Source organism: Suncus etruscus, chromosome 17 (genome assembly GCF_024139225.1).
Source record: "Suncus etruscus isolate mSunEtr1 chromosome 17, mSunEtr1.pri.cur, whole genome shotgun sequence".
Lineage (NCBI taxonomy): Eukaryota > Metazoa > Chordata > Mammalia > Eulipotyphla > Soricidae > Suncus > Suncus etruscus.
In genome coordinates, this window is record NC_064864.1 from 21,786,195 (window position 1) to 21,855,128 (window position 68,934).

Below are 68,934 nucleotides of genomic sequence, written 5' to 3' on the forward strand. Positions count from 1 at the left end.
AAATCATTTAAATGAGAGCAGGGTCACAGCAAGACCGTGGGGCCAGAGATATAATACAGAGGCTTTCATGCTGCCAAACTCTGGTTTGATTTTTAGTGCTACATATGGTGCCCTCTACCCCACCAGGACTGATGCCTGAGCACTGTTAGGTGTGACCTAAAACCAAAAACAATAGAATTTTTTTTTAATCAAATCCAGTGCCGCCTTCTGGGAAAAAACAAGGCAAATGCCAAAAAGTGGTTAAATTTGATCCAGAATGAATGAGAAACTCATGTCCATCTTTTATTTCAAGGGGAGAAGCTACCAAATTACTTTATTTGAAAGAATACTGCAAATTAAAGACCTAAGTAGATGTTATTGTACAACTTACAGAGAAGGTTAGTCCAGTATGCATGATTCCTCAAGTGATCACGGAGGTCTCCTCAGGACTTTCAGTTGCCAGCCCAAGGCTTCGTTCTCTGTCAGAAGCTGCTCTGGTCACTGGCCATTGGGACAGAACAGAGCAGGAACTCTCCACAGGCACAGGAAAAGGCAACTGTTTGGGACATGATGTCAAAAGAACCTGCTGTAAGGGAGATGGGGAGGGTCCTCTGTCTAGGGTTGTTGAGGGACGTCACTCATCTCCGACCCAGACTGTCATCTCAGCCTAACCCATTCTTACAAGTTGACTATCCAAACGAAGCCCATTTCATGACAGCTGGATGTGATTTATTTCCTCTGCTCATTAATTCTGACTCAAGCAGCTGCCACACCCAAGAAAAGGAGTTTCAGGTTCAGGCTGACAAATGTTCACAGCAAGCTCCCTCTGAAGCCTCCAGAAGCCACAGAAGAGGCCAACGAATGTGCCATGATCAGCTTTTATGTTGGCTAACTCTGATCCACTGAAAAGGCAGAGTTCACACAGCTAGCCCAGCATAGGTTCCAGCCCCAAGATAAAAGTCAGGAGGCAGCCCAGACATTAGAGTACAGACAGTAGGGTGCTTGCTTTGCATGTGGCCAACCTAGGATTTGATCCCTGGCATCCCATATGGTCCCCCAAACATGCTAGTGCATCTCCTGAGGGCAAAACCAGGAGTAACACCTGATCATCGCTCGGTGTAGCCCCTAAGACCAAGGTGACAAAAACAAAATAAAGCCAGCAGAAGGTAGCCTGATGCAGTTAGGGCCAGCAGAGTACCCGTTTAGTTTACCAGGTCCGCAACCCTCCCTGCCCATTGTGAGCACCCAGGGTTCTTGGATCACTTGAGTGACCACACCTGAGGCAGAGGCCAAAACCCGAACTAAGAAGCAGGATATATTTATTCACATTTGGGACTAGTCAAAAGTTTGATTTACTTTTTGGTCATAGGTTCCAAAGATACAACAAAATACAAAATCCAACATTTAAAAACTTCTTTTTAAAAGATTTTATTGAAGACACAAACAATGCTCTGGTCATCTTTGGTGCCAGCGATGGGACTCCAGGGAGCCAGTAGCACCCGTGCCGGAGAACGGCCAACCAAACAGGGCCTCCGGAATGTGTGGATAAACACTCCGATCAGCCTGTGTTTCTGAAGGATCAATGCTCCTCAAAACGGAGCGATCCAGGCACAGGTTGGAATACTGGGAAAACACGAAGGACAATGACCCTCACTTGCTTGGTCAAAGGTGGTGGCAAAACTTAGCTTTACAATTAGGAGTCAGAGAAGCAGGTCAAGTTCTCTCAGGGTCTCTGATCCTACCCTAGCAGGGGAGTGGGTGGGACTGAGCTGTCCCCTCATGCCCACCATAAGGCCGGGAGGGAATTGCAAGTGGTGAAGGCCTGGCTGTCTTCCCCTCTTCTCCCTGGGAAAAACACGGAGAAATCCTACAATGATGCCAACAAGGAAAGGACTTGGGAGCCCCCTCGATGAAGGGTCCCCAGAGGAGGGCTAGGGTCCAGCCCGGCCTGTGGTGGCCTCCATGAGTGCCTGAGTTCTTCGCTGCTGTTTCTCTTTCCAAGCCTAAGCCATGCAGTCCTCGCTTTGCCTTCTCTTGGCAGTGCCACAGCATCAGAGAGACCCGCCTACAAGTGCGAAGGTGGGCAGGCTCAGGCTGGGGGCTCCCAGTGCCTGTGAGGGCATCGTCTGTCCCGCCCGCCATCAGAGCTGGTGCAGCTTGCCTCGCTCAGTCAGCAGGGTCATGGCCATAGCATAGAGAAGGTACCCCAGCACAAGGAACAGGGTGCAGGGCAGGGGCCCAACACAGAACAGAGAGGCCACGAAGAAGGTCAACAACAGGGACAAGAGTGTGCGGTAGCTGCCCAGGAAGCGCAGGCTCAGTCGGGGGCCACGGACGCGGCTGGCCATCCCAGCCCTGCCCACAGGGCTCAGCAGGTGCTTGTCAGCCAGTCCAGGCTCCATCAGGTGGTAGCGGCAGAAGCTACCGAGGAAATCTGCTCTCGAGCACAGGGCTGCCATCTGACCTGCAAACTGGAACAGACAGGGATAGGCCTGAGCCTGGGCACCTCTTCTCCAGGTGGGCAGGCAGGCAGGGGTACCTGTCCCCACACTTACCTTTTGGTTGATGACAGAGGACAGACGGAAGAGCACACGGACCAGCCCCGCGATCTCATAGCTCCGGATGGGCTGCAGTTCCGAGTCTCCCTGGTACTCGATGTCAAACCGGCGCAGCCCATTTATGATCTGGAAGGAGGTAAGCCCAGGTGAGCCCCCAACCCTAGACACCATCCAGGAAGTACACCCATGCTTGGTGTCTGCCTAGGGCTGAGGACTCTCAGGACAGGGGCTCTAACCTGGTAACGACCCAGGGGCGTGAGGATGAGTCCATCCTCACCCACAATACAGTCCGGGAGCTGCTTCTTCCCATTCTCATCCTGAGCCGTCCCCAGGGCGAGTGTAAGCTGGGCCAGCTGAGCCTCACTGAGCTGTCAGAGGAGAGACCGTGTCAGTTCCTAAGAGCAGGAAAGCTATTTGGACTCATCATCCAAAAGAGGCCACAAGGAGACCCAGAAATGGTGCTCCCACAGAAGAGCCCAGGACTTGGGTGTCAGAAGCCTAGGGAAGGGGCAGCCCCCCATGTGTACTCGGAACATCTGGCACAGGTACTCCAGGGCCTTCTCCAGGTACTCATCCGTCTTGCGGATGCTGTCCTGTCCCATCTCGTCTAAGTCATTGGCGGGACTACAGCCGTTGGTGTCACTGGAGCAGAAACCCAGCCAGGCCAGGAAGGGGTGGCTGCTGGTGGACTCGCCACACTGGTCAGAGATGGACTTGGCTGTTTGCTTGGCCCTCGTGATGAGCTGAGCCAGGCGCAAGACCTGCATGGCAGACAGATGAATTGTCAGCTGCGAGGTGATACTGCCTACCAGAAACCAGCCACCAATACACAAACAGGTGGTGCTACAAGAGAATCCACAGCAAAGCGAGGTCGCATGTAGCAGAGCTCAGAGGTAACTCTGATTCTGTTCGGGGGACCGTGTGGTGCCAGCAATCAAACCTGGGCCTCTAGCATGCAAAGCCTAAGCCCATGTCTCTAGATCTTAAAACCATTATTTTGTTGTTGGCTTGGGGGCCACACCCAACAGTGCGGGGCACTTATTCCTGGCTCTGTGTTGAGGGGTCACTCTTGGTAGAGACCATAAGCTCAGAGGTTGAGCTGAGATCAACCATAAACACAGGCAGTGTTTTAAGCCCTGAACCTTCTCATGAGGCCCCTGACAAGTATTTTTTAAGCAGCACAGTACTGTATATGTGGAAATGTCTTGTTTTGCTTTGGGGTCATACTTGGTGGGTTATATATTCCTGATTCTACATTCAGTGGGGCTCAGAAATATATGGACTGTTAAGAATCAACCTGAACCTGGGTCAGCTTCCTGCAAGGCAAATGCCTTACTCACTGTACTATGTTTTGTTTGTTTGTTTTGTTTTGGGGCCACACCCTGTGACACTCGGGTTACTCCTGGCTGTGTTCAGACATCACTACTGGCTTAGGGGAACCATATGAGACGCCGGGGGATCAAACCGCAATCTGTCCTAGGCTAGCACTGGCAAGGCAGACGCCTTATCTCTCCGTGCAACCGCTCCGGCCCCTCACTGTACTATCTTATCTTTCCAGCCTCAGTAGGAATGACCCCTAATAAATGCTGTACTTAAAAGCAGTATTTCACAGAAATAAAGTACAACAGAGCCTCCTCAACATCCAATTTCCCAACATAATGTGCACGCCCTCACTAGCTCAATGCCCAGGCCCAAGGTGGGTCTGGGACCTCAAGGACACCAGATCACTCACCAACATCCGGACTTCGGGCCCGAACATTGGGGTATATTTGCAGTCCTGGCCCTCCAGGCTATAGACATGGTTTTTCACTTTGAAGGAGATGTCAGTGACAGCTGGTGGCCACGACGAAAGGAAACTTCCGGTAAATGTAGGCGTAGTGAAGAACCGGTGCTGGCGGTGGGGGATGACGAGCTCAGGCTCCAGGAACAGCTGCTCACCTAGGGCAGGACATGAGTTGGCTTTGGATTCCCCAGTGCCGAGTGCCAGTCTCTCAATGGCCCCAAAGGCCCAAGCTGCACAGGGCAGGGGTCCAGTAATCAAGTTTTGTTTACTTGTTTACTGTTTACTGGCCCTGCCAGTCTCAACAGAAATAGGGTTGAAGGATGCAGTGGAAACTCAATCACTGGGCTTGGCTTGTGAAGACAGATGGTTCAGGGTCAAGGGTGCCACCATGACCAGAGTCCCCGGACTCACACAGCTCAGAGAGTGTGCTAGAGGGACAAAGGGCACTGGGCCCTTCGACTTCTGCAGAGGCCATAAATCTCCTGGTATACACCCTGCCTCTGAGAGGCACCCAGGACCCTTGGGAGACTACTTTGGGACTGAGGGTTGGCTCACCTTTCTGAATCATCTCGGCCAGGTTGGGCTGTGCAAAGACTTTGGCTACGCGGAACACCATGAGCGCGTTCTTGGGGCTGACCAAGTCAGTGCGGAGGGCACGACCCAGGAAGCCCACGAAGAGTTTGGTGTACATGAGCAGATTCTCCTGCACAAAAGGTGACCTGGGGACAGGTGTGATGTTAAGGGTGTACAGCCCCCAGCAGGGCCCTGTCTCCCAGATTTCCATTCATGGAAGAACCAGGAATGGTGGTGAAGGAGGCCTAAGGGAGGCAGGAGAGGTGGGAAGACTTAGGCCTCAAGGACAATGGAGCCCTCCAAAGCCAACAGAGGTCATGCAGAAGTTGCCCAGAAGAGGGGGATCAAGAGCAGGTGCATGGAAGCCTGGATTGGCCGTGAGGGGTGAATGCATCATCCCGTGCAGCTACAGGTCAGTCACGGTGAAGAGACAGGAAGAGGCAACCCACCATCACCACAGACACTCACCATCTCTCGGACACACTCCGGGGCTGGATGTCGCTGCTCTGAGCCTGCTTCTCAGGGGCATACCGCCACGGCTGTAGGTAGCTCAGCCACATCTCCAGCACCTGGGGAGACAGGGCATCCTGAGCGAACACAGCAGGGTAGGGTAGCACAAAGTCTGGCTCCCAGATGTTAAGTGCCTGACCAGATGGGTTGGGGTACTGCCAGGCTCTAGCCTTTCCCGTGCCCTGCACACCAACAGGAGCTGGGAGCAGGAGAGGCTCAGTCTAGGACACCTTGATGCAGGGAACCACAGAACCCAAGGCCACAGTCAGGTCCTACCCAGCTGCTCACCGGACCTGCTCAGGGAAGAGGCAAAAGGGACAAACTCACGGCTCGGAAGGACGCATCAAGGGGCCAGTGACCAAAGCAGTGCTGAAGAAAGAGGTAGAGCTTCTGCTGGACAAACCTGGGGATAGCAGCCCTGAAGGGAAGAAAGGTTCATTTTCCAGGCCAGCCACACGAGTCCCCCTGGACCTAGTCTGGTCTGAGTTCAGACCCAGCTCTAGTCTGTTCTTCGAAGCAAATATCCCCAGGACACTAAGGCTCCTGTGGGATCTGCTTTCTCTGGACAGGAGTGGACAGCAGGACTCAGTCTCCTCAATTGCCCACCTCAGAAGTGTCCCTCGCCCCCCTCCCCCAGAAGCGGCTGGCTGTGCGTACCTCTTGAACTCCTCCAAGGGGCTGGTGGCGTGCGAGTGTGTGGAGGGCGAGAGCTGCTCAGGCTTCAGGCTGGTGGAGAAGGCGTGCAGGTGCTTGAGCAGCAGGCGTACCACCAGCACATGCTCCTCAGTGGGGGAGAAGGACTCCTGCAAGGAGAGGGTGCCGGCTCGTGGCTTCTCCCAGTACCAGGCCAGCTATGGGATCTGTGCTGACACTGCCATGTCCGAGAGCTGTTGATGCCCTGGCAGCGTTACTCCCCCCACCTCGCCAGCTACTGCCTGGCAACACCAGCTCCCTTCCTGCTCCTTGGGGTCACTGCCCACTCCTGGGGGTATACAGGTGGTTGGCTGGGGCCATGGCTTCCCCTTTCTTTTTTTTTTTTTTTTTTTTTGGTTTTTGGGCCACACCCATTTGACACTCAGGGGTTACTCCTGGCTATGCGCTCAGAAATCGCCCCTGGCTTGGGGGGGGACCATATGGGACGCCGGGGGATCGAACCGCGGTCCTTCCTTGGCTAGCGCTTGCAAGGCAGACACCTTACCTCCAGCGCCACCTACCCGGCCCCATGGCTTCCCCTTTCAGATGAATACTAACCAGTCTCTCTCCAGCTGCACCCCCCCACTCCTTGCCTAGAGCAGCCTTTCCTCCACTAACAAACCTGGGGAAGCAAACCACTTCCAACAAAAGCCCTTTAATTCTGTGAGCCCAACTTTGGGGGTTTTATTTTGGGGCAACAGCAAACTAACTCCTCAGATGGAGTTCAACTTCTGCTCCCAGAGTTCACAAGCATCTTTGAGACAAGACTCTTTGCTGAGGCCTGTGGGGTGGTGGGGCACACTAGGACCAGAATCCACTGCTTGGTGCTATTTCTGGATACCCAGAATAACACACACATCTCCCCACCTTGGTACCCCACACAGTAAAACTCTCAGATCCGAGCCATGAAAAATACCACCAGTGTGGGACAGAACTCCAGGTCATTTCTGTTTAACTAGGTTTCTTTTTTTTCGGGGGGGGGGGGGGGGTGGGGGGGCAGTTGGCCACACCCAACAGCACTCAGGAATTAATCCTGGCTCAGAGCTCAGAAACCACTCCTGGCAGGCTCGGGATATGGGATGCCACAGATTGAACCCAAGTCAGTTCTGAGTTGGCCGCATGCAAGGCAAATGCCTTATTGTACTATCATTCCAGCCATTTTAACTAGTTTTTGGTCAGTGCCATGAATTTGCACCTTGAAGAAAAAGTAAGTTTTAATGATAATTACACAAGTTTGAGAGGGCATCATGCCATGCTTCTGCCGGAACCTTTCCCTTGCCCTGACCACAGCCTCTTGCCTTGATCCATGGGAGCATCCGTCCAGTAACCCCTCCTCCGTGCTCTCAGCCACACACTGGAGTGCTGAACATGTGCAGTCTCCCTTGTGCAGCAGGTCCTGCCTCACTCTTGTTTTCCCCCAGGGACACTCAGACCAGTCAAGCCCCAGCCCTGGGTGCTCACCCTGGCCGGTGCCACCTCCTAGGTGGCTCCTGCTGCAGACGGGGACTCACACCCTCCCATGTTTATACCCTCCTGGCCAGGAGGTCATGCAGGGTAGCTCTCTCCTCTCCTTGCCACAGTGGAACTTTGCTGCATGCCGTACCATTATTCTAGCCCAGCAAGGCACTGTGTCTGTGCTCACTCCCAGCTGCAGTCCTGCACTCTCTGGGCTGCAAGCAAAGCTACGGACAGCACATTTTTCTCTTTTCTGGCACATATCAAATGGTGCTTGGAGGACACTGTCTGGGGCCAGAGATCAAATCCAGAGACTGCATGCGAGGCAAGCGCCCTACCCACTGTACCATCCAATCACTGGATTGCACGGACACTGCATGGACGACCATCTCAGTCAGGAATCTATGGGGTCTCCACAGCCCTGAGATCTTGCATTGATCATTCCCACTTCCTTTGTGCCTGAACATCCTCTCCAGAAGTTGCTTACTCTGGAAGCAGCTCCAAGGGGTACAGGTGGACATTATCATGACACCCTCATAAGCCTCAGGATCTCCTAGATGGGTCCTTGAGCACCGCCCACAGCACCCCAGCCCGGCTAATAGCTCAGCCTAGCAAGGATCTTGGCCAGGCACTTGGCGATGCTACCACAGCCAGCTAGGGCCTTTTATCCCACTCCCAACCTCCATTCCCAGTTACCCTGCACAACTGGAGGTTGAAACCCGAAATCCTGCTCACACACAGGGGCTTGCTCTGCTGGAAAGTGGCCTCTGACTCGGCCCAGCCAGCCCCACTCTTTACCAGTGCACTGACTCAGCTCTGGGGTTCATACCACAGGGTGGGGGGACACAGAACAGAGCGGGAGAGGCCAGTACTTGGTAGGCGTGGAGGGCCTGGAGACTGGGTTGGGCAGGGCTGTGGAGGGCGCTGGAGACACTGAGTCGGTAGTGCAGAACCTCCAGCTGAGACAACAAAACAAAAACCGAGGGAGGCAGGACAGGTAGAGGCAAGGGGAGCAAAGGAGGAGAAAGGGGTAGGGGAGTGGGTAAGGAAAGGTAGAAAACAGTGAGAATGAGCCCAGAAGTTAAGGGGAGTAGACAAAAACAAAACAAAACAAAACAAGAAAAACAGAAACAAAAGCACATCAGTGACCATCTAGACAACCCAGTCCAGCAGCCTCAGCTCAGCTGGCCACTGCCTCTGCCACCAGACCAAGGCCCCTCCTGGTGGGCTCTTCCTTCTCCTGCCTATCTGGGGGCCAAGAGACCCCTGAGGCCACCCTACTTCCTGCTCACTGTTGCTAGGATCTGTCACACTTGGTTGTGCTCATGGGGCCACATGCGAGGCAAGTGCCCTACCCCTGTACATTCTCTTAGTCCCGTCCCCATTTCCCTTGCCCTCCCCCAGACCTGGGATGATTGTGCCCAAGGGCCTCTCTGGGACACACTGCCAGGACCACCGCCCTGAAGGTCATATTTCTGCAAACAGAAGGTCCTCCCCAACTACTTCCTGGTCTCCCCTGTAAGTCCTGAGAAGAAACTGACCAAATCAACAGAGGAGCCATGTAATCGAATTCTTCAGTCTTAAGAGCTAATCAGGATCCATTTCTGACTGGCTTCAGCTCCCACAGGCTGTGCCCTCAGGAGTTTGGGGTTTTGAACAGAAACCCCTCATCTCCTGAAATCCCTCAACAGCTCCAATTGCAGGAGCCCCGAGAACCTGACCCAAACCACACCCTCCCAAAGGCAGCTGGAGGTCGGAGGCTGGGACAGCCCGGGCCCAAGGCCATCAGCTGAGCAGGCCCGAAGAGGCTCCAACAGCAAGCAGGCTGTGTCCCCAGAGGTGACAAAGCGTGTGCCAGGCTCTGCAGGGCAGGGATGAGAACAGCCAAGGGAGCAGGCAAGCTACTGCCTCATCCATGCCAGACCCGAGTGCAGCAGCTGCTTAGTATGTGACTAGGGAGCACGATCTCCTAGGTTCCTACTTCAGCCAGCAGGGACCAAGAATGCCCTGCACTGGAATCAGGCTGTAGCTCTTCCCATGGCCTGATGGCGCACATACAGCTCTGCTCAGCAGCAAGCTGGGGAGCTTTAGTGGTGCAGGGAATGAGTATGCACCCCTGGAGCCAGCTGGGCCTCAGGAATGCCAAGGGGTTGTCAGGAGGGACACATCCTATGTCCTTCAAATTAGGGACAGATCCAGGACTCCCGTGCTTCACTGCAGACTTCAGGCTGATTTCTGCCCCCAACATGGGGTGCAGTCACCCATGAAGCTAGAGGAAGAATTGTTTTTTTTTGTTTTTTTTTTTTGGTTTTTGGGCCACACCCAGTGGTGCTCAGGGGTTACTCCTGGCTGTCTGCTCAGAAATAGCTCCTGGCAGGCACGGGGGACAATATGGGACACCAGGATTCGAACCAACCACCTTTGGTCCTGGGTCGGCTGCTTGCAAGGCCAACACCGCTGTGCTATCTCTCCGGGCCCTCGAGGAAGAATTGTACCGTACACTTAAAGGCAGCAAAAAGACCAGGCAATGAGACGGTATCCTGGGACTGGCCACGTCAGCAAGGGCAGGCATAAGGGATGGCTCAAACTCTCCACCTTCTCTCTCAGGCCCTGCACAGTCTTCTCAGGTCCTTTGCTGCCTCAACATGCTGTCAAGTGCAGCTCCTCTCAGGCATCCTCTTTGCATCCCTCTCCTTAGGGCTAGTGTCAGCAGCATGCCCCACCTCGAGGTCTGGTCAAGAGGAAGCCAACATGCAGAACTTGAGGTGCACACAGGAATTCAGGGCCCCCAAGACGCAAGGCCAGTCTTCCCAGTATAGACCTGGGTCATCATGGTGGCCAAGGAGAGGCCCTCCAGGCTGGCAGATGCACAGCTAGAAACAAAAGTGAGTGTCTTTGCAGTGTTAAGAGTGGCAAGACAAGCAGGCAGGCAGGCCCTGCAGGGGCGGCTCCTGCAGACTGGGCTGCACACAGAGGCAAACCAATCCCTAAGGAGATGCCCGCCAATAACATGCAGCAGGTTAGGGCTGGAAGTAGAAGGTTGGGGAGATGCAGGAGCCTGGCCCCACACTACTTGTGGGGGCCCGGTCCATCTTCTCTCCTCTTTCTGGAGGATGCCAACAAGAAGGATCAGGGATGTCCCCTGGTCTCCCACAGGGGCACTAAGACTGCAGTAGGATTCTCTCTGAATCCTGGGAGAGCTGCAAGCTGTTCAGAGCTTAGCCCCCAAATTCTTCAGCCCAGGAAGATTCTGGCAGCAACATAACAAAATGTGAGCAGCACAGGGAAGCAAAGCAGAGCTGTGGAGCTGTGAGTTAAGGCTGCAGCCAGGAGGGCCCGGGAGCAGCGAGTCAAGGCAACACGCCTCCCAGCCCCTAGATGGACCCAAGCAGGTGCGTGTATTGCCTAGTGAGGGGAAAGGACACAGCAGGAGACAGGCAAGGCTGCAGGCAGGAGGGAAGCTGAGATTTGCTAGACATCACTTTGGGGGAGAAGCAACAGGACCGCAATGAAAGGAAACCCAGATGAAAGGCGTAGAGGTGTCCAAAGCACCCCAGAGCAGGAGTGTCTCAACCTCCGTTCCTGCTGCCAGGGAGGGGTTCAGGGAGAAGCACAGGAGGATCCCAGAGAAGACAGTCCTAAGTGGTGGTGGTGGGGCCTTGGTGAAACAAGCCACACACGGCTAAACCCGTCTGCTCCGTGGCAGGGTGCGGGATACGAGGTATCTGCCTCCCACCATTAGTCCTTGCAAAGTGACTGAGATGGAAGCTCAACATCAGGCACTGGGACGGCAGCAACATACCTTGGCATGAGGGGACTGCAGCTTTTGGTACATCTCCAAGGAATAATGGTGAAGCCACATTTCAACAAAGACCTGCAGAAGAACACATTAATAAGGGTGTCATCCCCTTTCAGGGGGAACAAGGCGGTCTTCTCAACCCATACAACCCAGAAAGACTGAAACGCTACAGAGAAATGAACAAAGCTGGACCCTTTTCTCATGACACCTATGAAAACTGACTCCAGCAGCTCCAAAGACCCAGGTCTCGAGAGTTCTAACTGCAAAACTCGTAGAAGTAGGACCAGAGAGATAACGTAGTGGTAGGGTGTTTGCCTTACACACAGCCGATTCAGGACTGAAGGTGGTTTGAATCCCGGCATCCTGTTATAGTCCCCCCTGCCTGCCAGGAGTAACCCCTGAGCACCACTGGGTATGATTCCCCCCCAAAAAAAAACTCTTAGAAGTAAAGCATGAAGAGCTGGAGCGGTGGCGTAGCGGTAGGCATTTGCCTTGCACATGGCTAACCTAGGACTGACCACGGTTTGATTCCCCAACATCCTTTATAGTCCCCTAAGCCAGGAGCAATCTCTCTCTCTCTCTCTCTCTCTCTCTCTCTCTCTCTCTCTCTCTCTCTCTCTCCTTCCTTCCTTCTTCCTTTCTCTCTTTCTTCCTTCTTTCTTTTTCTTTCTTTCTTTTTCTTTTCTTTCTTTCTTTCTTCCTTTTCTTTTCTTTCTTTCTTTCTTTCTTTCTTTCTTTCTTTTTTCTTTCTTTTTTTTTTTCTTTCTTTCTTTCTTTCTTCTTTCTTTCTTTCTTTCTTTCTTTCTTTTCTTTCTTTCTTTCTTTCTTTCTTTCTTCTTCTTCTTTCTTCTCTCTCTCTCTTTCTTCCTCTCCTTCCTTCCTTCCTTCCTTCCTTCCTTCCTTCCTTCCTTCCTTCCTTCCTTCCTCTCTCCATACCTCCTTCTTTCTCCCTCCCTCCCTTCCATCCTTCCTCCCTCCCTCCCTCCCCTCTCTCTCTCCCCCTCCCTCCCTCCCTCCTTCCTTCCTTCCTTCCTTCCTTCCTTTTTTTTTTGGTTTTTGGGTCATACCCGGCAGCACTCAGGTTCTATGCTCAGAAATCGCTCCTGGCAGGCTCAGGGGACCATATGGGATGCCGGGATTCGAACTGCTGTCCTTCTGCGTGCAAGGCAAATAAATACCTTACCTCCATGCTATCTCTCCGGCCCCCAGGAGCGATTTCTGAGTGCACAGCCAGGAGTAACTCCTGAGCATCACCAGGTGTGGCCCAAAACCCAAACTCCCCCTCCAAAAAAAAAAAAGGAAGAAGCATGAGGAATCGCTTTTATGACCCCTAGGTCTGACAACTTCCTCAGATAGGACTCCACAGCAAAGGAAACCAATGGAAAATAACCCAGAATAATAGGAGATCACAAAAACTGAAAATTTAGTAGAAGTGAAGGGATAATTCAAGGGCTCAGGCACTTGCCTTGCACACCGCTGAGCCTATTTTGATGCCTCACTACCTCATAACAGTCCCCAGGTATGGTTCAACCTCCCCCTAAAAAAGTGCACATAGAAAAGACACAATCAGGAGCCAGAGTGATAGCATAGTGAGTGGGTAGAGTGTTTGACTTGCATTCAATCACCCAGGTTCTATCACTGGCATCCTACATGGTCCCCCAAGCCTGCCAGGAATAATTTCTGCTGGGAACAGTCAAAAACAAAACACAAAAATACAAAAAAAAAAAAAAAAAAGAACAAGAAAAAGAAAACACTATTAACAGTAAAACACTATCAAAAGTAAAAAGGTAACCCACGGGGCCGGGCGGTAGCGCTAAAGGTAAGGTGCCTGCCTTGCCTGCGCTAGCCTTGGACGGACCGCGGTTCGATCCCCCGGTGTCCCCTATGGTCCCCCAAGCCAGGAGCAACTTCTGAGCGCATAACCAGGAGTAACCCCTGAGCGTTACCGGGTGTGGCCCAAAAACCCAAAAAAAAAAAAAAAAAAAAAAAAGGTAACCCGCGGAAAAGGGGGGGGGAACCTTTGCAAATCACACACTGGTGAGGCCTTTTGAGGGGAGAGAAGGCAGCTGAAGAGTCTGTTCTGAACTCAGGTACAGTAGAGCCCCATGTCACCTGGAGCAGCGTTTCCGACCTCCAGATCTCGTGGGAGGCAGGGTCTGCATTCACTGATGTCTGATGAGAGATGTGTCGCTTCAGGAGGCTGGTGTGGTGGAGGCCATAGGAAGCAAAAGGCATTGTTGGTGTCCTAAGGGAAACACAGAAATAATCTTTGGTGCCTGTGGCATAACCAAGGGACAATCAAGACATCAAAACCAATAATAGCAGGAACAAAATAAAACATGGTAGCTCATGATGGGACCCCAAGTCCATACTGACATATATGTAAACTTAGCAGGAAAAAAAAAAGTCTTTTTTCATGGAGTAAATGCAGAATAAATAAAATGAAAAACAGTCATTAGGCAACCAGCCCAAAAGTAAGTGCTTTCAGTAGAGCATCATCATGGGACACTAACACTAGTGCTAACTATGTGGTCTTGGCGTATCTCATCACAAAACACATCATATTAACAGTTCAGGTGCCTTGTGCTATTTAACTTGACTGTAAGTCTGGTCAACACCCTTCAAGACCAGCAATCAAGCAGCTAATGCTGACAGCCTGGACACATGGATCCTAAGAACTGAGCTGTAAGGCTGGGGGACCACAGAGGGCCTTGAGTGCAGGTTCCATGATCCCGAGCACTGCCCAGAGTAACCCAGAGCCCCATCTCAATTTATAGATGTAAGTACAGACATGCATAAATACACATATACATAAGCAAACAGACCAACAGGCCACTACTATGGTGCCCCCATTAAGTCCTTTCTCTCCAAAATCATCCATTGGCAGTACCATCCAGTTCCACACCTCCCTGGTCCTGACCTTAAGGTCCCCAACAGCAGGTGTGGAGAGAGTACAACACTGCCTGGTGTGGGGACATACCCAGGTAAGACCTCATAAATGTACCACGAGTCCAGTGCCTCAGAGATGGTAATTGAAATCCTCTCGGTCCTATGCTCCAGGTTGTGCCAGGGTGGCAAGGATGGGGATCTCATCAGGAAAAATGGAGGGTCCCAGAGAAAGAGTGGCACCTCTGTGTCTGAGAGTGAGGGTTACTGATCAGGACACTCTATATAAGGGCCAGGCCTCAGTGTCCAGCAGCAGAGATACCTCAGGCACTGGTCAAGCGCAAGGGCAGCCAAAGAAACTTACCTGGGAGCTGGGGATGGAGTAGGCCCCCCTGGGCTGGAGGAGAATGGCGGGGGCACGCTGCCTTCTGTGGGCAGGAACCATGCCAGGTACCTATCTACTAGGATGAAATAGGCACAGTCTGAAGTACGGACGTGAAGGGTCCCAGGGAGTGGCTGCAAAGGAAACTCATGTCAGCATGTGGCTCTGGACATCACCCCTGAAGCCACCAGCAGCTGCCTCAGGACAGGACTAGGAAAAAGGCTTCCCTGCTGAGGGCTCCTCCCTGACCTTCCTATGAGTTACAGCCGATTCTTGCTCCCCCTGACTGCACTCCTTAATCCTATCCAGAATGCCCTCCCCCAGTTGAAGACAGTATTCCTGGGCTCAAGGAGCACACAGTGCATGTCAGGTCTGGCCTCACAAGTCATCCTCAGTAAATAGGGAGGTCTGAGGGCAACAGTGGAGAAAGGACAGGAGGGTGGGAAGAGGAAAAAAGGCTAGAAGGACTTGGGGGGGGCTCCCAAGTGCTCCCTGATCTGGGGGAAAAGATCCTGCCACCCCCATCTCCGCAGTGAGGGCTCTGGAACTGCAAACCGCACTGATGATATCCTTCCCATACCTTCTGAGTGATGAGGCTCGCAGCAAAGAAGAATAAGTAATACTCGAACGAATCTAAGGGTCACATCAGGGGTCAAACATACAGTGTGCTGGTTCTTCCCTACAGCTCTCTGCTGGGGAGGGGGCTGTCCCCTCCACCCCCCACCAGGAAACAGACAAAGGATACTGAGGGTTAAGTTCAGGCTTGGCCCGCCGGTGGGGGGAAACTGGATCTTGTTGTGGTACAGGGGGCTGTCAGGAAGAACCCGCTCCTGGATGCATGCCTTCACAGGGCCCTGTAGAAAGGAAGCGGGCTGATAGGCAGTTCCTGCACACGGCCCAAAGAGGGTTTGGGGACGTGGAATGAGGAACAGGGCTGTTCTCAAGTCATCCCTGAACAGAGTTGTAAAGTGAGCCCCTCACACCCTCCCTCAAAGAGTCACAGCAGCCAGCACTCGAAGTGCCATCTTTTCTCCTTCTTGTGTCTGCTGAAAAGTCCCCACTGTATTTGCCCCGAGGATGTGAGACTCAAAAAACAGCCAAAAGCCACAGCCAAAAGCTGCATCTGCTATGGTCCATGGTCAGGAGCAGACTAGTGCTTGCAGCACTAGTGTGGAAGGTCCTATTTTTATAAAAACAAATATGAGGGCCAGGAGATCCTTAAAGAATATGGTCTGCAAGAAAAGAAAAAGTGTGGAGGAGTATCTGTCATAGAGGCAGGTTAGGCAGGAAAAAGATGGGAGGGAAATTGGAGACATTGGTGGTGGGAAATGAACACTGACGTTGGAATATTCTATGAAACTCAATCACCAAGACCTTTTTAATTCAGGGGCTGGAGTGATAGCACAGTGGGGAGGGCATTTGCCCTCCAAACTTGAGTTTGATCTCTAGCATCCTACATGGCCCCGGAGCCAGAATAACCTGAGCACTGCTAAATATGGCTCAAAATTTAAACATATAAATAAGCTGGTTTAAAAAAAGATTTTTGGGGGCCGGAGAGATAGCATTGAGGTAACGCGTTTGCCTTGCATGCAGAAGGACAGTGGTTGGAATCCTGGCATCCCATATGGTCCACCAGCCTGCGAGCCTGCCCAGCAGTGATTTCTGAGCATAGAGCCAGGAGTAACCCCTGAGTGCTGCTGGGTGTGACCCAAAAAACAAAACAAAAAGATTTTTAATTCTGTACCTCATAAGATTAAATTAAAAAAAAAAAAAAAGAACATGGTTTGTATGCATGAAGCCTGAGTTCAATCCTTGGCATCACATGACCCCCCTTAGTGCCAGTGAGTGTAGCTGCAGAATGACCCAGCACCAGCAGGTGAGTCTATGGTCCCAGCACTGCTGTGCTCCAGCAGAACCACAGTACCAAACACAAGTACTGAACTGTCTGGCATAGTAGACTGAGGAATGCCGGGAGTGGTTCCAGGATCCCCGAACATAGCTTGAGAGGCCCATTACAGAAACAAAACCCCAACTTGACATTCTGAATGTGCTATCTCCTGAGCTCTAAATAGACATGGTCGCTCTCTCCAATGTGACCAAGTCCCAATCAACCATCTTACAACCACTGTGTAGAAACCTCTACCCCGAATATAGTTCTCACACCAACTTACAGGCAAGTAGGAGATGGGAAACTCAAACTTGTAGTCTTCAGCTTGAAGCTTATACACCAGTTTCATCATTGGGCCACTGGACACGAGATCAAACCAACAAAGACAAGATAAATAAACTGCAAGCCGTCAGACCTGGTTGCTTAGCTTTGAGAAATGCAGCAATTTAGAAATGAGATCACTACAGGGGAACGTCTACTTATCTTCGAGACAGATCTACCTACCCTGGGTCCAGAAATTCCATCACGATGCTGAACTCCACTGGGCTCACACGACTCTGGAGGCAGCGAAGATTCCAGCCGACAAGGAGACCATCCAAGCTGCCAAAAATGCTCTCTACCAGCCAGGGGAAGATGGTGTGTAGCTCCTGCAAGAGAAAACCGTGAGGTTCCAGCAAGAATCCCACCGCTCCTACCTCTGCAGGCCCTGCTCTCCGGGGTCACTCTCAGGCTTGAGCACCCCAGACTTACTCCCAGGAATACTGGTGCACCCCTAGAGACATGGCTCCAGCTTCTTCCCCTGAGGAGTGTGGCATATCCAGCAACACTGCTCTAGACCTGGGCCAGTCAGCTAAGTCAGTACATAACAGATTTCATTGGAAGAGAGTTCTGTTAAGAAGGGTGCAACACGGGCTGGAGTGGTAGCACAGTGGTAGGGTGTTTGCCTTGCATGCGACTGACCCAAGATGGACCCAGATTCGATCCAGGGCATCCCATATGGTTCCGAGTCTGTCAGGAGTGATTTCTGAGCGCAGAGCCAGGAATAACCCCTAGGTGCGGCTGGGTGTGGCCCAAAAATAAACAAATGAAAAAGAAGGGTACAACATTGGGCCTGGAAAGATAGCACAGTGGCGTTTGCCTTGCAAGCAGCCAATCCAGGACCTAAGGTGATTGGTTCGAATCCCAGTGTCCCATATGGTCCCCCGTGCCTGCCAGGAGCTATTTCTGAGCAGACAGCCAGGAGTAACCCCTGAGTATCACCGGGTGTGGCCCAAAAACCAAAAACCAAAAAAAAAAAAAAAAAAAAAAAAGGTGCAACAGACTTTCTTGGAATGTGCTCTCAAATCTGCAGTTTGTTACTCCTTGTCCTGGCTAGTTTGTAACTTACACTTATTATCTGATTCTGGGTTTGATGTAAAATTTATTTTTTTTATTTATTTATTTTTATGCAATACTATTCATAATTGCCAGAACCTGGAAACAACCTAAGTGACCAAGAACAGATGAGTGGATAAAGAAATGGTGCTATATCTACACAATGGAATATGATGCAGCTGTTAGGAAAAATGAAGCCATGAAATGATTTATACATGGATGGATATAGAGAGTATTATGCTGAGTAAAATGAGTCAGAGGGACAGACATAGAATAATTGCACTCATTTATGCGACTATAAAAACAAAAACAACAGAGTATGGCAATAATACACAAAGACAATAGAGACAAGGGTCAGGAGGACCAGTCCATGGTAGGAAGCTTGATACAAAGGGCAAGAATACAGTTAGGGTAAAGAAGGGATCAGTATGACAATGATCGCTGGAAATGACCTCTCTGGAAAGAAGTGGGTGCTGAAGTGACATGCATGATACCCCTTCAATAACAGTAATGGAAATCAAAGTGCCTAAAGGTAAAAAGGAAGAGACGAATTGCCTTCTATACAGATGACCAACCTTAGATTTGATCCCCAACACCATATATGATCTCAGTCAGGAATAAAGCCCTGAGCACTGGCAGGTGTGACCCAAAAAACAAACAACAAAAAGCAGCATATGCAATATGCACCACAGAGAGACCTCAGCAGGGCTGTACCTTTGCTGGAAAATCCTCAATGATTTTAGCCAAGTCTTGGCACCGCTGTGCAAAAGGCTTATTGATAGAGTCAGCTTTCAGGGTAGCCTAAAAGAAAGAAGAAAAAATATCGATCAAAAGCATATTGTATTGGCAGCCATTACTGATATTCTGGTTTAGATCAAAACAGAAACCATAGTGCTGGCAAGATAGTACAGAGGGTAACGTCTTGCATGCATCCATTCCAATTTGATCCCTGATAGCACCAGAGTCCTACCAGGAGTGATCCCTGAGTTGCCAGGAGTAAATTCTGAGTAATATTAGGTGGGACCTCAAACCCTTAAATAAACAAAACCATAAATTTAAGCACAGCTGTGAGTCAAATGCCCCTTGCCTAGTTCCCCAACTTTCTCTGTCAGTCACAACAGCCAATGGTCTAAAGAAGATTTTCTTGATAGTATAACAGGAAGTGCACTTGCCTTGAACAAAGATGACTCAGAATTCAATTTCTGGCATCCCATATGGTTCCCCAAGCCCCAGTGTGATCCCTAAGTGTAGAGCCAGCAATAAGTCCTGAGCACTGCTGGGTATTACCCCCCCAAAAATTAAATAAACAAACAAACAAAAAAAGATCTGTTTCTCAATCTTTTTCCAACCTTATTTTCTGAGGTCATTTCATTCTCATAGTTGCCGCCCGTAGTTGTCACCTGCCCTCGCCCCCCCCACCCACATACACACACATTCTGCACCTGTGGCCAATCTCCACTTGGAATATCCTTGGGTTCCAAAGGAGGTCACAGCGCCTCTGGCTAAAAAACACTGGTTTGGGCCAGAGCAATAGCAGAGCTGTAGGGTGTTTGCTTTGCATGTCGTTGTTTGATCCCCAGTATCCCTTATGGTCCCTCAAACCTGCCAGGAGTAATTTCTTTTTCTTTTTGGTTTTTGGGCCACACCCAGCAGCGCTCAGGGGTTAATCCTGGCTCTGCGCTCAGAAATCACTCCTGGCAAGCTCAGGGGACCATATGGGATGCCATGGATCGAACAAGGGTCCGTCCCTGGTCAGCCACAGGCAAGGCAAATACCCGAAAGACAGTTATGCTATCACTTCAGCCCTGGAGTAACTTCTGATTACAGAGCCAGGAGAAACCCCTGGGCACCACTGGATGTGGCTCAAAAACAAAAACAGAACAAAGAAAATTTGATGCTGTGGGGGAAAGGTGAAGATCCAATGTTCTCTAGATTACTACTCCTTAGGCAACCTCAGTAATGATGCAATGCCAGGGCCAGGAAAGGTTCCCTAGTATATGGGGGGGTTCCTTCTCATAGACCAAATCCTCACTCACTGCATGCGTACACATGAACACTGAATTTCCCATATGGCTGGCCATGAGATCATTTGTATGAACATGCCCAACAGTTTCATTTGCGGTCATTTGTTTTTCTTTTTTTTTTTTTTTTGGTTTTTGGGCTACACCCGGCAATGCTCAGGGGTTACTCCTGGCTGTCTGTTCAGAAATAGCTCCTGGCAGGCACGGGGGACCATATGGGACACTGGGATTTGAACTAACCACCTTAGGTCCTGGATCGGCTGCTTGCAAGGCAAACACCGCTGTGCTATCTCTCCGGGCCCTCATTTGCGGTCATTTAAGTCCTCTTAACCAAAATGTTGTTTACATAGTTCATCATGAACCAACTGAACTCAGAACCCTGTGAAATGACAAGCCAAGACTGAAATGCTTTTAGCCAAGCTGTCAACTGATAATCAAAAGCCAACCTGGGATGGACCCATGTTCAGTTCCCAGCATTCCATATGGTCCCCCGAGCTACTAGGAGCGATTCTGAACTCTGAGTGCTGCCATGTGTGGCCAAATACCAAAATAAATAAATAAAAATGTTTTTAAAATAAAAAGGCAAGAGCCTGGCAAGGCTAGAAGACATTCAGGACAAGAACTAAGGAAATCTTCCTTAAGTCATAGTAAGATCTCATCTGACTACAATTAAAAAAACCTTCAGCCACTGCATTCAGATCATGAGGAAATGCCAGAATTTTCATAAAGAAATCAAGTCTTTTCTACCTGCACATCTGCACATAGGGTGGGGCTTCCCATTGCAGGCAGCAGAGAGGACAAAGCCCTTTAGGGCAGGCCATTGGTGATCTATTAGCGCTAGTAAAGTGAGGGAAAAATTTTTCTCCCCAAATATTTAAAAAGCATCATCTGGGGCTGAAGAGAGTACACAGGTTAAGGTAATCGCCTTCCTTTAACTGGCTCAGTTCAGTCCCTGGTATCACTATCGGTCACTATTGGGTAGAAAGCCAGGAATTAGTAGCCCTGAGCACTAATGGGTGTGCCCCAAACCAAACATTCTCCTCTCCCCAAATACTATCTTCTGAGAACTGGAACCGCCCTTAAATCAAACCAAAGCCAAGCCCCACACAAATAGTATGCAGAGTGGAGCCCAAGATTTAACCCAGAGTCCACTGTTGCTTCTATCACACTTTCCAGACATTGAACATTTTCAAGCTGCAAGAAAGAACTTGAAGGTGTCTCAGCTATAGATTCTCAACAGCAATTAGTATTTACCAGTAGGAAGCTGGGCTGCTGCAGATGAGGAAATGCCATGGTGTTGGCCCGTGGAGAGTCAAAATTGGCTGCCTTAGGAAACCACTGTGAAGGAAAAAAAAAGACAAAAACCTCAACATCTGTCATATAGCAGTGTATTATATTGTCTAAGTCAATATGAAAAATAGTCAAGTCCCACGTTCCATTTTTGTTTGAATGCCAAAATCAGAAGTGCGTAGGCATCACTCCAGGGTAAAACTGGGGTCAGCAGCATGCAAGGCAAGTGCTTTACCCTGTGGTATCTCTCTATCCTCTTAAAATAACACAATGAAATTAGTATAGCTACAAAAAAGGGAGAACAACAGGGGGTTAATCACTAGCAATTAAATATGGCAGTACCAAGAGTTAAATACACAGCTAGAGAGGCTGGAGCGATAGCACAGTAGTCAGGCGTTTGCCTTGCATGTAGCCAACACAGGACAGACCCTGGTTAAAATCCTGGCATCCCATATGGTCCCCCAGCCTGCCAGGAGCGACTTCTGAGCAGAAGAGCCAGAAAAAACTCCTGAGTGCTGCAAGGTATAACCCCAAAACAAACAAAAAATACACAGCGAGAGAAAAAGTATAGCAGCATGGCAATTGCCTTGTACACAGCCAAACAGGGTTTTAATCTCCAGCATCCCACACAGTCCCAAAAGCAGCTCCAGGAGTATAGAGCCAGGAGTAACCAGAGTGCCACAGGGTGTGGCCCCAAATAAAGCAACAAAACCAAAAATAAACTAAGCAAAATTTACCATTTTCTCTCACCTGTGCTATGTGAAAACAAACTGAAGGGAGGAGTAAGCTCCCCAGAGAAGGAAGCCTCAGAAAAGACCATCAGAAAACCAGCAACAAGTTTCAGATTCTGACATTGCCCATCCAGGACAGAAAAGAAAACTCTCCAAAACAAGCCTGTGCAGTGAGGAAGTGCAGAATCTCACCAATTAGACTGTCCTGGCACAGCTTGCCTGCTGACCTCAACTGCATTAAGGCTCTACCCGTATTTGTACAGAGGGAGGGATAAAACAAGGTGGCTGGGTAGGCAATCGGGAGGCTTGAAAGGAACTACCCATGGTGACCACCTCGACATAGGAACTTCCTGGGTTTCCTTCAATTCTTCCTTTAGACCAGTTAGCAACTCCCATTTGAAAGCTGACTCAGAGCCAGGAATAATCCCTGAGCATTGCCAAATATGTCCCCAAAAAAGTGCAGTCGCCCCCCTCTTCCTGACTAGCTGGGCCGGTGGACAGTATGGGATGCTAACAAACCTGAGTTCCTGAGTCAGCTACACATGCAAGGCAAGCACCCTACCCACTGTATTATTATAATGGCCCCAAGAGCAGAACCTTGAGATGAAAATACATCTAAGTTAAGCAGAAATCTAGTCGGTAGTGCCAGATGGGAGGGGAGAGAAGTGGGGCAAAGTGGGGCATGATTCCTACTAATGTTGTGCCTGACTCTATTACCCAATTCAAGATCTAACTGCTGACCCTGAGAAACAAGCTTTATTCAGATACTAGCAATTTGAGAAGGCAATTGGGGACCGGAGAGGTGGCGCTAGACGTAAGGCGTTTGTCTGCCTAGCAAGCGCTAGTGTAGCCTGGACCACTGTTCCATCCACCGGCATCCCATATGGTTCCCCAAGCCAGGGGCGATTTCTGAGCACATTGCCAGGAGTAACCCCTGAGCATCAAACAGGTGTAGCCCAAACCCCCCCTCAAAAAAAAAAAAAAAAAGAGAGAAGGCAATGGCAGTGTTTTACGTGGATCACGAAGCCTGTAAGGAGTGTAGACTTCATTGCACTTCAATCTGCTCCAGCCAGCGCCCAAATTTCTACTCTGTGAGTCTAAATAAGTTTTTTTGGACGGGTGGGCCACACCCTGCGGTGCTCAGGGGTATGTTACTCCTGACTCTGCGTTTACAAGTTGCTCCTGACAGGCACAGGGACCATACGGGATGCCAGGACTCGAACCACCGTCTGTTTGAATCAGCTGCATGCAAGGCAAATGCCTTACCTCCATGTTATCTCTCCAGCCCCCATACAGAAGCATGTCTAACTATCTTATCTTCCACACAGATAGATGCAGGTAACTTGGGCATTCCTTACTTACCTTTTGGCTAGCTTAGCCTGCGCTTGCTTAACAGCCCCCCACTCCAAACCCAACTCCACCAATTCTTCTCGAACTTTCTGCAAAACCGACGCTATTGGTACAGCCGCCTTCTGAGCTGCAGGACATGATCCCACAGGGCCCGGAGGAAGGTAGTGAGGGGTGTCCCTCTTTAGAGATGAGGGTGCCCAAAACTCTATCTCCAACACACACACACACACACACACACACACACACACACACACACACACACACACACAAAGCTCTATCTCCAACACACACACACACACACAAAGCTCTATCTCCAACACACACACACACACACACACACACAAAGCTCTATCTCCAACACACACACACACACACACTCACACACACACACACACAAAAAGCTCTATCTCCAACACACACACACCCCGAGGAGGGGCTCAAGCTTAATTCTTTTCTCTTTTCTTTTCTCTTGCTGGCTTGCTTGCTTTCTCTTTTCTTGTTTTGAAGTGCTCAGGGGTTATTCCAACAGGTTCAGGAATTACTCCTGGTGGAATGGGGGACCCATAAGGAATGCCAGGAATAGAACCAGGGCCACTGTGTGCAAGGCAAGTGCCCTGTCCACTATACTATTGCTCTAGTCCTCATCAAAGTCCTACTTTTGAGGTGGGTTCACAGGCAGGGTAGGGGCTCAAGAGCAATTCATAGCGATACTCTGCCAATCGGCTTTGTTGATTCCTGCACTGCAGCACCATTCTGGCTGGCTCAGCAGTGCTGGGGTGAGGGGTGTATTGTCCCTAAGACAACATTTAGAGGTGCTTAGGGTACAGTGTAGAACCGAGGATTGAACTCAGGTTCTTGAACATGCCATATATGTACCCCGGATCCCATAGATCACTCCCCAAATCTGAACATTTAAAATTAGATGTAGGAGGGCCAGAGAGATAGCACGGCAGTAGGGCGTTTGCCTTGCACGCAACCGATCCGGGACGGGCGGTGGTTCAAATCCCGTGCCTGCCAGGAGCAATTTCTGAGCGCAGAGCCAAAAGGAACTCCTGAACGCTGCCGGGTGTGATTCCCCCAAGAGTGTTGAGGCCTCGCACCCACCGGGCGAGGCTGAGTGCGGGGCCCGGGCGGATGACATGCAGGCGCGGCCCAGCCCCGGTTGGTGTACTGGGCTCCTCGAGGGGCCATTCCGGGACCGGCCGGAGCCAAGTCGCCCGGCGCGCAGCATTGGGCTCGCGGAAGAACGGAGAACGCTGGCGACCGAATTCTTGCCAGGCAACCCGGATGCAATGGCCGTCGCACGCGGAAACACTTACCTGCCGGATCCATAGCGCGGTGGTTCGCTGCAGAGACGGGAGCCGCCATTCAACTACTTGGCGCCTGAATGACGTCATCAAGACGCGCGGCCCCACGCGGGGCTGGAAACGAGACGCCTCCAACTTAGGCTCCACCCTCTAGCACCAAGGGCGCATGCGCAAAGAGAATTCTTATTATTGACTCCGTCCACCCCGGAAGTCGCGAAGCTCAAAATGCGCGTGCGCAGGGGCTCACGCCTGCTCCGGCTTGCGTCGGGAGAGGCCGTTAATCCGGGTCTTTGAGCAGCGCCCTCTAGAGGGATGGAGGAGGGACAGCACCCGCGCGGATTGGGTTTTGTACGTCCAGAAGCGCATCTCCGCAGTCCACCATAGTTCCTCGCACGCTTGCTACAACTGCAGGGCGCGAAAACGGATGATAGGGGCTGACGGATCGGAAACCCCGCCCGAGTCGTCGCCCCGGCGGGTGCGGTTGAACTTTCGGTAGAGCTTCCGGTACTTCCGGCCTTTTGGCGTCAGCAGAGGGCTCGAGCGGGGCCGGGCAGGCGAGAGCGCCCTGGAGTGGCAAGAGCGCCGTTTCCGGTTGTCATGGCGGCGCCCAGCGCGGGGCCCGGGCGGGTTCCTCCCGCGGGGATGGATGCCGCCCTGCAGAAGCTGGTGCTGCGGCAGAAGAAGGTGCTGAATGCCGAGGAGATGGAGCTGTACGAGCTGGCTCAGGCGGCCGGCGGCGCCATGGACCCCGACGTGTTCAAGTGAGCGGCGAGTGGACCCGGTTGGGGCCTGTGCGCTCGTCCGACCCTCCCTCAGTCTTTAATGGCCCCCCTGGACAAGCCCTGGACCCAGTCGTGGTCCCCCCGGACCCATCTCTGACCCCCACTGGACCCAGACCTGACCCCCCCCGGACCCCTTGGACTCAGCCATGACCACCCCTTGGACCCAACCCTGGCCCCCCCTAGACTCAGCCCTGATTCCCCTGAACTCAGTCCTGATCCCCCCTGGGCCCAGCCCTGACCACTCCCTGGACCCAGCCTTGGCCCCCCCAGACCCAAACCTGACCCCCCCCTGCGCCCCCTGGACCCAGACCTGACTGCTCCTGGATTCAGTCCTGACCACCCCCTGGACCCAGCCCTTGACCCCCAGACCTAGACCTGGCACCCCCTGAACCCCCAGGATCCAGCCTTGACCCCCCCCATGGACCCAGCCCTGCCCCCCCCCCGACCCAGTCCTAGCCAGGGACCCTGCCTGGCCCGCTGCAAGGTTCAGGAGGTCCCACTGCCCACAGCTTTTGTGCCCACCCCCAGGATCCTAGTGGACCTGCTGAAGCTGAACGTGGCACCACTCGCCGTCTTCCAGATGCTCAAGTCCATGTGTGCCGGGCAGAGACTGACCAACGAGTCCCAGGACCCAGTGGCCATGCCGGCTCCTTCAGCCAGCATGCCAGAGAGCAGAGGTTAGTGCTGTGCAAGGTGCTATGCCCTGTAGCCCTGGCAGCCTGGGTGGGACTGGGTAAAGAATGGGGACAGGCCTCCGAGGCTACATGTAGCTCTGCATAGACAGGCCTTTCTGCTGATGCTTTTCCAGGACCCGCCCTCCCAGGCCTGGCCTCATTGTAAGGCAGCAGTGCTCATCACCACAATACCTTGCAGTCCCCTGCCCCGTTGCAGGTCACCTGCTGCCCAGGACACATAGGGCCTGATTAGATGAATCCCCAAGTGGGGGACACACGTGATCCCAGCACCTCTTACTGGGGTCTTTATTCGGTTCTTGGTTTCTTCTGGTGCCTGTTCTGGGAGCTGCTGTTGATTGGGGCTGCCTTGGAGTATGGCCAGCAGAGCCGCACAGGACACTACAGCCAAAAAATCAGGGTGGCAGCCCTAGGCTGGGTTCGAATCCAGGCTCAATTTTACAAGCTCCACATTTCTGGCCGCTATGGATGTGAGCACATGCTGTCATCAGGGCACTTCTATTGGCAGACAGAAACCTGAGCGGAAGTGACCCTCCAGGCTAGCTCCTCTTGTCAGAATGATGTGGGATTCACTATACCTGGAAAGAGCCCCTCAGGATCTTCACCACATGCTGAGAGGCTCCTGGCGGGGCAGTGGGCCTCCTCACTGACCCACACTGTCTGCTCTCTTTGTCTTTCTCCGACCTCCAGCGGCCTCCTTTCTTTCTGCCAAGAACCGTAGCCCCCCTGCAAGGCCCTCCTTTTCCTCGGCCCCCCAGCCTGCGTCCTCCCCGGCGCTGCTCCACGGCCCGGATGCTACCTACTCGCCTCTCTCTCCAGGGCCCCCGGGGTCCCTCCGCCTCTCTTGCTGCCTGTTCTCTCCTTTCGCAGGTCGCGTTTATTGGTTTCTCTGGGCTGGGGGGACGGGTTGGTGCTTGTTGCCATAGAGACCACAGTGCTCCTCACATCTTTACCACCAATCCTGAGGAGCTTTGAGCTACAGGAGTAGGACTTCAGGTCACCCCTGGCACACAGTTTAGGGGTGACACGATGTCCCTGTGCTATAGAGACAGCTGTGGTCTTCTAGGACAGGGACCATTGACCCTTGCCATAGTATTTCTGCTGTAGTGGAGTTTCCACCCTTGAGGTGCACCCTGCCCAGGAGCAGGGCAGAGTGCAGGCGTGAGCATTGCTGGGACCTCTTAGCTATGAAAAGCCTGACTGAGGAGGCCCTGGTTCCTCTTTCCCAACTGTGGGGGCTGTAGGGACTTTCCAAGTATTGCCTGAGTTGGTGAGGAGGGGGTGCAAAGTCAACAGTGGAGGACAGCCTGAGATCCCACAAGTGCCCCTGCATGTCACCCTCCTTACCTGTCCGCATGCCACCAGATCTTCAGCCAGGGAAGGTGGGTCACAGACTGCTAAGTGGTACAGAGCCTCCTGCCAGGTCTTGGTGCCACCTATGTGCCAATACCCAATACTGAGGGCAGGGTAGGGATCTGCGAGGTGGAATCTTCTGCTGGGGTGAGGAGAGCGGAGGGCAGTCAGGAAATCAGGGAGGTGGCTCTGGGAATCCTGGCATAGGAAGCAGGGGGAAGTCTCATACTCAAGGTCATTTTTGGGGGGGGGTTGTTGGATTTGGTGGTCATTAGCTAGCATTGAGACCTGGGAAGATTTGCACAAAACAGAGGGCAGCCTGGGGTCCCAGGTGGCAGGAGGTGAGGAAGAGGACAGCAGCCCCATACCAGGGAGTGCTATGGCCGCGTGTTGCCACTTCTGCCATTGCTTCCATTTCTCATAATGTTCTAGCTGTAGGGGATCAGCTGGTGGTGTTTGTTGACTGGAGCTTGGTGGTGTTGGGATTACTGGGCTTTATTTAAAGTTACCACAGAATTCAGGATGTAGGTGCTCCAGACCCTGATAGTAGGTACTGTGAGTTATCCACATGGTTTTAGGAGCCTGTCACCAACAAAGCTTGCTCATTTCTGCCTCAGAAGACCCCAAAGTAGAGTGAAGGTGTTTGTTGTAGTAAGGAACTTTTTTTTTTGGGGGGGGGGGGGGCCCAAACCCGGCAGTGCTCAGGGGTTACTCCTGACTGTCTGCTCAGAAATAGCTCCTGGCAGGGACAAGGGACCATATGGGACACCGGGGTTCGAACCAACCACCTTTGGTCCTGGATCGGCTGCTTGCAAGACAAACGCCGCTGTGCTCTCTCTCCAGGCCCAGTAAGGAACTTTTTGAGAAAACAATCGCTTCTGTTGAAGATTAGGGAAATCACAGTGTTTTTTGTTTGTTTGTTTGTTTGTTTTGTCTTTTGGTTTTTTTGGGTTTTTTTGTTGTTGTTTTTTTGCTTTTGGTCTACATAGCATGGAGGTAGAGCATTTGCCTTGCATGCAGGAGGACGGTGGTTCGAATCCCAGCATCCCATATGGTCCCCAAGCCTGCCTGGAGCGATTTCTGAGTGTAGAGCCAGGAGGAACCCCTGAACACTGCCGGGTATGACCCAAAAATCAAATAAACAAAAAACACCCAGACTAGCTCAGGGACCATATGGGAAGTCAGGAATCGAAAACGAATCCAAGGCCATCCTAGATCAGCTGCATGCAAGGCAAATGCCCTACCGCTATGCTATCTCTCCAGCCTCTGATAGAAATCGCTTCGAGCAGGCATGGGGGACCATATGGGATGCCAGGATTTGAACTGCTGTGCTTCTGCATGCATGGCAAACACTACCTCCATGCTATCTCTCCAGCCCCTGCTTTTACTTTTTTTTTTTTTTTTTGGTTTGTTTTACTAGTTTTTCCTTTTGGTTTTTGGGTCACACCCAGCAGTGCCCAGCAGTTACTCCTGGCTCTGCGCTGAGAAGTCGCTCCTGGCAGGCTCAGAGGACCATATGGGATGCCAGGATTCGAACCATACATCATCAGTTCTAGATTGGCTGTGTGCAAGGCTAATGCCCTACCCATTGTGCTATCTCTCCAGCCCTCTCAATTTTACTTTTTTTTTTTTTTTTTTTTTTTTTTTTTCAGGTCACACCCAGCAGCGTTCAAGGGCTACTCCTGGCTCTACACTCAGTAATCGCCCCCAGCAGGCTCAGGGGACCATATGGGATGCCAGGATTCGAACCACTGTCCTATATGCAAGGCAAATGCCTTACCTCTATGCTATCTCTCTGGCCCAATTTTATTTTTGTTGTTGTTTGTTTTTTTTTGGGGGGGTCACATCTGGCAGCGCTTAGGGGTTACTCCTGACTCTACGCTCAAAAATCTCTCTTCAAAAAAAAAAAAGAAAGAAAGAAAAATATCTCTCCGGCCCCCAATTTTACTTTTTAATTATCATTTTGTTCTTGTTTTTTTGGGTCTAGGGGCCACATATGGTAATATTCAATGCTTATTCCTGGCTTTTATTCAGGGTCATTCCTGGCAGTGTTTATAGGACCATGTGCTGGCAGGGATTGAACAAGGGTCAGTTGCATGCAGTGCAAACACCTTCACTCCTTCAGTAGCTCTATGGTTCCCACATTGACATTTTGTTTTGGTTTTCTTGGGGGTGGGTATTGTATCACATTAGGTGATGCTCTGGGCTTACTTCTGGTTCTACTTCTGGCAGGGCTGGGAAGGACCATAGAGGGTGCCAGGGATCAAACTTGTGTCACCATATGCAAGGCAAGCCCTGTACCATTTCTCCAGCCACCCTGCATTCTATTTAATTCCTGCCTTTCATCAGCTTTCCCACAGGGCCTGTGGGATGGTGAGGCAGGTTCTCCCACAGGCCACCAGAAGTGAGTGGCCCAGTCAGGTCTGTTGGCTCCCTAGCTTCCGAGTCTCCCCAAGTGCTTATACATTTTCAGGGTTTTGCTTCACAGTGAGGTTGGGGGAGCTCACAAAATGCTGAGTGGCCATAAGCTAATTTGGGGACAGGAGGAATACTGGCTTAGGGACCACCTAAGCCAGGTGAGTTTTAGTGTTCAGCCTCAGGCTGTCAGGAACCAGTCCAGGGAGCCCATTACTGCCCTGCCCAGCCCACATGGTTACCTCCAAAGACCCCACAAATGTTCCCAGTGGCCAGCTACCAAAATCCCTTAGCTGGGCCCCCGGGAGAGGCATGGCTGAGTAGGGACTCAAAGAGCAGATCTTGTGCAAGGGAGCGAGCAGGCCAAGTACAAGCTTCACAACCAGGAGTCCTGGGTTCGGTCTTAGGAGTGCATGATACCCCAAGCACTGTAGGGTATGTCCTCAAACAAAACCCCAAAATGGGTCTTCCTACTGCCAGACCAGCATACCGTTCTTCATTGCCCTACCACCAGCCTGAAATGGATGGGGAGATCTTCTCTCTGACTAGGTCTGAGAATCCCAGAGCTGGCTCAATGATATATTTTGATTTTAAGATGGGGTCTTTTTTTTTTTTTTAGCACTTTCCTGACTCCAATTTCCACTGGTTTCACATTTCTGGGTTTATCAACTTCCTATTTTTTCGAGGGGGACACATGGATTTTTATCAGATTTGGGGGTTACCACCCAATGCTGATCAGGGTTTATTCTGCTTGGGAAAGGATATGGCTCAGAGGGCACTTGCTTGTCTCCAGCAAGGTAAGAATCCTTAAACACTGACTGGTCATTGGGGACTAAAACACTTACTTTTTTGTTTGTTTATTTTGGGGCCATACCCAGTGGTGCTCAGAGGTTACTCCTGGTTACTCCTGGCTCTGCGCTCAGAGATCACTCCTGTCAGACTCGGGGGGGGGGGGGGAACCATAAAGGATGCCAAGGATGGAACTTGGTGTGTCATGGGTCATCTGCATGCAAGGCCCAACCGATGTACTATCTCTCCAGCCCATGGCTTATTTTTTCTCTCAAGGGAAATGATTGGTACCTTTCTCATAACTTCCTGATAGACTGTGTTGCCTTGCTTCTCACCATCACCCCATCTTTCACTCTGACGATTTGTTGTCTTTGCCAGACTAAATGTTTGGGAGACTTGAGCAGATTCTGAGTCCTCAACACCACCTGGGCTGTCACTTCCAAGCTCAGTACAACCACTATAGACCAGCCACTTTCTTTTCCTTCCTTCCTTCCTTCCTTCCTTCCTTCCTTCCTTCCTTCCTTCCTTCCTTCCTTCCTTCCTTCCTTCCTTCCTTCCTTCCTTTTCTTTCTTTTCTTTCTTTTCTTTCTCGTTTTTGGGACATACCCAGTGGTGCTCAAGGATTACTCCTGGCTCTGTGCTTAGGATTTAGTCTAGGCAGGGCCCAACGTATGGAACTTGGATTTGCCACATACAAGGCAAATGTCCTACCTGTTTATACTGTTAAACTGTTACATCCCCAAGACCCCTTGTTTTCTGAGGAAGAACTTTACAAAACCTCTCCTAAGAAATATTACCTTCTCCCTGCAGGACTTTTGGGGTGAGTTTAATTATATTCAGTGGAAATACAAATCTGACATCCTAGAGGAGCCAGGGGCAGCAGCTCTGCCATGCAAGTCCTCTGTTAGCTTGATGGCAGACGGTGGAGCAGAAGCAGCAGACACCTGAGAAACCACTTTGCTCCTCTTCTCCCAGAACTCACTCCCCAGTGCAGGCGCCTGAGACGCTTAAGGACTGGGCTGGGTCAGATATTCAGAGAACTCTCAGGGACAGACCATGCCAGCCAGTGGGGAGGACTGCCACCTAACGGCCAGCCTGCGCCTTCCAACACCCTGAGCCCAGAAAGAAAACGCCTTTGAAATGGACTTTAGGCTGGAGAGTTTGTACAGCGATTAAGCACTGGGCCTGCATGTGGCCAGTCTGGTTTGGTTCCCAGCACTGCCAGAAGTGAGCCCTGAGTAGGTATGACCCATAGGCATGATTCCCAAGTTGGAGTGAGCCCTGAGGAGTGGTCCCGGAGTAGGAGTGATAGCTGAGCTGAGCTTGAAATAGCCTCTGAGTATTGTGGGGCAGGGGTTGACCCAAGAGCTCAAAGTGAGTTCTAGTCATAGCTCTTCCTATCAAAGAAAAAGTAAAATATGAAAATGACAAATCAAGGCCAGAGGACTCAAAGGGCCAAACAGCTCTGTACATGGGAGGCCAAATTCAATTCCTGGGACCTTCTGGCCCTCCAGTCACACCATGACTACTGTAGTAGTCACACTCCTGACTACTGTCCAGAGTAGCCCCTCGGGACCACTGGTTGTGCCCCTACTCAGGAATCCTAGAGCAAGAATAGCTGAATCAGTTGTTCCCCATCTGAGCAACAAGTTCCTGGCAACTAGTTAGAAGACCTGTCAGGGATGATGGGATACCCCGAGAGCCCTCAAGGGTGGGCCACTGGATGGATGCCAGGAGGAAGTGAAGACATTGAGAAAGAGCCTCCAGATACCCCGCTTGGGCCCCACCCTGACCACTGCTCCCTGTGTGTTCTCACACTGAATGTGGTGAACAGGAGTGTGTATAGTAATGTGTTGTACTGCCTGTTGGCAAGTAGGACTGGCCTTGGCAGCAGTCAGTCTGGGAACTCGGTCTACCAGCAGGCCCCTGGCTGACAGATATGTGGCAACCCTGGCTGTTAGAATCAGGCCTCAAGTTCCAAAGCCAGGATACTGGAGAGACATGGGTCTAGAAGCAAACGTCGATCTAATCTAATGCATAATAAAGAGGGTAAAATGGGTTCAGGAATTCCCATCACGCAAGCCTTCAGCTCCTAAGCTCAGTGGAAAAGTCTGAAATGGAAGAGAGTGTTTTTAACCTGAGTCCTGAGATAGTAGGAAAGAACAGACCACACCCGGAGATGGGATTAAGTGGTCTAACCACCAATCAAAGGTACTACATTAAAAGTGTTTCCAACCGGGGCCGGGCGGTGGCGCTAAAGGTAAGGTGCCTGCCTTGCCTGCGCTAGCCTTGGACGGACGGCGGTTCGATCCCCCGGTGTCCCATATGGTCCCCCAAGCCAGGAGCAACTTCTGAGCACATAGCCAGGAGTAACCCCTGAGCGTTACCGGGTGTGGCCCAAAAACCAAAAAAAAAAAAAAAAAAAAAAGTGTTTCCAACCAATGAGTAACAAGGTTGTTACTGATTAATAGCTGCTGCTTAATCCCACATGTGGCATCTGCCCTGCTCCTTAATATTTGTGTTCTGTCTGCTCAGGGAGAAACAAAGGCAGCACTGCCCTCGGTGGAGGCTCAGCACTGGCAGAACGCAGTAGCCGAGAAGGTTCCAGCCAGAGGATGCCCCGACAGCCCAGTGCAACCAGACTGCCCAAGGGGACTGCGACAGGGAAGAGCCCCCCTCGAAGCAGTACCTGAAGGACAGACTGCTCCCAACAGGGGCCTCATTCCCTGTGGTTGTTAATAAATCATTCTGTAAAATAGAGGGTCCCACTCAAGACACCCTGTCACCTCTTATGTATATATATTAAGGTACAAAGATGTAGAATGTGTTGTGTGCTATAGCTGATGTAATCAAGAGACTTGAAACAGGTCTGAGAAATTTATTATGTATTTCTAAGTGTTTCATAATAAACCAACATCCTTGTTTTAGTTTGAATTACTGAGCCTGTTCCCAGGGTATTTGGGGCAGTGGGGACTCGTGTGTGTGTTTCTTTCCAGTTAGAGGAAAAATGAGGTTAAAGATGCAGAGATGTGGGGCCGGGCAGTGGCGCTCGAGGTAAGGTGCCTGCCTTACCTGCGCTAGCCTAGGAGACGGACCGCGGTTCGATCCCCCGGCGTCCCATATGGTCCCCCAAGCCAGGAGCGACTTCTGAGCGCATAGCCAGGAGTAACCCCTGAGTGTCACCGGGTGTGGCCCAAAAACCAAAAAAAAAAAAAAAAAGATGCAGAGATGTGGCTTAGTGGCAAAGCCTCACATGTGATCTAGGTTTGTTTCCAGGCACCATGAAAAGATGAACCTTCATAACATCTAGTTCACCCCAGCATGTCCTAACCCAGTAAAACTTTCCTGCCCCCAACATGTCCCAACTGCATTATCTGATCCAGATTTTAGGACTCTCTGAACACACCACTAACATGGACCTCAGATTTCAACAGTACTGAGCTTTCAGATGTTCTCCAACATGTACCATCAGTGAAGGCCCTGAAAAATGGCCAGTGTAGGGGCCAGATCAATGGTGCAGCAGTAGAGTGTTTGCCTTGCACATGCTGACCCAGGACGGACTGTGGTTCGATCCCCCGATGTCCCATATGGTCCCCCAAACCAGGAGTGATTTCTGAGCGCATAGCCAGAAGTAACCCAAGTGTCACTGAGTGTTGCCAGTTTGACTTTGGAAATACAAGAGCCTGAATGATGTTCCTGGAACTGGGCACACTACAAAGTGGACCCCGAGACAGGCCGCACCTTCATCAGGGACCTTTTTACAGAAGCCGCCATGCCACTGCCTCCCACAGTGCAGTACCCCACAAGAGCACCACAGCAGTTTAAGACAACCTTTAATCAGTAGAGGAGAGCCTGCAAGCCCCATCATCTTCATTCAATATTCCTCCCCTTCTTCAGCCTCTGCTTCCACAGAATCCACGCCCACCTCTTCATAATCTTTCTCCAGAGCTGCCAAATCTTCCCTGGCCTCGGAGAACTCTCCTTCCTCCATGCCTTCGCCCACGTACCAATGCACAAAGGCACGCTTGGCGTACATGAGGTCAAACTTGTGGTCGAGGCGGGCCCAGGCCTCAGCGATGGCAGTGGTGTTGCTCAGCATGCACACGGCCCGCTGCACCTTGGCCAGGTCTCCTCCTGGGACCACGGTGGGAGGCTGGTAGTTGATGCCCACCTGGCAAAGAAAGGGAAGAAAACATTATATGAAGTAAGGTTCTGCATTCCCTGGAGCTGGGGGCTGCTTTCATAGAAAGCAGAGCACAGAGATGCCCACTGGCATTTGGGTAAAGTTCCACTTCCCTGTAAATCTTCCTTGGGCCATTGTCTGTGACAAAGTGCCAGGAGAGTACAGAGATGGGTGCCAGTCAAAGTAAAACTGGAAACTCTATCTCAACTGGCCTGAGGGCAGTGACTATAGATGCTGCATGGCAGTGAGCCAGCCTGCCTTATAAAAAGAACTGCTCACTCTTCAGGTCTTCTTAGAGGTGCCAATAAGCTTACGCCCCAGTCTGCTGAAGCATCTCCCCAACTCCTTGCAAATCAAGCAGAATAGGGATGGCATCAGGAAGGATTCCCTGTGTCAGAAGAAAGGAGGGGGCACGTACCTTGCATATGGCTCACCCAGTCAATCCCTGACACTCCACATGATCCCCTGATTGCATATGGCTCACCCAGTCAATCCCTGACACTCCACATGATCCCCTGAGCCTATCAGGAGTGCAGATACAGGAATAATCCCTGAGTATAGCTGGGGTGGTACAGAAGATGAAGAAGGGTGTCTTTTTCCTTTGTTCTAGGGTCACACCCAGCAAAGCCCAGGGGTTACTCATGGCTCTGCACTTAGGAATCACTCCTGGCGGTGGTCAAGGGAACATATGGGATACTATGTTGGCTGCATGCCAACATTACCTGCTGTCCTATCTCTCAGGAATCAGAGGGAAGTTTCTTAAGGATATGTGGGCCAGGATATATATATATATATATATATATATATATATATATAAGGATACTCAGTAAAACAGATGCTGCCATTTTTCACAATATTTTTGGCACACTTCGTTAGATCTAATGTATTTCTTTTTTTTTGGGGGGGGGGCCACACCCGGCATTGCTCAGGGGTTACTGCTGGCTGTCTGCTCAGAAATAGCTCCTGGCAGGCACGGGGGACCATATGGGACACCGGGATTTGAACCAACCACCTTTGGTCCTAGATTGGCTGCTTGCAAGGCAAACACCACTGTGCTATCTCTCCGGGCCCAGATCTAATGTATTTCTAAATTGTATTTCTGCATATCATTTGTAAAGTGAAATGTAATACCAACATTGTATAGTAATGCCAGAATTTTTTTTTGTTTGTTTTTTGGGGTCACACTCAGCGACGCTCAGGGGTTACTCCTGGATCTGTGCTCAGAAATCGCTCCTGGCTGGCTCAGGGGATCATATAGAATGCCAGAAATCAAACTGGGGTCTGTCCTGTGCTGACCGCATGCAAGACAAATGCCCTACCGCTGTGCTATCACTCTGGCCACAATGCCTGAATTTTGTTTTGTTTCTATATAACCTTTTTTAAAAAACATTATTTTGGGGGTCATACCCCATGGTGTTTGAACTCAAGGATCACTCCTAATGGTGCTGAGATCATATGCAAGCTGGGGATCAATACTGGGTGGGCCCACATGCAATGCAAAGTGCCCTGCCCCCATCTATACTATAATTCTGGTGATATGACCAGTTATTTAAAAAAATATTTTTAAAATGTTGGGGTGGGCCAGAGGGATAGCACAGCAGTAGAGCGTTTACCTTGCACACAGCTGATTCAGGATGGATGGTAGTTCGAATCCTAGCTCAGAGCCAGGATTAACCCCTGAGCACTGTTGTGCATGACCCCAAAACAAAAAAAAATATGTTTGGGGGGAGGCTGAGAGATAGCATGAAGGTAAGGCATTTGCATTGCATGCAGAAGGACAATGGTTCAAATCCCGGCATCCCAAATGGTGCTACAAAGCCTTTCAGGAGCGATTTCTGAACACAGAACCAGGAGTAACCCGAGTGCTGCCGAATGGGACCCAAAAAAAAACAAAAAAAGATGTATATATATGTTGAGGGACAAGAGCTATAATTATAAATTATCACTAATTATAAATCCTAAGTTATAATTAATTTATAATATAAAAATTAAAAATTTACTAAAGCTGCATTTATTGTAGTATTCACATTTTGGTTTTTGCTAATTTAAAAAGTGTTCTACCTACCCACTGTGCTTTTAGTCTAGCCCTAGAGCACTACGTTTCTAAGTGCAACCTACATTTCCATATTAATTCAACAACTCCCAAAAAATAGTCCATAAAGGGCTGGAGAGATAGCATGGAGGTAAGGTGTTTGCCTTGCATGCAGAAGGACGATGGCTTGAATCCCAGCATCCCATATGGTCCCCCGAGCTTGCCAGGAGCGATTTCTGAGTATAGAGCCAGGAGTAACCCCTGAGCACTGACAGGTGTAACCCAAAAACAAAACAAAAAAATAGTCCATGAAATAAAATATACTTTTAGCCAAAAAAAGAAAAACCAATGAAATATCACAAATAGCACTGTAACACTCAGAAAATAGCACCAGGTAAATGACTCATTGAGGTTACTGCTTATGTGTCAAAGTACAGCTGATGGAAATAAGTCTGTTCTGACAGGGGCAGCACTCCAGGCCGGGGCTGCCACCAGACCTACCTTAAAGCCAGTGGGGCACCAGTCCACAAACTGGATGGTGCGCTTGGTCTTGATGGTGGCGATGGCCGCGTTGACGTCCTTGGGCACCACGTCACCCCGGTACAGCATGCAGCAGGCCATGTACTTGCCGTGGCGAGGGTCACACTTGACCATCTGGTTGGCCGGCTCGAAGCAGGCGTTGGTGATCTCGGCCACGGACAGCTGCTCGTGGTAGGCCTTCTCGGCCGAGATGACCGGCGCGTAGGTGGCCAGGGGGAAGTGGATGCGCGGGTAGGGCACCAGGTTGGTCTGGAACTCGGTCAGGTCCACGTTGAGGGCCCCGTCGAAGCGCAGGGAGGCGGTGATGGAGGACACGATCTGGCCGATGAGGCGGTTGAGGTTGGTGTAGGTGGGCCGCTCAATGTCCAGGTTGCGGCGGCAGATGTCGTAGATGGCCTCGTTGTCCACCATGAAGGCGCAGTCCGAGTGCTCCAGGGTGGTGTGCGTGGTGAGGATGGAGTTGTAGGGCTCCACCACGGCCGTGGACACCTGCGGGGCCGGGTAGATGGCGAACTCCAGCTTGGACTTCTTGCCGTAGTCCACCGACAGGCGCTCCATGAGCAGGGAGGCAAAGCCGGAGCCTGTGCCGCCACCGAAGCTGTGGAAGATGAGGAAGCCCTGCAGGCCGGTGCACAGGTCCGCCTAGGAGGGAGGAAGCAGAGAGGTGAGACGGCATCTTTGTGGCGCCCCGAGCAACCACACAACCCCTCTCCCAGGCCCACGCTGACCCAGCCCCGCCGGCCCCAATGGCCCCACTCACACCCGGACTCGCCACCCTGGCCCGGCCCGTTCTGGCCTCCCCTCACCAGCTTGCGGATCCGGTCCAGCACCAGGTCCACGATCTCCTTGCCGATGGTGTAGTGGCCCCTGGCGTAGTTGTTGGCTGCATCCTCCTTCCCGGTGATGAGCTGCTCCGGGTGGAAGAGCTGCCTGTAGGTCCCTGTGCGCACTTCATCTGCAAGAGGGACAACATGCGTGTTGAAGACTCTGGGCCTTCTGGGAACCCCACACATAGAGGGGGCATCTCCATCAAATAAGGTCTGCCTTGGGGATCCCATGGATCCTATGAAATCATTTCTGGATGACTAGCTGGTCAATGGTACTTTTTGCTTCCAGGCAGGGTCCATGGCCTCTCCATGGGGTGCCAGCTCTGCGGTCTCAGACATGACCCTACACACTTGCTGGGGCACTAGGTCTCATGGCCATTACCAGGCAGCTGTGCTGGGCCACGCTCTGTGACTAGTCCGGCTGTAGGCCGCCGACCTCTCATCCCTGGGGCCACTGGAAGGCCACTCTGACAGCTCTCTGTGGGGCCAATCTGCTTCTCACCTGGAAGAAGCCAACCACTGTGCACTCTTGCCTTCCTCTTGTCTCAAAGCAGGTCAGGCCCCCAATCAGCAGAGGGGCCAGTACCTATACCAAGAAGGACCTTGGGGCAAGGTTCCTGGGGCTGAGCTATCGCTAGTGCCCAGAACACTGAGGCTTTTCTCCCTCAGGTTTCCTGAGGTAGAGGGCCTCTGTCCTACGCTCCTGCCAGCACTGGCCTTGCTCACCCCATCAAATGTGGCTTCCCTGCCTGCGTGTCCTGTCTCTTCTGCAGAGGGACTTCTAGGGCATGTGAGATGACGTTGCACCCACACTCCCACCAGGTTGTCCCAGTGCTTACCGACCACAGTGGGCTCTAGGTCCACGAACACCGCTCTGGGCACATGTTTGCCAGCCCCTGTCTCACTGAAGAACGTGTTGAACGAGTCGTCCCCACCGCCGATGGTCTTATCACTTGGCATCTGGCCGTCGGGCTGAATCCCATGTTCCAGGCAGTACAGCTCCCAGCATGCATTGCCGATCTGGACCCCTGCCTGTCCCACGTGGATAGAGATGCACTCGCGCTGGAAACAGGGACAGAATCGTGAGACCCGTCAAGCAATAGCATGTTTATGTGTCCAGGCCCTCTCTACATTCACTTCCTTTGAGACTTATGTGACCCCCTTCTCTCTGTATATGTTCACTTATTCTCAACCATTTAAATGCCTGAGTTAGACCTAGATCCTGCATTTCTACCATGCTCCAAATTAGGTCTTCTCCATGCAAAGATAATAGTAAATTCATCCTTTTCCATCACAAGAAACTTGGTAAAAGGCTTTTTTTTATTGAATCCTCAGTCATTGATACGAAAAATGGTAAGGAAATCTGGGAAGGCATGGTGGATCAGGGTGGCCTTTGGCCAAGTGCAGGGCAATGGCCTGTGTGGGATTAACCAGATGCCATCCCACTCAGTATACACCTTGTTACTCATTGGTTGGGTACATCTTTGAATGTAGTACCATGGATTGGTGTTTAGACCACCTAAATGCATCTCTGGGTAAGGTCTGTTCCTCCTAATAAATATCTCAGGACTCAGGAAAACATTCTGTTTCCGGACTTCCCACTGAGCTTCCTGCTTCTTAGGAGCTGAAGGCTTATGTGTTAGAACTCCTGACCCCATTTCACCCTCTTTAGTGTGTGTATATTATTTCCTATGTGGACGTTTGCTTCCAGACCTATGTCTCTCTAGTGTCCTGGCTTTGGAACTTGAGGCCTAATTCTAACAAGCCTGAATACCATAGTCCCTGAACACTGCCAGGTGAGATCTAAAACCCTAAGATAGAAAAAATTAAAAAGGGGCTAGAGAGATAGCTTGGAGATATGGCATTTGCCTTGCATGCAGAAGGATGGTGGTTAGAATGCCAGCATCCCATATGGGCCCATGAGCCTGCCAAGAGCTATTTCTGAGCGTAGAGCCGGGAGAAACCCCTGAGCGTTGCTAGGTGTGACCAAAAAAATTTAATAAATTAAGTGAAAAAGGCCTCTCTGCTGACAAAGAAAACACTGCTCCACTGCGAGCTTGATCACACTTGGGAATCCACCCAATTCGCACTTCTTTTTTATTTCTTTTGGTTTTTGGGTCACACCCAACAATGTTCAGGGGTTACTCCTGGCTCTGTGCTCAGAAATCACTCCTGGCAGGCTCGAGGGACCATAAGGGATGCCAGGATTCGAACCACCGTCCTTCTGCATGCAAGGCAAATGCCCTACACCTCCATGCTATCTCTCCGGCCCCCACCAATTCACGCTTCCTTCTAACCCAGGGGTCTCAAACTCGAGGCCCACGGGCCATTTGCAGCCCTCCATACAACATTTTGTGGCCCTGCCCTAGAGGAGTCTTTTGTTTTGTTTTGTTTTTGTTTGGGTCACACACCCCAATATTCAAGTCTTACTACTGACTTTGCACTCAAGGATCACCCCGACTTTGCCTCCTGAGGCTACCAGGTAAATTGAGTTTGAGACCCCTGCTCTAATCCAAATCGTGCATTTGCCTTCCATAAATCCAGATACCCTGCATTTCACAAGATGCCTGATTTAGTCTTCAACTCACTTGGCCCCAGTAATATTAGAATAAACTCTCTGACCTGGTAAAAACCCCCAATTTCTTCATTTACAAAACAGGAACAGTGACTGGGCAGCTAAGCCACTTCCACTTGCTGTGTAACTCGTTTAATGAATCTAAGCCTTGAGAAAAAATCATTCCTAGTTCAAGAGAACGTTGATGGGGAACAATGGGTTAAGACAAAACAGATAAGAAAAGCAGACTAGGAAGGTAGCAAGACCCAGAAATCTGGAATGCAGAGGCTAACATGGGAAGCAACTGCAAATACTCTATCTCACCTCTATCTCCCAGACAAAACACCCATTAAGATAAACCCACTTTAGAAATATTGGTCCTATTTGTTCTAATGCAGAGATCCTTTGATATTATAAAAGCTTAGCCAGGGTAGATGAGCACAGATAGGAAATTGTCTGTAGAAAGCCTTCCTTGTCTCTTTTTTATTTATTTATTGGTTTTTGGGTCACACCCGGCAATGCTCAGGGGTTACTCCTGGCTCTATGCTCAGAAATAGCTCCTGGCCGGCTCAAGGGACCATATGGGATGCTGGGATTCAAACCATCGACCTTCTGATTGCAAGGCAAACGCCTTACCTCCATGCTATCTCTCTGGCCCCTCTTGTCTCTTGACTTAAAGAATAAATATGAAATGTAGGACAAACAGCCTTTGACCCCAACAACTCCCCCTTATTCCTTATATCCTAATTCCTGAAATGACCATGCTCCAACCCTATTCATCCAGGGCTGGTCCCCAGCAGAAAGTCACTATCAATTCTTCATTGCTATTTTCATCTGATACTTAAAAACTTGTATTTAGGGGCCAGAGAGATAGCATGGAGGTAAGGTGTTTGCCTTTCAATCAAAGTCAGTGGTTCGAATTCTGGCATCCCATATGGTTCCCTGAGCCTGCCAGGAGCGATTTCTGAGCATAGAGGCAGGAGCAACCTCTGAGCACTGACGGGTATGACCAAAAAAAAAAAAAAAAACCCAAAACAAAACAAAAACAAACAAAAAACAACCTTGTATTTATTTATTCAGCTGTCTTTCCCTGTAAAAATAGACTAAAACCCGACCAGATCAATAGAACAGCGATAGGGGATGTTTGCCTTGCACGCAGCGAACCCCATATGGACCCCAGTTCAAAACCTGGCATCTCATATGGTCCCCGAAGCCTGCCAGGAGCAACCCTTGAGGTCCACCAGGTATGATCTTAAACCCCCCAAACAAACAAAAAAACAGCCTTGGAGCAAAAAGAAAAAATTATATTAAATATCTAATCTTTTTTTTTGGGGGGGGGAGCACACCCGGCAGTGCTCAGGGGTTACTCCTGGCTATCTGCTCAGAAATAGCTCCTGGCAGGCTCTTGGGGCCATATGAGACGCCAGGATTCGAACCAACCAACCACCTTAGGTCCTGGATCGGCTGCTTGCAAGGCAAACGCTGCTGTGCTATCTCTCCAGCCCCAAATCTCTAATCTTAAGTAATGTGACTTTGGGAAATAATATAAAGCATTTGTGAAGGCTGAAATATACTGTATTTTTCCCATTGAGGGGGAAAAGTCCTTTTTGTAAGGACAAGAGAGATAGCTCAACTGGCTGATGCTTTATGTTTAGTATGTAGGAACCCTGGTTTGAACAACACATAGCACTGACCCAAGTGATGCACTACAGCATAGTAGGGGATGTATCCAAAAACACAAGGGAAAAAAAGCATTCCTGAGTTTGAGTCACCAGTAAAAATTACCTATTTTTTGGAGTGGGGGTGGGGTGGGAGTTGGGGCTACACACAGCAACGCTCAGGGGTTACTCTTGCTTTGAACTCAGAAATTATGGGGCCGGGCGGTGGCGCTAGAGGTAAGGTGCCTGCCTTGCCTGCGCTAGCATAGGACGGACCACGGTTCGATCCCCCGGCATCCCATATGGTCCCCCAAGCCAGGAGTGACTTCTGAGCGCATAGCCAGGAGTAACCCCTGAGCGTCACTGGGTGTGGCCCAAAAACAAACAAAAACAAAAAAAAAAACAAAAAAAAAAAAACAGAAATTATTCCTTGGGGGCCGGAGAGATAATTTAGCTAAAGGGCATTTGCCTCGCACACTGACGACCAGGGACAATACTGGGTTTGATTCCTGGCATCCCATATGGTCCCCTGAGCCTACCAGGAGCGATTTCTGAGTGCAGAGCCAGAAGTAACCTGAATGCCATTGGGTGTGGCCCCAAAAAGCCCAAAAAATAAATAAATAAAAACAGAATTACTCAGCGCAGTGGCACTAGAGGTAAGGTGTCTGTCTGCCTTGCCAGCACTAGCCTAGGACGGACCGTGGTTCGATCCCCCGGCGTCCCATATGGTCCCCCAAGCCAGGAGCGACTTCTGAGCACATAGCTAAAAGTAACCCCTGAGCATCACCAGGTGTGGCCTAAAAACCAAAAAAAAATAATAATAATAATAATAGAATTACTCCTTTCAGGCTTGGAGGAACCACATGGAATGCTGGGGATTGAATTTAGGTCGACTACATGCAAGGCAAATGCCCTAACTGCTATGCTATATTTCGGCCCCTAAACTACCTGGTATTTTGGAACAACTAAATATAATTTTTCTATATGAAGAAATAATATATATTATTTGGGGAGGGCACTACAAGATACTGCTGAGGATAGCATGCAATGCTAGTATTCTGGAAATCCCATGGAATGCTCCAGCTCCTCTAGATCTTGTTTGTTTTGCTGTTTAGGAGTTACTCCTGTCTCAGCGCTCAGAAATCGCTCCTGGCTTCTTAGGGGACCCTATGGGATGCCTGGAATCAAACTGAGGTCCATCCTGGCTCAGCTGCGTGCAAATGCCCTATCGCTGCTCTATCACTCCAGGCCCCCCCTCTAGCATTTTTTTAATTTAAAGCAGCAGCAAATCATGGAGGGCTACTGAAATTCCAATAAACTGTCTCTGTGCTAACCTGCACTGCTCTAAAAAATTGCTGCCAAGGATTGAACCTAGGGCCTTTAGCTTCTGCAGTGCATGTTCATTCGGTCCCTGAACCAATCTTCCACCCCTTTAAACTGTTCACACCCATTTCTGTTAAGTGCAGACACCCACACACAAAGGCCTGAGTAGCAGCAGGAGGTCCCCAAAATCCAGACCCACAGGAGAAGATGCAACCCCCAGTCTTCCAAAAGCTACACTGCAGGGTTGGAGCATGAATTAAAAGGCAGCACCACCACCACCACCATCACACCCCCCCACCCCCCCACCCCGGGCCCGGAGAGATAGCTCAGCGGTGTTTGCCTTGCAAGCAGCCGATCCAGGACCTAAGGTGGTTGGTTCAATTCCCGGTGTCCCATATGGTCCCCCGTGCATGCCAGGAGCTATTTCTGAGCAGACAGCCAGGAGTAACCCCTGAGCACCGCCAGGTGTGGCCCAAAAACCAAAAAAAAAAAAAAAAAAAAAAAAAAAGGTAGCACCCCTGGAGCTGGCTGGGGTCTAAAATTTTTTTGGTGGGGCCATCGACAATTTCCAACCCCTTTATACCTTGGACCATCCTAGGCTGCAAGAATCACTGCCCAGGAAGCCCACAAACCTAAGGAAAGAGGAAACATCCTGGGGTACCAGTTCTCCACCCTCGGAGGTCCCAAAATCCAGATCACAGGAGAAGATGCAACCCCCCCAAAACTTCCAAAAACACTACTGCAGAGTTGGAGCAGGAATTAAAGGCAACACCTCTGGAGCTGGCTGGGACCTGAGATTTTTGGGGGAAGGGCTCCATCTACAATTTCCAACCCCTTTATACCTTGGACCCTCCCAGGCTGCACCTCCCACGAGGGCCCACAAACCTAGGGGAAGAGGAAACATCCTGGGGTATCAATGCTCTACCCTTGGAGATCCCAAAATCCAGACCCACAGGAGAAGATGCAACCCCCCAAAAATCTTCCAAAAACACCACTGCAGAGTTGGAGCAGGAATTAAAGGCAGCACCCCTGGAGCTGGCTGGAGCCTGAGATTTTTTTTTAATGGGGGGGGGGCTCCATCTACAATTTCCAACCCCTTTATACCTTGGACCCTCCCAGGCCGCAAGAATCACTGTCCAGGGGGACCCACAAACCTAGAGAAAGAGCAAGCACCTTGGGGTACCAGTTTTTGGCCCTCCAGTCTCTTTGACCCCATGGGGAGTCTCACGTGGAGGGCATGGCCTGGGTTTCTGCAGAGCACGGGTGCACCCCTGGGTGCTGGCAATGCACACTGATTCTGCAGCAACCCTGGGACGCCCAGCCCGGGATTCTCACCATGTTGAACTCTGCAGCTGCCGCCCCGCTCGGTACTACGACTCAGCCTCGACTTCAACCGCCTCCACCACTGCTGCAGCCTCGCGCCCAACTGTCTCCGCCCCCACGCTCAGCGTGCGGCCTCTGCGCAGGCGCACTTGGGTGCAACGCCTTAGGGGGTGGGCCGAAACCTAGACTCTTGCTTTTGATTGGCCATTGAGCAGGCCTTAGCCCATGGCGCTTGGTGATTGGGGGTGAATATTTGGCGGGAAGACTGCTGATTGGTTGAAGACCAGGAAAAGGCGGGACTCTGGGGGATGAGATTCCTGTACTATGAATTTCGGGTTTAAGGGACCTTAAATTGTATCAGAAGGGGCCAGAGAGATAGCATAGAGAGAGGGCGTTTGCCTGGCATGTAGAAGGTCGGTGTTCGAATCCCGGCATCCCAGTTGGTTCCCCCTCGAGCATGCCAGGAGTGATTTCTTTTTGTTTTTGTTTTTTTTTTGTTTTTTTCCACCACACCCGTTTGATGCTCAGGGCTAAGCGCTCAGAAATTGCCCCTGGCTTGGGGGGACCATATGGGATGCTGGGGATCAAAACTTGGTCCTTCCTTGGCTAGTGCTTGCAAGGCAGACGCCTTACCTCTAGTGCCACCTCTCCGGCCCCAGGAGTGATTTCTAAGTGTAGAGTCAGGAGTAACCCGAGTGCTGCTGGATGTGACCCAAAAACAAACAAACGAACAAAAAGGTAGAAATAGCTGGGTTTTAGGTTCAGAACCGTTTTTTTGCTTGTTTTGTTTTTGTTTTTGGGGTCACACCCTGCAGGGCTCAGGGGTTATTCCTGGCTATGCACTCAGAATTTGCTCCTGGCCTCGGGACCCTATGGGACAGTGAGGGAGTCAAACCACGGTCCATCCTAAGTTAGTGCATTCAAGGCAAACACCCTATCGTTTCCACCACTGCTCTGGCCCCAGATTCAGGACTTTTTTGTGTATACATTGCTGCTTTTTCACCTGACCCCCACCTGCACACATATAAAAGGTTCGACTATAACAGCCCTGTGCTGCTGCCCCCCCCCCTTTGGGGTGTCTTTTTTGCATTATTCAGGCTTTTGCCCACTTTTTCTGCTTCCAAGAGGCCAGGTCATATCTATCCAAAATCATTTTTCTTTTTCCTCCCACCCCTTTCTTAGTTTAGAAATGCCTTTACCACTCAGACACCAGATAGATTTACTTACCACTTTGAAGGAAGTAAACTGTTGTTTCTCTTCCACACTCACGCTCTTTTCCCAGAAATGCTTTGGGGCAGTGTGTCCATCTGAAGGACTTCAGGAAAACTCACCTGGTTTGTTTATGTCCGAAAGAACAACTTAACTTTCTAATTTTAGTATATGTGCTGCCAAAGCGAGCACAAGAACAACTTAACTTTCTGTAGGCTTCAAAGTGCATTTACTTCTGAGAAAATCAGGGATGGCATAATCCATACTTTCCCAGAACAGAGGTCCCTATTCTAGCAATGGTGAGCACTGGAGGCAGGAGCTGGAACTTTCCTGCAGATCTTCCCTTACAAAATGGTGTAGCAGGGCTGGAGTGGTAGCACAGCAGTAGGACATTTGCCTTGCACATGGTTGGCCCAGGACAGACGCAGGTTTGATCTCCGGCATCCCATATGGTTCCCTGAGCCTGCCAGGAGCTATTTTGGGGGGGGGGTTTACACCCGGCAGTGCTCAACAGTTACTCCTGGCTCTATGCTCAGAAATCACTCCTGGCAGGCTCAGGGGACCATATGGGATGCCAAGATTCAAACCACTGACCTTCTGCATGCAAGGCAAACACGTCTTACCTCCATGCTATCTCTCTGGCCCCAGCCAGGAGCTATTTCTGAGCGCAGAGCCAGGAGTAACCCCTGAGAGCAGCCAGATGTGGCCCCCCAAAAAACAAACCAAAACAAACAAACAACAAAAAGGCTTGACAGCATGGAAGGGGAAGGTCAAAAGAGGGTCAGTGATACAAGGTCACAAACCCTTCTTACCTCTTCTCCCAAAGAAATTTCTTTTGAGGAGTGGTTTTAGCCCCCCACAACTGTTTTCGGGGGTAACTTCTGGTTCTGCGCTCAAAGATTACTTCCAGAAATGCTCAGGGAACTAATGAGGTGCTGGGGATGAACCCAGGTCAGTGGTACCAAGGAAAGTACCTTACCTGCTGTATTATTGCTTCAGCCCCCTCAAAAGATATTTCTTTCCTGCTCTGCTCAAGGTGCCAATAACCAATTGGATATCTCAAACAACAGAATTTTATCTTTTAATACTTCAAGAGGCAAAAAGGAGGTACCAGATTAATGTTTGGGATGATTCATTTTGGGGAATGAGGTTAGAAAAGTAGTTTGGGGGCCCGGAGAGATAGCACAGCGGCGTTTGCCTTGCAAGCAGTCGATCCAGGACCAAAGGTGGTTGGTTCGAATCCCGGTGTCCCATATGGTCCCCCGTGCCTGCCAGGAGCTATTTCTGAGCAGACAGCCAGGAGTAACCCCTGAGCACTGCCGAGTGTGGCCCAAAAACCAAAAATAAAAAAAAAAAAAGAAAAGAAAAGTAGTTTGGATCATACCCAGTGGTGCATGGGGGCTAGCTATTCTTGGCTCTGTGCTCAGAAGTGACCCTGACAGTATTTGAGAGACCACATACCATGCTGTGGAGCCAATCAGAGTCAGCAGTGAGCAAGATAAGTACCTTAACTCCAGTACTATCCTCTGGCAGTCCCATCTTCCTTAATTTTTTTTAAATCATTCATTCCCATTTATCTGAAAACAAATGTATTATGATCAACTATGTCAACTCTGTGATACAGGCTTCTTTTTTTTTGGTTTTTGGGCCACACCCTGTGACGCTCAGGGGTTACTCCTGGCTATGCGCTCAGAAGTTGCTCCTGGCTTCTTGGGGGACCATATGGGACGCCGGGGGATCGAACCGCGGTCCGTCCTAGGCTAGCGCAGGCAAGGCAGGCACCTTACCTCCAGTGCCACCGCCCGGCCCCTACAGGCTTCTTTTTTGTTGTTTTTGTTTTTGTTTTTGGGCCACACCCAGTGACGCTCAGCGGTTACTTCTGGCTACCTGGCTATGCGCTCAGAAATCGCTCCTGGCTTGGGGGACCACATGAGACACCAGGGATTGAACGAGGTCTGTTCTAGGGAAAGATCCCTGGCATCCCATGTGGTCTCCCAAGCCAGGAGCGATTTCTGAGCACATAGCCGGGAGTAGCCCCTGAGCATCGCCGAATGTGGCCCCAAAACAAACAACAACAACAACAAAAATAATAATAAGGAAGAGAAGAAAAAGAAAGAAGTACAGCAACAAGTCGATTAGTGAAAATTATTTTATCTCTAATAAGGTTGTTAAGTCATTGTCAGAAGGTTTATTATTGCTATCGGACTATTCTGTTACTTCATCTGTTTCTGAACATTAGGTGACTTCAGCTATATATTGGCACATTCCTATGGGGATGACAGTATAAAATAAAAATGGAATTGTCACAACCACATGGTCACAACCAGGAATTCCAAGCACTATTGCTGATACTGCAGCATTTGTGGGGCGTGTTTTCAGTAACCACATCTTCAGGAAGTTCAAGTAGGCAGGGGTGGGGGAGAGGGTGCCAGCACTCACTCAAAAAAAAAAAAAAGTTCTGGTGATATTTGTTGTGTATCTTTAAGTCTCACATATGAGAGAGATCATTCTGTATCTTCCTTTTCGTCTGACTTCACTCAGCATGATATCCTCTAGTTCTATCCCTTTGCTGCAATATCACAGAATTTTTCACTGAGTTGACATGAGACTCAGTCCAGACACTAATGACAAATGACAGTCAGACATCTCAAGATGACCCAGAACCTTCCACCTGAAAGTTAAAGTCGTCAATGGGAAAGGAGAATGTGCATCAATTATCAATCTGAGGCAGGTGCTGGCAGGGATGGGCCAGAAGCTGTCCGAAGCTCTCTTCTGTACTACACTCTGTGAGCAGCTGTCTTTATGCAAAGTCCTGGAAGAATCGCCTTCACAGTGATAGCGAGGTCATCAAACTCTCTGCTCACTTGAATATCCTAAGGAAAAAAGCCGTATGAGAGGGTACACACTCCTCTTCTGGTACTTCCAGACATGAGGTCTTGAAGAAAACACTAGTTCAGGTTCTCTCTCTTGTGCACAACAATCTCAGTATCCCCCAAATCATTCAAAGAAAGAAAGAAAGGGACCCAAGAGGGCTGTAAGAGGCTGGCTCTATTTTTGGGTCTGGGACTGGTTTGCAGGATATCAGCTGCTTGTGAAAATTCACCGTGTTCCACCCTTCATAACCCATCATTAACAGTGCTGGGGGCTGGCGAGGTGGAGCTTGAGGTAAGGTATCTGCCTTGCAAGCGCTAGCCCAGGAAAGATCGCGACCGTGGTTCGATCCCCCGGCGTCCCGTATGGTCCCCCCAAGCCAGGGGCAATTTCTGAACCCTTAGCCAGGAGTAACCCCTGAGCATCAGATGGGTGTAGCCCGAAAAACCAAAAAAAAAAAAAAAAAAACAAAAACAAACAAAACAGTGCTGTATCTCACAGTATCTCACGTAATAAAGATTAAAACAATTTAAAACAAAAGAAAAAAAAAGGCTTTCTCGGGCCCGAGGAGATAGCACATCCGCGTTTGCCTTGCAAGCAGCCGATCCAGGACCAAAGGTGGTTGGTTTGAATCCCAATGTCCCATAGGGTCCCCCGTGCCTGCCAGGAGCTATTTCTGAGCAGACAGCCAGGAGTAACCCCTGAGCACCGCCGGCTGTGGCCCAAAAAGCCAAAAAAAAAAAAAAAAAAAAAAGGCTTTCTCTTTAAGCCTGTGTTCTCTCTTGAACACAGACCTCGCTTGCTTGTCTCTATGTCTCTATTTTCTCTACTCTAGATAAGCCCATTTTTCTACCTTGAACATATATTTTCTTCTTTTCTCCTCTCACATCTTTCTTAGCAAGTTCTGTTCAATAAAAACTACCTTGCTTCACTAAAAAAAAGGGGATGTAGAAGAGAGAGTATAACCTTGAACGTGGCTGATCCGGATTTGATGGCTGACCTTAAGTGGTTCCCTGACTACTACCAGGAGTGATCCCTGAGTATAGAGAACTGAGTACTGCCAAGTATGTTGCTGTTACCCCTCCTCATCTTCCTGCCTATCTCACCCGGAGAGGGAGACCCTCCAATAGCTGGGAGGGACCTGTGGATGGTAATTTAAGGGTTGCCTGAGGGTAGGGAGAGAGAGAGACTCAACAGAGAGAGAGAGAGATCAGAGACGGCATGGATGCAGAGGCTGTCTAGCTTAGAAGCCACACATGGTGGTTAGGGCCTTATAATAAAGCTGGATCATTCCTAAATTTCATGACTGCTGTGGGTCATTTCCTTGCCGCTATCCTGAACCCTCAAACCCACTTACCTAAAGGAGCAACAGACTCCAGGCCGACTCCATAAGGACTTTATAATTAATATTTAATATAACATATTGCCTTACCACCCAATAAATTCTTTACGTGTCTTAGCAAAGTGCTGTTTTTTTTTTCCCTATACTAAAGGGACAAGGGCAGTGAGAAAATTCACGTCCTGATGCCCCTCAAATTTACACCAGTGAGCCAGCAAAGAGACCTGCCTGCAGGTATTGGGCAAGAAGTAGAGAGAAGTTGCCTGGCAGGTCCTGAACTTGAGAATCCAAACGTCATAGAACAGAGAGCATTCAGCATGTGCCATTAATATGGCGGCCTCAACCCAGGAAGAACCAAGGCAGGACTCCAAGGTGAGCCCTGGTCTAGTTCTTGATGGGTATGTGGAATTCCAGGGGAGCCCGCATTCCGTTGCCCCTTAGATTCAAGCCTGGTGGAACTCAGGCTCAGCCACACCAGGGGTAGCAGGGCAGGGTGCATCGCTCTGCTGTTCCCCATTGTCTTCCTTTCCATGTAGATGAGAATACCTCTAAGAGCTGCTGGGAAGAACTGAGGGACCATTCATGAAAAGCTCTTACAGAGAAGTCCAGCAGCTCCAGGGCAGACATCAGATTTTTCTGTACAGACTTGAGAATGCCAAAGCAGCCTTCACTTTGGATGGGATTCCTGGAAACCTAAAGAAACACACATCCATACACAGAATATGAGAGGGTGAGAGAAGCAGGCAGAGATACTGGAAGAGGGAGACAAAGCCAGAGACGCAGAAGCCAGGAGCCATGTGAAAGAGGAAAAATTTCTGTCCTGGCTTGGAACCCCAAAGTCTCAGCTCACCATTGGACACAATGGCTTAGAGGGAGCCTTCGGGCCAGGGAAGAGAAGAAAAACATGCATACTGGGGAACACACGAGGCCTGGCACTCTGCCTGGTACCGACCAACAGACACATCTTTGTTCTTCACCTGCTGGGTGCAGGAAAAGGAGACGCCATAGAAACAGGGTGAGAAGCAGTCAGGGTTTGCAGTCATAGTCATGTAGAAAGATTGGTGGGGCCACAGAGCTGGGCATTTTATTTATTTATTTTTGTTTGATTTTGGGCCACACCCAGCAGCGCTCAGGCATTACTCCTGGCTCTGTGCTCAGTAATCGCTCCTGGCAGGCTCAGGGGACCATATGGTATGCTGAGGATGGAACTTGGGTCTGTCCTGGGTTGGCAGTGTGCAAAGCAAACACCTTACCGCTATGCTATCACTCTAGCTCCAGAGCTGGACATTTTAGCAAGAAAAGTAGATATGCATATCCTACATTGAAGTTAGGATGTGGAGCGTCCTCTCGTTTCACCTCACCATTAAAGGGCAATGCAGGAAGCCCTGTCCTGTAAGCAGGTCATGTGTTGGCACTACGGACAATGTCTTGGATTGGATGATCTAACTTTCCTGGAGCCTAGAGTTGGTCTTATGCCAGGAAACTTCAGGGGTAGGATCTTTTTGTATTTAGGCCAAGGTTATTCCTTTCCATGCCCCTCATATTTTGGTGGGCCTATGCAAACAACAATTGCCACTCTAACACCGTTTTTACTGTGCTCCTTTGACTCTAATCCTTAAAAAAAAACCCACTTAAAATTTGAGGTTAATTTAAGCTAATATGCATGTACATGGAAATGTAAAAAACATTATGCCTCTAATGTTCAAGGAGTTACGTAAATTTTATGGCTTTAGATTGCCTTGTGTGCTGTTAAGAAATATTATAATGTGTTACAATCTGGGGACTTGAGGGACAAAGTAATTGTACATGGATTCTGTTTTATTTATCTTAATGTTCTTTGGTTGAAAGTTCAAAGTTAAGATATCAGCAAGGGGACTTCTTCTGAGAATTATGTTATGGGTGATTGTCCTTCCACTGTAACTTTACCTTGTCCTCTTTCTTTGCATCTTTGTTCTCATAACTAAAAATAAAAAATTAAAAAAAAAAAGAAAAGTAGATATGACAGTGCCTGCTTACAGAGAATTTGGAGCAGTTGGGGTTAGAGTTCAGAGCTTCAGTGACAGAGAGAAGAGTGGGTCAGGCTCAGCTCAGATCCTGAAGGAGAATCCCAGGCTTCCGTGCACTTATCCTGAGGGGAGCCCCTGAGGAGCTTCTAGGAGGGAGGGACAAGGTCCGGGTTTGAACAATGATCTGCTAACAGGTAGAAGAAGGATCAGAAGGATCAGGGCTGGAGCAATAGTCTATTGAGCAGGATGTTTGCCTTTCACATGGCTGAATCCTTAGCAACCCTGATGGTCCCCTGAGCCCAATCAGGGAGCGATCCCACCCTAAAAAGGAAATTAGTGGTTAAAACCAAATTCAACAGAACAAATGGAAAGTAGGGACTGTTAGGAGGCAGTAAGAATGAAGAGATGGAGGAGCAAGAAAGTGAAGAAGACAGGATAGGACAGGAATTCCAACCCCAGAGAGAGAGAGAACATAGCCTCTGACCCACCATCACCCTGCCCTTAGACATTGTGTTCAGGTTATACCCCAGAATCCACTGTGTCCACAGTGGTACTGGTCCACAGGGGTACTGTCCAGCAGGTAGAAAAGGGGTTTCAGAGCTTAAAAGAGGTCTTGGTTCCAATAAGTAGGGGAAATGAAGGGAGGAATGGATCTCAGGTTGGGGTCCTAGGTCTACTGAGAAGCTGAGAACCAAGTTGACTGCATATATCCCTTGAGCTTGCAAATGTGTCCCGAGCACTTGCAGGAGGGGATCTGCTCCACCATCAATGGTTGGGGACATAGATTGTTCTTCCTCCTGAATCCTGCTCTCAGTTCTGCTCCCTGCTCAGGGACTCTCCACCAACTGGCAACCCTAGATGCAGGATACGGGGCTGTGCACACAAAGTCTCTGGAAGGTCTAAATGGTATCAACAGGAGAAACTGACCCTGGGTTCCAGAGGCCAGAACCTGTAGGAGATGATGCAGAGATGCAGAGTTGCTGTGGGTTGCATGGAAGGGGACATGAGCAGTTCTGGACTCAGGAGCTGAAAGGGAAGGAGCACAGTGGGGAATGGCTTCCAAAGGGAAGGAAAGAGGGAAGGAGAAGGATTCTTTGGAAAGACATGATGCAGGCCAGAGTCCGGACAGTCAGACTGGAGACTTCCCTTTGGCTCCCAGCCAGCCCAGGACAGGGTTGCCTGCAGGGAGGGAGAGGGGTGTGCCCAGGACCACTGGAAGCCACACTCACTTTGAGGATCCTCAGTGTCTGATTAGTCCTGAGTCCCAGGCCCAGGCTCATGGCTCCCTTCACAGAGATGCGGTTGTTGCTGCAATAGAAATGTGCACCTTTGCCTCAGAGGTCTCAGGAGTCCTAACAGCTGTTGGAGAGTCCAGCAGGTCCAGCCTCTCATTCAAGCATCCCCCACACACCCAGTGTCCTGAGCAGGTCAAAACACACAGGCCCTGCTCAGCCATGTGTACAACAAAGATAACAAACTTGCTTCCTTGGAAACTTCCTGCAAACCCATAGCTGCATTCCTCCCTGCTGTGTGGGCCAGCTGCAGGCCCCCTGCAGTGTGCTGATCTCTATTTCTGTCTCTATTTCTCTCTACCTCCCTCTCCTTCCACAGAACTTCCAAATAAAACCTGTTGGTGGGGGCTGGAGCAATAACACAGCAATAGGGCATTTGCCTTGCATGCATCTGGGTCATCACAGGTCTGATTCTTGCATCCCATATGGTCCCCAAACCTTCCAGAAGCGATTTCTGAGAGAAAAGCCAGGAGTAACCCCTGAGCACGGCCAGGTGTGGCCCATAACCAAAATAAATGAATGCATGAATGAATAAATAAATAAACTGGTGACAGGGGGGTAAGTAAAATAATCCATCAGGTAAGGCATTTGCCTTGCATTCGACAAACCTGGTTCAAGCTTTGGCACTTACATGACCCCCCCCCCAAGCCCCACTGAGAGTGATTCCAGAGTCAGGAATAAACCCTGTGTGTCACTGAGTGTGACCCACCAAAACAAACAAACAAACAAACATACTGCTATGAAGAAGCAGAAGAAAGGCCCGGTAGATGCATATCTGGTCTCTGTCTCTGCCCTTACCTCATGTTGAGTTCTTCTAACACATTGTTAGTCTTAAGTGCTTCACCCACTGCCGCAGCTCCAGAGTCCCCAAATCCATTGTAGGAGATGTCCAGAATTTTTAGGAAGATGTTGGCCTGGAACATAGAAGAACCACAGGGGGTAGAGAAGGGACACAGCTGAAGGTAAAGGTATAAAGAATACAGACTGGGCCGGGCGGTGGCGCTAAAGGTAAGGTGCCTGCCTTGCCTGTGCTAGCCTCGGACGGACCGCGGTTCGATCCCCCGGTGTCCCATATGGTCCCCCAAGCCAGGAGCGACTTCTGAGCGCATAGCCATGAGTAACCCCTGAGCGTCACAGGGTGTGGCCCAAAAACCAAAAAAAAAAAAAAAAAAAAAAAAAAAAAGAATACAGACTGATGGGCCTCAAAGTACAGACAAGGTGCTCACTCCGGCTCAATCCCCAATACCACACATGATCTCCCAGACCCTGCCAAGCATGATCCCTGAGCACAGAGTCGGGAGTTAATCCCCAAACGTCATCAGGTATGGTCCAAAAACTAAAGCCAAGTGCAGAGTGTAGAAGCCACGAGGTTATATGATAGTGGCCTTCAAAGACAAGGCCCAGCAGCTCTACATGGAGGGAGCATGGGGACAGAGTGGCCTGGAGACAGAAAGCCTGCCTGGCCAGGCCCATGTACTTGGAGGCCCCGAAAGGGTGTAAGGGCAGGGAAACCAAGGCATGGGTGGCGGAGGCCTCAGAGGATGCTGCAGGGAAGGCTGAGGGGTTGACAGATTTTCTGGAGTTGTGATGGCATTTGGAGAAAGTTATCTCAGGGTAACCCCTGATGAAGAACAAGGCAGCATTGTCTACTCCTTGAGGATGATCCTCCAAAAGTAGTTGGCACAGGCCTCACTGCCACTGTAAGCACCCTGTGTTCCCCCTGGAAAGACTGAAGGTCCTCATGCTCATACCAGTAGCCAGGAAGTTGGCATTCAAGAAAATGTGTGCTGGTACCAAAGACTCAAAGGGGCCATCTCAGAGAAACAACTGTGGCCCTAACTGAGGACAGTTCCCACCAACTTTGATGTCAGGAAGAGTGCAATGCTCAGAGGAGTTGGAGTGACGAGAGAGCAGCACAGAAGCTATAAGCATGAAGTGGAGCTGAGTAAAAGATCGCTGAACAAAACCATTCCTAGGCCCACAGATCCTTAAGGCCCTTGCTTCACCAGCAGCCATGTGGCCCAGCCTGGTTCAGTTCTCTAAGCATTTCAAGGGGTCACTCCTGAGCACAGAGCCAGGAATGGCCTCTGGGCATTGCCAGGTGAGGCCAAACATGAATCACCTCCTCAAAAAAATTTTTTTCATGGGGCTGATGTGGTAGTTCAGTGGATAGTGCTTGCCTTGCACATGGCCGACTCTGGTTCTATCACCTATATGGTGACTTGGGCACTGCCAGGAGTAATCCCGAGTGCAGAACTGGGAATAAGCCCTGAGTATTATCAAATGTAACCCCCACAAAAAATATTTTTTGTCTTTGTTTTTGTTTTTGGAACACATCAGGTAGCACTTAGGGGTTACTCTGGCTCTGTGCTCAGAAATCATTCCTGGCTCGGGGGACCATATGGGATGCTAGAGATCGAACCTGAGTCCATTCTGGGTTCGCCTGTGCAAGGCAAATGCCCTACCACTGTGCTGTCACTCCAGTCCCAAAATAAATTTTTAAGTTCCAAGATTCATATCCAAAGAACTGCAAAGACAGAGACTGAGGGTCTGGGAGTGAGCCCTGAACTTCACCAGGTGTGACCCCCAAATCAAAAGATAGGAATTGAGGCACTCAGGAGACTTCCCGAAGGAAAACTTCTCCGGTGCCTGTCTGCCTGTGTTTCTGAATACCTCAGAGGCCTAGGGAGCGCACCCCCAAAAAAACTGCATTTTGAAGCTGCCCAGTGAGTAAATTCTGGCTGTGGGGGTCGCCGTCCAATAAGTTGAGCTCTCTGACCTGCGGAGGCTCCGCCCTGCTGTGCTTTTGTTCACTCTGAGGACTTCAAGGGAAACTTCTCCTGTGCAATACCTGAAGGTTTCCTCAGAGGCCTAGGGAGCGCACCCCCAAAAAACTGCATTTTGAAACTGCCCAGTGAGTAAATTCTGGCTGTGGGGTCGCTGTCCAATAAGGAGACTTCCCAAGAACAATCCTCCAGTGGTGTGTGTGTATGTGTGTGGGTGTGTGTGTGTGTGTGTGTGTGTGTGTGTGTGTGTGTGTGTGTGTGTGTGTGTGTAATTACCTCCAGTCCTTTGGCAAAAGTCACAGCTCCTGGGCCTCGGAGGTGATTCCAGCTTATGTTAAGCTCTGTGAGTCCTGTGTTTTCTGCCAGAGCAGGTCCAAGTATCTCCCCTTCAAAAATGGCAAGAGAAATTTTCATAGTTAGTCCACTCCTCCCAGACTGCCAGGGACTCTGCTTGGCAAGAAGATCACACAAAAGAATCCAAAGGACTGTGCAGGGACCTCACATGGCATGAGGGGCTGTGACCTTAAATCGATGGGAACATAAATGACAATAGATTGCAAACAGGAAGATGAGGCATTGGTGGGGCTGAGGCAGCAGTAGAAGACAGACCACACACTGGAGACGAAGGAGTCATATGCACACACACGCATGTCAGTAAAGAGCTGAAGCAGGAAAGAGATTTCAAGGGAGCAGGGGAAGGAAGGAAGGAAGGAAGGAAGGAAGGAAGGAAGGAAGGAAGGAAGGAAGGAAGGAAGGAAGGAAGGAAGGAAGGAAGGAAGGAAGGAAGGAAGGAAGGAAGGAAGGAAGGAGGGGAGAGTTTATAGGCCCAGATTTCAAGGGAGCAGGGGAAGGAAGGAAGGAAGGAAGGAAGGAAGGAAGGAAGGAAGGAAGGAAGGAAGGAAGGAAGGAAGGAAGGAAGGAAGGAAGGAAGGAAGGAAGGTAGAGTTTATAGGCCCAGAGCTGGGGGAAAGTAGTGTGACATGAGGGGGCAGTGATGGCACCAGAGATGCTGGCAGGTCTTGAGGATGTGGCCACCCAATAGAGGAGGGCTTTAACAAATGACAAGGTTGGAGTGGGAGCAATAGTACAGCAAGTAGGATGCTTGTCTTGCATGTGGTCTAGCTGGGCTCAATCCTTGACACCCCATAAGGTTCTCCAAGCATCACCAGGTATAATTCCTGAGGGTAGAGCCAGGAGTAACCCTGGAGCATAACTAGGTGTCACCAAAAATTTTTATTTTTTAGGGCGCCACACCCGGTGATGCTCAGGGGTTACTCCTGGTTATGTGCTCAGAAATCGCTCCTGGCTTGGGGGACCATATGGATGCCAGTGGATCAAACCAAAATCCGTCTTAGGTCAGATGCATTCAAGGCAAACGCCTACTACTGTGCTATCACTCCAGCCCTGGTTTTTGTTTCTGTCTTTTTTTTTGGGGGGGCACACCCAATGATGATCAGGGGTTACTGATAGTTATGCGCTCAGAAATCGCTCCTGGCTTGGGGGACCATATGAGAAGTCGGGGGATCAAACCGCTGTCTGTCCCAAGTCAGCACATACAAGGCAAACACCCTACTGCTTGCGCCAACTCTCTGACCCCACCAAAAAAAATTTTTTTAAGTGACAAGGTGGGTTTTTTCCACAATGAAGGGGTGAGCAAGCAGTAACCACAGAGGCTGAAGAATAGGAGGGAAGGAGGGAGGGAGAAGCTCAGGTCATAAGTGGACAGGAGGCAAAATGCTGGTGCAGCCAGAAGCCAGGAAGTGGTGGCAGAGAAAGAAAAGGAGGTGAGTGTGGGATAAAAACAAAACAAAACAAAACAGAGGAGGGGCCAGAGTGATAGCACAGCAATAGGGCATTTGCCTTGCATGCAGGCAACCCAGGACGGACCCTGGTTCGATTCCTGGTATTCCATATGGTCCCCAGAGCCAGCTAGGAAAGATTTCTGAGCTCAGAGCCACGAGTAACCCCTGAGTGCCACCGTGTGTGCCCCCCCCCCCGAAAAAAATTGCAGAGGAGGGATCAGAAAGATAGAGGATAGAGAACTTGCCTTGCACATGGCCGATCTGGGTTCCATCCTGGTAACCCATATAGTCCTCCAGGCCCCATCAGCGGTTATCCCTGGACACCACTGGCAAAAGGGAAGAAAGGAGGGAGGGAGGGAAGGAATGTGGGAGGAAAGGAGGAGGGAGGGAAGGAGGAAAGGAAGAAGAGAGGGAGAAAGGAGGGAAAGAGGGAATGAAGGAGGGAGGGAGAGAGAGTGAAAGAGAGGGAAGAAAAGAAAAAAAAAAAAAAAAAAAAAGGGCCGGGCGGTGGCGCTAAAGGTAAGGTGCGCCTGCCTTGCTTGCGCTAGCCTTGTACGGACCGCGGTTCGATCCCCCGGTGTCCCATATGGTCCCCCAAGCCAGGAGCAACTTCTGAGCGCATAGCCAGGAGTAACCCCTGAGCGTTACCGGGTGTGGCCCAAAAACCAAAAAAAAAAAAAAAAAAAAAAAAAAAAGAGAGGGAAGAAAAGAAAGGAGGAAATGAGGAAAGTAAGTGGCATTTTCTCTTTCCTTTTGTTTGTGAAACGAGCACAACCCACTCACCACCCCATCAGCACTAAGCCACCGATAACTGCTCCCAGTTCTCAACAGCTCCAGTGCAAACAGACTGCTTTCTCAACCTGGCTGATAGACCTGGGGTTTTGCCATCCGTAGCTTTGCCTGCCAAGCTCGCCCCAAGCCACTGATTCCACTCTTCCAGACCCTGCGTGCCAAATGCTGTCTCCCATCAGCCTGTTTGTCCCTCAGGGATTGAATTTAGCACCTTTCCATAGCACCTTGCAGGGCTCTGGTGTGAAGTGCAGAAGAAAAAGACTAAAATAACTGAACAGCCAACTTCATTTAGCACCATGGAGAGCTCCCTGAACCGGTGTGAGGGAGAGATGGAGGAGCAGCGGGTGGGGGGGATCCAAGGACTCTCTGTGTAATCCTGGACTCCACAGCTCCAAAACCAGGCCTGGGGATGATCTGGTGATTATTGACTGGTTGGGAGGAGGAGGACAGTGTACACAGGGTGAAGTGGAGTGAAGCCCCTTTGCTAATGGTGAGAAGATTCATCTCAACACAAAGCCATTTCTTGTCATTTGGGTGCTTGGTCTTCCCAACACTTGATCTGAGCTGGGTGCTACCCTGGGCCAGGTGGGGATCATTTCTAATTCCTTAAGCACCTTGTGGGAACTGGGTCTACACACAGACTCTTTTTTTTGTTTGTTTGTTTTTGTTTTTGTTTTTGTTTTTGGGCCACACCTGGCAGTGCTCTGGGGTTACTCCTGGCTGTCTGCTCAGAAATAGCTCCTGGCAGGCACGGGGGACCATATGGGACACCGGGATTTGAACCAACCATCTTTGGTCCTGGATTGGCTGCTTGCAAGGCAAACGCCGCTGTGCTATCTCTCCGGGCCCCTTCACACACAGACTCTTGAGAAGACAAGATGAAGATCCCTACCAAGAGATACAGGTGCGGCCTTCACAGGCTTTCATTTCTTTTCCTTCCTTCCTTCCTTCCTTCCTTCCTTCCTTCCTTCCTTCCTTCCTTCCTTCCTTCCTTCCTTCCTTCCTTCCTTCCTTCTTTCATTTTTCCTTCCTTCCCTTCCTCCTTCCTTCACTCCCTTCCTTCCTTCCTTCTTTCCTTCCTTCCTTCCTTCCTTCCTTCCTTCCTTCCTTCCTTCCTTCCTTCCTTCCTTCTTTCCTTCCTTCCTTCCTTCCTTCCTTCCTTCCTTCCTTCCTTCCTTCCTTCCTTCCTTCCTTCCTTTCCTTTTATTTATTTTTTTTGTTTGTTTCTGGTTTTTGGGTCATACTCAGTGGTGTTTAGGGATTACTTAGGCTCTGATCTCAGAAATCACTCCTGGCAGGCTTAGGGACAATTTGGGATGCTGGAAATTTTTTTTTTTTGTGGTTTTTGGGTCACACCCGGCAGTGCTCAGGGGTTACTCCTGGCTCCATGCTCAGAAATTGCTCCTGGCAGGCACAGGGGACCATATGGGACGCCGGGATTCGAACCGATGACCTTCTGCATGAAAGGCAAACACCTTACCTCCATGCTATCTCTCCGGCCCCGGGATGCTGGAAATTGAACCCGGGTTCTTCCCAGGTCAGCAGAATGCAAGGCAAATGCCCTACCGCTGTGCTATCACTCCAACCCGGGCTCTAGTTTCTGACCCCTTCCAGGTTGGCTGCTTCTCTGACACTTACCCTCTCACTACACAGAACCAGAGGCACAGCCCTACTTAGCAGGAAAAAAAAGTGCAATAAGCTTCTCCTTCTACTTTTCTAGGCTCCTGCAATCATTTATTTTATTTTAATCATTTATTTTAGAGGGGAAAACTAGTGCTTGTTAAATTCTAGTAGCCAGAGAGATAGCATGGAGGTAAGGCATTTGCCTTTCATGCAGAAGGTCTGTGGTTCGAATCCCGGCATCCATTATGGTCCCCTGAGCCTGCCAGGAGCGATTTCTGAGCAGAGAGCCAGGAGTAACCCCTGAGCGCTGCTGGGTGTGACCCAAAAACAAAAACAAAACAAAACAAAACAAGATTTTAGGGCTGACTGTCCCAGGCTGCCAATTCGCTCACTAAGCCAGAGTTGTGACTCTCAAACATTCTGTCAGTCACCCATTAAAATATGGGTACGAGGGCCCGGAGAGATAGCACAGCGGCGTTTGCCTTGCAAGCAGCCGATCCAGGACCCAAGGTGGTTGGTTCGAATCCCGGTGTCCCATATGGTCCCCCGTGCCTGCCAGGAGCTATTTCTGAGCAGACAGCCAGGAGTCACCCCTGAGCACCGCCGGGTGTGGCCCAAAAAACAAACAAACAAAAAAATATATATGGGTAAGAGGCATTCCTTCTAAGAGTTTGAACCAATCAGTCTAGGTCCCAGGAATCTGTAGACTTCTATTTAAGTCACCATCATGCTTCTAGACTAGATCAATGAAGAAAAATGGGCAGGACTTATGATCCTGGCAAAGCCAAGAGCTTATGCAAAGGTCCTGGGGCGTGAGACAAAGTGGAAGATTCAGGAATCTCTCTGATGTCTTATAACCCCAGAGGCCCTTTTGCCCCTTTATTGTTCAGCCTGTCCCCCTGAATCACTGGCTCATCACAATCTGTCAGATAGGCAGTAAGTCTGAGTTCTCACCATTCTACTGCTCGTCTCATCCCAATCCACATACATCAGCTTAAATGTCACCTCCTCATGGGGACCTCCCCTGGCACCTCTCTAAATCAGGGGGCCCACAGTCTTTCTCTAGAATCACACTTGGGGTGCCTTTTGTAGCATAAATAATCACAGAGAACTCTCCAATTCCTTAGGGTCAGGGGTGATCTTTTGTTCACCTCCAGTGCTATAGGGACTAACCCAAGTCTGGAAGCACTAAACCAGGAGAGGACAGGTGGCAGGTTAAGGGCTCTTCATGGGAGGAGCGGGCCAAAGCAGGAGGTGGGAGCACAACCAAAGCACAGCGCTCAAGCACCCTAGCCTCCCTCCATCCATATCTGCCCTAGGAGAAGGAGGTGGCAGGTAGTGGGTCATGATGGCTGGGTGTTACCTGTTCGGTCATTTAGCTGGTTGTAGCTCAGGTCCAGGCATTTCAGGCAGGTGTGAGCCAGCAGGAGTTCAGCGAGGCACTGGGCAGCCTGCTCCTCTAGCCTGTTCCCTGCCAGTTGGGCCTTCCAGATGCTGGGGCTGGCTGCCAGAGCAGTGCAGAGGATCCGTGCGCCTGCAGCTCCCAGCTGGTTTTCAGACAAGTCCACATCTGGGGGCCAGCACCCCTCCTCAGGCAGAGTGACTCTCCACCTTTTGTCTCCACTTCCTACCCCAACCAAACTTCCAGGCCTGAGGCCGCAGATGGGGGCTGTGCAGTGGGACCATCATCCTCAACCTCTCTGATCATTCCCCACCCAGCCCTGCCCAGTGTGCCCAGGAGAGTCTCTTTGTGATCTTATGACGCCCTCAGCCAATCCTCCTTCCTTTTGGATTACCCAGGCCTTGCCCTGTTGAACTGAAGGAACCACCCAGTTTGTATTCAACCATTCACCCTAAGCAGGGAAGTTCTGGCCTGCAGAGAAAGGAGGTGGGATGGAGTCAGCCAAGGAAGGAGAAGCATCCAGTTCAGGGATGCCAGTTCAGAATGCAGGCCTAACTGCACCTCCCCTCAGGCCACCTGAGATGATGCTCCATCCCCAAAACAGCAGCAGATGCTAGGGGAAAAGATCCAGTTGTGGGAGGCTCACATCTCTAAGGACAGGGAGTTTAGGAGCTAGGGAAGTGGATTCAAAGGACCAGAGCATCTGCTTTGCATGTGGGAGCCCAGATAGTTTTGCCACATCCATGGTGCACAGGGGTTATTCCTGGCTTTTGCGCTTAGAAATTGCTCCTGGCAGGTTCGGGGACCATATAGGATGCCAAAGGACTAAAACCTGCTGCCCTCACAGGCTGGACACATACCACAGAGTGTGCTGCTTCTGCTCAGGAAGGTGGCCAGCGCCTGGACACCAGCCTCACGGAGCTCATTGTCTCGAAGGTCCAGGTGCTTGATATGGACATCGAAAGCCAAGGCAGAAGCCAGAGCCCAGGCCCCCTTGAACACAGAGAAGGGCTGGAGGGACTGATGCTGCCAACCACTGGTCTGGCTGTGTTCCAGGTTCCACTAGTTCAGTGCTCCCCAGGGAGAGATTGCCACATTTCTTCCAGCTCTTCCTTCCCAGAACATTTCCTAACCACCCTCCAGAGATAAGGGCTCCCAACAGGCTTCCCAGCTCCTCTTTCTTAATGGGGTCAAGATTGTTTTAAACATGTGAAATGGGGCCGGGTAGGTGGCGCTGGAGGTAAGGTGTCTGCCTTGCAAGCGCTAGCCAAGGAAGGACCGCGGTTCGATCCCCCGGCGTCCCATATGGTCCCCCCAAGCCAGGGGCGATTTCTGAGCACATAGCCAGGAGTAACCCCTGAGCGTCAAACGGGTGTGGCCCAAAAACCAAAAAAAACAAAAAACAAAAACAAAAAAAAAACATGTGAAATGTTGGGCCCAGAGAGATAGCACAGTGGCGTTTGCCTTGCAAGCAGCAGACCCAGGACCTAAGGTGATTGGTTCAAATCCCGGGGTCCCATATGGTCCCCCATACCTGCCAGGGGCTATTTCTGAACAGATAGCCAGGAGTAACACCTGAGCGAAGCCGGGTGTGGCCCCCCCCCAAAAAAGTGAAATGTTGGGGCTGGAGAGATAGCATGGAGGTGGAGCGTTTGCCTTGCATACATAAGGTCGGTGGTTCGAATCCCCGCATCCCATGTGGTCCCCTAAGCCTGCCAGGAGCAATTTCTGAGCGTAGAGCCAGGAGTAACCCCTGAGCACTGCTGGGTGTGACCCAAAAACAAACAAACAAAAAAAGTGAAATGTTGGGGCCAGAGCAATACTACAGCAGGTAAATCTTGCCTTGCATGCCACCAACCTAAATTTGATCTCCACTATTCTCTATGGTTCCCTGAGTACCACCAGGATTGATCCCTCAGTGCAGAGCCAGGAGTAACTCCAAAGCACTGCCAAAAATATACTGAATACTTGACATATCTGCATGTTATTTCCATGCAGGGGCCAGGTTGATCTTCTCTGTGCAGTTCCAGTTTAGCATCTGTGTCGCCAAAATCATAATCTAACCCCTTTTTATTGGAAAGGTTTGGGTCACATCTAGCCATACTTAGGGAGTCAACTCAAGGACTTGGAGGTCAGTCCTGGCAGTGCTTGGGGAGTCATACATAGTGTTATGGGTAGAACTAGAGTGGACAGCATGCAAGGTAAGCATCTGAAGCCCTGTACTGTCTCTCTGGTCCTCTTCAGGCCTTTTATTGCTCTGTCATAGATGGGATCTTATCTTGAACCCAGATGTTGGGAATGACTCATTCCAGGAACAGAGGAAGGCTGGATGCGAGAGGATACAGGGAGGGCCACCACATGGCTGCTGTCTCCTAGAGCCTCTCCCCAATCTGGCCCCAAGATCCCTCCAAGGATACCTGAGGTCCCAGGCCCCGGTGTCGCAGATTCAGCTCTGTGGAGTTCCTATGGCGCAAAAAATAGGAGATGGGCACAACACCTCGGGCACTACAAGAGCTCAGGTAGAGGGTGTCTTTGACATCCTCCAGTTCTCCAAGGCCTTGGGTGCCTGAGAAGAGACAGGAGTGAGCATTGGTGCTCCTTTTCTACCAGGCCTGTGTGACTTCTCCAGAGGCCTTTCCCCATATGCAAAAGTCCAGAGAAGGTGAGTCCTTTTTGCCAAGTCCCACATCTTGTAGTGGCTAATCCTGGCAGAGCCAGGACAGGGTCCTGCCCATCTGATGATACCAAAACGCCTGCTCTGACTTTTTCCCACAGCTCATATCTTCTTCATGACCTTTGAGGGGGAAACACCAAAACCCCTTTGTTTTGTTTTGTTTTTTTTTTTTGTTTTTAGTGGGTTGTTTGCCTGTTTTGGGGTCACACCTGGCGAGTCTCGGGGGTTACTCATAGCTCTGTGCTCAAAACTCGCTCCTGGCAGGCTTGAGGGACTATATGGGATGCCGGTGATTGAACCCAGTTCTGTCCCAGGTCGTCTGTATGCAAGGCAAATGCCCTATAGCTGTGCTGTTGATCCAGCCCCACCAGAACCCCTTTGAAAGTCTGTGCACATGGGGTCAAAGTGATAGTACAGGAGTAGGGCATTTGCCTTGCACACAGATGATTCGAACAGACAGTGGTTCAAATCCCAGTATCTCATAATATCCCTCGAGCCTGCCAGGAGCCAAGGAGTAACCCCTGAGTACCACGGGTGTGGGCCAAAAAAAAAAAAAAGTGTATATCTGTGATCTTAAATTTTCTTTCAGGTTAAGAAAACTCAGCCCTAATTCTTCTTCTTCTTTTTTTTTTGGGGGGGGTGGTTTGGGCCACACCCGGCAGCGCTCAGGGGTTCTTCCTGGATCTACGCTCAGATATCGCTCCTGGCAGGCTCGGGGACCATATGGGATGCCGGGATTCGAACCACCGACCTTGTGCATGAAAGGCAAAAAACGCCTTACCTCCATGCTATCTCTCCTTCCCCAGCCCTAATTCTTGTTGTTGTTGTTGTTGTTTGGATCACACCCAGGGGTGATCAAGGGTTACTCCTGTCTCTTTTCTCAGGAATTACTCCTGGCAATGTTTGGGGGGACACAAGGGATGCTTAGGATCCAACCACGGTCAGCCCCATGCAAGCCGTACCCACTGAGCTATAACGCTCCTCCACCTTTACTTGATTCTGGGTGAAGATTGTCATGGAGAAATTCCTGCACCCTTCAGGGGCCAGGTGGGTATTATGTTTGGATTATCTGGGGGCCCGCGGGGTGTCAGGCAAGGGTGCACTCCCGACTGTGCAGTATTTTCTGTCTCCCACCCACTGTGTCCCCAGTTTGCACCATCTCGATGGAAGCACCCAAGTTAGCCCACTGCCATGCCACCCAGGGGCACCTCCGGTCTCCAGGTCGGAGTCTGAATTCTCATCCAAAGACTCCTGGTCCTCCTCGGCCTCTGGGAACCCTGCAGGGCACGGGGCAGCCGCAGCCTCCTTAGACCCCTTCATGCTGCCTGCTCCGGGCCTTGCAGAGAATCTGAAGCTGGAACATTTGAGCTGTGGCTCTCCTGGAGGACAGCCCCAGGGATGGGGCGGTACCATCAACAATGGTCTGTGCAGTGGCTGCAAACCAGCACCCTGCTCAGCCAATCGTCTCTCCAGTCCCTGGCAGTCGCCCAGGCAACCCGGTGTTGTGGGGTTGCCTCAGAAACCACCTGGGGTTCGCTCTGACCTTGAGCGGACTGTGCAGCTAAGAACTCTGGACTGCACTGAGCAGCATGCATGACCTTGTGGGCACTCATTCTCCCTAGCGCCCCTTTCTTTCCAGCATCACCCACCCTCCAGAGCCTGTGTGTTAGCTTTGTGCCTGCTAGAGAGGGCGACTCTGAAGGGAATCATTCTCTCCAGAGGGTTCTGGAAAATTCTGCAAAGCTTTGTTATCTTCCTTCCACTCTGGGGTCTCAGTTATATTGAAGCTCTGAATATCTCAGTCCTCCATCTCCGCAAAGAACCTTCCTCCTCACTGGAATCTGGGACTTAAGAAATCTGCTTGCAACCATTTAGAAATGATTTTCTTTCTTTTTGATTTGGTTTCGGGGCTGTGCTCAAGGTTTCCTTCTGACTCTTAGCCTCAGGGGTCACTCCTGTTGGGGCTCCAGGCTATAGGAAGTGCAATCCCAGTGTCCTACCCATTCTCCTATCTCACCAGTCCTGATTTCCTTTCTTCTGGGTTCCTATGGACCCCAACCTATCCTATCACAGAACCTAAAACACTGTCATCCACTCTCCACCAAATGAGGGGGAGAAGGGAACAGAACTATTTCCCTCAACTTGCTTAGGGCAAGATAAAGGGCTTTTGGAAGGAAGAAATCCCAGGCCAGTGGGGCCCCAGAGAGGGGGTAGGGAGAAGGCTGATGCCTGCCCGAAGTGGATGTGTCCCTTTAATAGCCGCTGTCTGGCCCTGGCTCGATGCTTGCAGTTCAGCTGTGACAGCAGCACTGTGCTGACTCACACCCCAGCAGCCAGCAGGAGCTGGGAGCATGGGTTCTCCCGGAGCTGAGGCCTGCTGGGGGTTCCTGGAATATAAAACTGAGAAGTATGTGATGACCAAGAACTGGCGGGTGGGTGTCCTACAAAGGCTGCTGCAACTTGGGCTTCTCATCTACGTGGTGGGGTAAGACAGAAGCTCCTGGCTACACTGTCCAGGGGTTCAGGACTGGGCTGAAAAGGAAGTGCCTGACTCTTTGGGGACTGGGTTTATGGACATTGAGAGGGACAAAATGGCGCCGGGTAGGATGTAGGAAGAAGGAGCCCTGTGGGCATAGAGGGCAGGCTGCATGCTGGTGTCTCAGGCACTTGCCTCCTCTCCTAGTTGTTCCCAGCTCTTTCTGAGCTCTGAGTTTATGTTGGTGAAAAGAGGTTGGTACCTAAATTTTGTGGTGGCTGGAGGCACCCTACAAGGCACCCATTGGTGTTAGGGGCCAAAGGATTCCTTCAGGAGAGGCTAGTGTAGTTAGGGGTATGGGACTAGCTGGTGAAGGAGATGGTGGGCATCTCAGTCTGAGAATGCTGGTGCCCTGACCCATGGCCTAAACTTTGGCCTGGATTGGCCATCTGGGGAAGGAGATGATGTCTGGGAATTTTTAGGGTGCTAGGGGAAGGTCCAGTTCTGTCAATGCTCACAGCCCAGCTTCCCCCAGGTGGGCACTCATTGCCAAGAGAGGCTACGAGGAGCAGGACCTGGACCCCAAAGTTTCTGTCATCACCAAACTCAAGGGCATTTCTGTGACCCAGCTGGAGGATTTGGGGAACCGACTATGGGATGTGGCTGACTTTGTGAAACCTTCACAGGTGGGTGCCCCCATCCTGCTGCAGTCCGCAGACACCCTCAACCCATCCTCACATCAAGGGTGTGGGGTACCAGGCATTGTCACTGGGCTGGCTGGGAAGAGCCTCATAGGAGAAGTAGCTTGGGGGAGGGCTATGAAGAAATTTTGGATGGCCTGGGGACCAGAATCTGGGCTAGAGGTGCTACACTTCCAAAGGTTGCACCTGAGGAAGAGTGATATGACCTCAAACTTGAGCTGGAGGATGGGTACAGGTTTTTGGGGTGCCTAATTCTGGAGCTTCTGGAATGTTGTTCCCCTTCTTAACCATATGCTCCTTTCCTGGCCCCTTCCCCTTTGTTCTGTTTTTGCAGTGGTGGGGATCAAAACTAGGCCTCGGGCCCGGAGAGATAGCACAGCGTGTTTGCCTTGCAAGCAGCCAATCCAGGACCAAAGGTGGTTGGTTCAAATCCCGGTGTCCCATATGGCCCCCCGTGCCTGCCAGGAGCTATTTCTGAGCAGACAGCCAGGAGTAACCCCTGAGCACCGCCGGGTGTGGCCCAAAAAACCAAAAAAAAAAAAAACCAAAAAAAAAAAACTAGGCCTCACTGATGCAAGGCGGCCACTCGCCACTGAGCCCCACCTGTAGCAGTCCAGACCCCTTCTTCCATTTACCCACATAATCCATTCCTGTAGTTTTGACTGCTTTGCTCCCTATTGATGTCCAAAGTGCAGCTGCAGTGGCTACTGGCCCGGGCCCAGATGCCTACTTGACGCAGATGCACTGCGCCACACACTATGCCTCCCGGACAGCTCCCAGTGCCCTGTCCCTTCCCTTGCTACAGTCCCTCTCCTTATGGTCTACACTGCTTCCAGCCCCTGAATGAGATTTTTAGTGGGTTCCCTAAGCACAATGTCCAGATTGAGCTTTCTCATAGGACCCCAGGGGTG

At 50.5% G+C, this 68,934-nt stretch overlaps 5 protein-coding genes across 5 annotated transcripts in view; 2 read left to right on the forward strand and 3 right to left on the reverse strand.

Annotated features, from left to right (window-relative positions):
- Positions 1-1,391: 1,391 nt before the first annotated feature.
- Positions 1,392-24,718, reverse strand: SMPD4 (sphingomyelin phosphodiesterase 4). The gene is made up of 20 exons (XM_049764599.1): positions 24,592-24,718; positions 21,156-21,239; positions 18,595-18,681; positions 17,011-17,153; positions 16,790-16,865; positions 15,364-15,472; positions 15,199-15,251; positions 14,601-14,752; positions 13,463-13,595; positions 11,354-11,425; positions 8,424-8,510; positions 6,061-6,206; positions 5,731-5,821; positions 5,362-5,462; positions 4,876-5,039; positions 4,270-4,475; positions 3,065-3,298; positions 2,774-2,905; positions 2,535-2,663; positions 1,392-2,450 (listed from the first exon to the last, which is right to left on the reverse strand). The coding sequence occupies exons 1-20, from the start codon at positions 24,667-24,669 to the stop codon at positions 2,121-2,123; spliced, it is 2,607 nt and encodes an 868-aa protein (XP_049620556.1). The 5' UTR covers positions 24,670-24,718; the 3' UTR covers positions 1,392-2,120.
- A 391-nt stretch (positions 24,719-25,109) lies between these two features.
- MZT2B (mitotic spindle organizing protein 2B) lies at positions 25,110-33,536 on the forward strand. Its single transcript, XM_049764587.1, has 4 exons — positions 25,110-25,340; positions 25,890-26,038; positions 26,744-26,923; positions 33,146-33,536. Exons 1-4 carry the CDS (start codon positions 25,177-25,179, stop codon positions 33,301-33,303), a joined length of 651 nt encoding a protein of 216 aa, XP_049620544.1. The 5' UTR covers positions 25,110-25,176; the 3' UTR covers positions 33,304-33,536.
- A 930-nt stretch (positions 33,537-34,466) lies between these two features.
- On the reverse strand, positions 34,467-39,167 carry LOC126033644 (tubulin alpha-3 chain). Its single transcript, XM_049790630.1, has 4 exons — positions 39,032-39,167; positions 38,172-38,320; positions 37,327-38,007; positions 34,467-34,781 (listed from the first exon to the last, which is right to left on the reverse strand). Exons 1-4 carry the CDS (start codon positions 39,150-39,152, stop codon positions 34,485-34,487), a joined length of 1,248 nt encoding a protein of 415 aa, XP_049646587.1. The 5' UTR covers positions 39,153-39,167; the 3' UTR covers positions 34,467-34,484.
- Positions 39,168-48,976: 9,809 nt separating this feature from the next.
- LRRC74B (leucine rich repeat containing 74B) lies at positions 48,977-66,166 on the reverse strand. The gene is given in 9 exon segments (XM_049764581.1): positions 48,977-49,132; positions 51,067-51,162; positions 53,705-53,783; positions 54,566-54,681; positions 56,830-56,939; positions 62,134-62,340; positions 63,033-63,165; positions 64,590-64,770; positions 66,045-66,166. Coding segments are annotated over 9 exon segments (1,200 nt in total).
- A 936-nt stretch (positions 66,167-67,102) lies between these two features.
- The window catches only part of P2RX6 (purinergic receptor P2X 6), an 8,354-nt gene continuing 6,522 nt past the window's right edge, over positions 67,103-68,934 (forward strand). Inside the window, exons 1-2 of the mRNA XM_049790705.1 lie at positions 67,103-67,331; positions 67,858-68,008. Coding sequence (XP_049646662.1) covers positions 67,198-67,331; positions 67,858-68,008 — 285 coding nt within the window. The 5' untranslated portion in view covers positions 67,103-67,197. The remainder of the gene's footprint in view (positions 67,332-67,857; positions 68,009-68,934) is intronic.

Excerpts from the sequence above, each read along its gene's own strand:
- SMPD4 (XM_049764599.1), bottom strand. The coding sequence starts at position 24,669 with ATGACGTCATTCAGGCGCCAAGTAGTTGAATGGCGGCTCCCGTCTCTG. Across the intron at positions 15,252-15,363 it reads AAGCCTGAACTTAACCCTCA|ATTCGTTCGAGTATTACTTA; the intron begins GTATCCTTTGTC and ends TGTGACCCTTAG. Across the intron at positions 11,426-13,462 it reads GGTCGGAAACGCTGCTCCAG|GTCTTTGTTGAAATGTGGCT; the intron begins GTGACATGGGGC and ends GTTCTTCTGCAG.
- MZT2B (XM_049764587.1), top strand. The coding sequence starts at position 25,177 with ATGGCGGCGCCCAGCGCGGGGCCCGGGCGGGTTCCTCCCGCGGGGATG. Across the intron at positions 26,039-26,743 it reads CAGCATGCCAGAGAGCAGAG|CGGCCTCCTTTCTTTCTGCC; the intron begins GTTAGTGCTGTG and ends TCCGACCTCCAG. Across the intron at positions 26,924-33,145 it reads CCTGTTCTCTCCTTTCGCAG|GGAGAAACAAAGGCAGCACT; the intron begins GTCGCGTTTATT and ends CTGTCTGCTCAG.
- LOC126033644 (XM_049790630.1), bottom strand. The coding sequence starts at position 39,152 with ATGCCAAGTGATAAGACCATCGGCGGTGGGGACGACTCGTTCAACACG. Across the intron at positions 38,321-39,031 it reads CCTAGAGCCCACTGTGGTCG|ATGAAGTGCGCACAGGGACC; the intron begins GTAAGCACTGGG and ends TCCCTCTTGCAG. Across the intron at positions 34,782-37,326 it reads GGTGCCCCACTGGCTTTAAG|GTGGGCATCAACTACCAGCC; the intron begins GTAGGTCTGGTG and ends TTTCTTTGCCAG.